This window comes from Zea mays, chromosome 1 (genome assembly GCF_902167145.1).
Source record: "Zea mays cultivar B73 chromosome 1, Zm-B73-REFERENCE-NAM-5.0, whole genome shotgun sequence".
Taxonomy (NCBI): domain Eukaryota; kingdom Viridiplantae; phylum Streptophyta; class Magnoliopsida; order Poales; family Poaceae; genus Zea; species Zea mays.
Genome location: NC_050096.1, coordinates 304,709,127 through 304,781,215, shown reverse-complemented (window position 1 = coordinate 304,781,215; position 72,089 = coordinate 304,709,127). Strand labels below are relative to the sequence as shown.

Sequence of the window (72,089 nt, the reverse complement as noted above, 5' to 3'; positions counted from 1 at the left end):
TGCATCATGCCGAAGCACATTTCTTTGTCTGAGGTTGAGTGTTCGTCTCGTTCCGTTCCGGATTTTGATTCGCGTTCTAAGTCCGTTTAGTGGTCCGCGCGCGTCGTGGGTTTTCAATCCGCGAAGTGGCTCGGCCCAGCCCAACTTAGCCCAGCCCAGCTCAGCCGGCCCAGCCCGCCCCGGCCTGCGCGCCCCTGGCGCCCAAACCCCCCCCCATGCGCCCCCCTCCCCTCTCTCTCCCTCATTTGGATCTCCCGCGCAACAACCTCTCCTCTCCCTCTCCCACCTCTCTCTCCCCATGGTGCCCTAGGGTTTGGAGACGGCGATCACCGGATTTTGGACCCCGAGGTGAGCTCCCCTCCCCTCCCCCATTCTCTCTCTCTCCCTCTCCCTCCTCTTCTCCCCCGCGCGCGCACCCTCCCTCTTCCCCCTGCCCGCGCCCGACCCCGTCCCTGCCCCGCGTGGCGGCGCCCCGGCCCGCCCGCTCGGCCCCTCCCCGCGCGGCGCCCCTGCCCGCCCGCTCGGCCCCTCCCGCGGCGGCGCTCGGCTCCCGCCCCCTGCCCCTCCCGCGGCGGCGCTCGGCCCGCTCGCTCGCCCTCCCCGCGGCGGCGCTCGGCGCCCGCCCCCGGCTCGCCCGCCCGGCCTCCCTCCCGCGGCGGCGCTCGGCTCCCCGTCCCCGGCCGTTCCCCTCGCCCGCCCCTGCTCGCCCGCGGCGGCGCCCGCTCGCCCCTGCCCGCCCGGCGGCGCTCCCCGCCCCTCCCCCGCGCGCGGTGGCGATCCCGCCCCCGGCTCGGCCGCCATGGCCGGCTCGGCCGCCCCCGCGCCCTGCCCCGTGCCCGCCCGGCTCGGCCGCCATGGCCGGCTCGGCCGCCCCCGTGCCCGCCCGGCCTCGGCCGCCCCTGGCCGGTTCAACCGCCCCCCCCCCCCGGCCGGTTCAACCGCCCCGGCCCCGGCTCGGCCGCCCGTTCCCCCGTCCCGGCCTCGCCCGACCGTATCTTCGCTCGCCCGCGCTCGTGGTGATTATTCGTTAATTAGCGTGTTGCGTCGCGCGCTTCGCCGCGCGACGGATTTGTCTAAATTCAGATTCTATCTTGTGTTGCGTCGTGCGCTTCGTCGCGCGATGAACCATTTTTGTTTCAGGTTGTTTAAGGTGTAACGCCGCGTGTGTATTCACGCGACGTTCCACTTTGGACTCAGTTTAGTCGACGTATGCCGTCGTGCGCTTCGTCGCGCGATGCTTAACGTCTCCTCGTAACTAAGGCGAAGTGTCTCGTTGCGTGCTCGGTCGCGCGACGAGTCGTTAACTTCTTAATTTGTTTTAGAGAGCTTTGTCGCGCGTCTCGCCACACGACCATCTTTTTGTTTATCTCCACCTGCTTATAATAATTAGACATGAAACATGACTTTACTTTACGCTAAACATAGTGTCTACATTAAATTTCCTTCCATTAAGCGAGTGGTTAATTTATAATCATGTAACGTGATCGTTTCTCGACTGTCTTTTCCTCTTTCTCTCTTAACCGTACTCGCGAGCCCGCGTAGAACGTCTGTTTACTTATTGCATTCTATTGTATGGTGTACTGTTCTTTTGTATTAAATATATGGATGTATGTATGTTTGCGCTCGCATAGAGAACGATCCGGTTGAAGAGCCCGAGGAACTCGCAGGAGAAGCCCCTGAGCAGCAGTCGGTTGGTGGAGGCAAGTGTCCCTTGACCTATCTCTGTCCTATTCATTCTTTAATTCACCTCCCGCTTTACATATTTATACCTAAGGTTTGACTAGCTTTTGTTATCCCTGTCCTTGATTACCTATTTGGGTTGGATTATTACTGTTTAGCTTTATGCTATTGCTCAAACTCTAATCAATGAACATGATGAGATTATCTATGATACGCTGTTTTCCCTTCTCTTATTATGATGTTGTACTTGTGACCTTCAAGGGGGCTCGAGCGGTTTCTCGAGTGCCTCTCCGTAAGGACCTGTTCTATGGATGACCGCCCGGGAAAACAGTGCAACCATGAGGGTAGAATGGGGTGCCCTTAGCTGAATAATTAGAGGATCCGGGGTGTAGTTCACTTAGCCGTCGTGCCGTCAATGGGGCTCGGTGTATGCGGCTCGCTCTGCCAAGGTTGATTTGTCCCTTGGGGAGGAGTGCGGTACATTTAGGAAACCTAACGGGTGGCTACAGCCCCGGGGAATCTTTGTAAAGGCTACGTAGTGATGCCCTGCTGGGTCACCTAGGTAGTGATCAATGGAGAGTCATGATCTCCGGGCAGAATGGGAATCACGGCTTGTGGGTAAAGTGCACAACCTCTGCAGAGTGTTATGAAACTGATATATCAGCCGTGCTCACGGTTATGAGCGGCCAAGGGAGCTCCAATGATTAGTGGTACTTGATCAGAGACATTGTGGTACAGGTGGTTATGAGATTGATGGTTTTGGTTATGACTATGGTGCTGGTAAGTGGTATTCTTTCCGTTTGGAAAGGGTACATTGGGTTAATAACTTGGGTTAATGCTAAAACTTGGCTTTCTACTAGTAAGTAATAATCTGACCAACTAAAAGCAACTGCTTGACTTATCCCCACATACAGCTAGTCCACTACAGCCAAACAGGATACTTGCTGAGTATGTTGATGTGTACTCACCCTTGCTCTACACACCAACCCCCCCCAGGTTGTCAGCATTGCAACCACTGCTCAGGCGAAGATGAAGCTGTGGAAGGAGACTTCCAGGAGTTCCAAGACTACGACGAGTTCTAGGTGTGGGTTAGCGGCAACCCCCAGTCGGCTGCCTGTGAAGGCCGCGGATTATCTACGTTTCTTTTCCGCACTTTGATTTATTGTAAGAACTATATGGACGTCTCAGACGTACGATGTAATCGACTATTATTCCCTTTTAATACTATTTTGAGCACTGTGTGATGATGTCCATATTATGTAACTGCTGTGTACGTGAATAACTGATCCAGGCACGTACATGGTTTGCATTCGGTTTGCCTTCTAAAACCGGGTGTGACACCATCTGACCGTTGGCTCGGCCACGCGTCACGAGCGGATTGCGCGGCCGACCGTTGGCCCAGCCGACCGTTGGCTCACCGGACAGTCCGGTGCACCACCGGACAGTCCGGTGAATTATAGCCGTACGTCGCTGGCTTCTCCCGAGAGTGGCTTGTTCACCAGAGTTCAGCCTGGCGCACCAGACACTGTCCGGTGCACCACCGGACAGTTCGGTGTGCCAGACTGAGCTGAGTCATGGCTGTACACAGCCAAGCCTTTTGCATCTCTTTTCTTTTCTTCTTTTCTCTGTTTCTAACACTTAGACAAATATGTTAGTACACAAAAAACAATGTACTGAGTCTAGAAACATATCTTCTCTTGGATTTTCACCTTTCTATCATTTGACATGCTTAAGATTGATGTTGGACTCATAAATCATCAAGTCAGCTTAACTTGATCTACATTGACATTTCCGAGCTCCAACATCCTGTAAAGGTCACATAGAATATCTCCAAACATAGGAACAACCCAAACTAAAGGTCAGAGTGCACTTAGCTCTTTTGGGTTGCTTCCAGTTTTGTTTTTGACATTTGTTCTCGTTCTAGTGACATTGATCTCCTTCTTAGAGCTTGGTCTTGAACCTTATGACTTACACCACATAACTATAGACATTTCCTCATTGGTTGTAAGTCACGTCCTTATGTAGTGATCCTTGATGTGCCGTAGCTATTCTCAACTTGATCACCCTTGACTTTGCAAGCCTTCCTCTTCACCCTTGGCTTTGGGTTCCTCAGCCTCTTTGACCTTCTCCCGTGCACTTGGTACCTCGAAGCTTTTCTTGCCTCCGTCCTTGGCTTGATCAGTTGTCTCCGAGCTACGCACCTGAGTCTCACTTTATGCAATGTCCATCTTACTTGTGATGTCCATTATGTATTCATAATCCAGTTCTTGGACCATCACATTTGTTCACTTGTGTTGAACCCTGTTAGCTTTACCTTAAGCACCTGTTCAACACTTAGTACACTTGTTAGTCCTTTAATTGAGTTGTCATCCAAACACCAAAACTCACAAGAGAGCTTTCAATCTCCCCCTTTTTGGTGATTGATGGCAACACAATTAAAGCTTACATAAGAATAAGATTTGAAGCACAAATTTTGAATTCTAAGTTTATAGAATGCTCCCCCTAAATATGTGCTTACTTCAAAAACATAATTTTGGCCTCAGACGCCAATTTGCACATACTTAGGCAATTCGAAACATTTCTACAACTTAGCACTTTTTGGGATGCATTGTGTCAAGAATCAAACCATGATGCTATAACACACAAATGCATATAATCAGAGTTAAACACCATTCAATTTAGTGGATATATCACAGGAATATCAACCTAACACTATTCACCATTAAGATACCAATTTAAACTAAGATACTAATTTAAAACAATCTTAAAGCACCATTAACCACATGCACCATTATCCACATGACTATCTATTTTAGAATGAACACAATAGATGCCAATTAATTCATAGCAGCGGAAGCACTAGTCCATATGATGCAACACATATAATACTGCACGAAGCATATGAATAACACACTAGCAAAGCTCAAACTAACACATCACCCCTTAGGATAAGCTTTCCTCTCAGGTTGAGATAAGCTTTAATGCACAAATTCTCCCCCTTTGACATCAAACACCAAAACCATATTCAAGCAAGAACATAGAATGATGTTAAGGGACAGCAGGGTATTGAGTAGGTAAACACACACTAACAATACTCCCCCTTACTCATTCAACAAATGCATCACAAGCATTTGGAGGAAAGTTAAGGTACATAGACGCAAAAGATCAATACTTCCTTTGTACCTTTGCCCGGATGTGGTGTACTTCCTCTCTTGAAAGTATTAGTCTCTTGGGAGCTTCTCCACACTTGTGCCTGATCCTTTATCCTAACCTTTTCTTGTTGCTAAGACACCAAGCTTAGAGCAAGTTATAGTGTTGTGGCACAAGATGAAACTTCTATTCTAGTGATTACCAAAAGATGTCAATTGAAGCAAACTATCACGGCTACCAATTGAAAGATACCAATTGCAAGATCATTTATTATCATAGCTCCATGATACTTAAGGACAAGCATCTAGTATCACCAAATTTTATAGAGCATGAGCAATCTAAAAATATGCAATTACTCATGACTTAAGATACCAATTCCTTGACTTACAGAGGTACCCCAGTCCTGATTGCTCCATTTCTTGCTCATCTTCTCTTTTCCACCATGAGACTACACAAGATCGCTCAAGATACAATTAGTCTAAAAAGACGCAAGTTATGTGTGCTCCCCCTACACTTGTGCATCAAGTATTTGAATAACTTGCACTTTGCACATTCTAGCTTTCTTAGAACTAGAGGGGATCACAACATATCTTGGTCACGGAATACTCTCAATTTCATCACAAAGAGATAACAATTGAAGACCAAATTAAGGGTTGATTTAATACAACAATGCATGCCTCAAGAGGTATAACATTTACATGCAACCTAGACATGCTTCATACTTGACTATCATTGCACCACATATACCAATTGAAAAACAACACTATCATGTTTATAAAGCGCAATGTCTAAGCACATCATAATTAAGAAGGTTCTTTAGGTACACCAGAAGAAACAACATTTTAAAGTAAGGAGCACCTAGGCTAAGATACTACCAATTCAGAGGCAAGACCATAGCTGTGATCAATGGAACTTCAAGATATTCACTGAAATTGCATAGTTCCATTCTCCATACCTTTGCCTTTTCCTGAATTGCCATGAGAGCATCAGTTGTCACTAATTTGAGGGCTCCTTTTGTTTATGCACCTTATAGCTCAACATGGATTTTGGTATTCACACAATACCAGACTAGAGTAATCATGTGAACATTAACTAAACAAAATGTCATATTTGCACAAAGGTTAATCATTAAAACCATAAAGAATAACTCACACAGGTTTATTCATGAACACAAAAAGAGTTAATGGTGGATATATCTCATGAAAAACTACCCATTAAATGATTCAAGAGACATAACCTCTAAAGCACACAATCATGATTAAGCACGCATGGTTACGATTTTGGAAATCATTAATCATTGATTGAAAGGTACTCAATATAGGCAATCAAAAAAGCATAACTTCTCCAAGGACAGGTAGCACAACAATCAGACTTAAGAGCAGTACTGATTATCAACAAAGTACTTAAGATACAAGGGTACCATCTCATGGAGAGTAAGTTGCAGAATCTCATCAAGGTCCTTTGCTTGATTCACCAATAATGATTAAGGACCTATTCACCTTATTTCACTTGAGATGAACATGGGATTATTGTCTCACAATAATTCAACCTTGGGTCAATGAATAAACACCAAAACAATTAACAACTTAAGCATAGAGTTTGAGTTAACCGTCTTAAGCTCTCCCATGATCTCCAGTCCATCTCAAGGCACCTGCATGGTCTAGTTAGCACAATTTGGTACCCACCTCGAGATGGGTCCATGTTCAACTAAAAGTGTCTTTGGCACCCAAATAGTCTTTGTGCTAGTTCTAGGTGATCTTGTTATAGTTCTAGCACGAGTATGTGATTTGGGTCTCCTAAGTGAATGAGATTGAGACAACTTTACTTGTTTAGGAACCTTACCTTTATTACATACCTTGGATAGATGACCCTGCTCGCCACACTTGTAGTAGAAGCGTTGCTCAACCTGACATGACGCTTGCTGTTTGTCATTTTCCTTAGTGGGGGTCATCCCAGAGAGTGTTTGTGCTTGGTTCATCAGTAGCGGACAAGAAGTGATCGTATGGTTCTTGTCATTGCATCCGAAGCATCTCCTTATCCCTTTGTCTTTGTCTTTGTATGAACAAGATGCGATGAGGTGGCCTAATGCCTTGCACTTGAAGCATCTCTGTTTTCCTCTTCTCTTGTTACTTTTAGATGACATAGAGACATGGTCAGTGCAAACAACATGATTAATTAAATCTTTACCTTTTTCCAGGCTCATGTTGATTTCCTCATCTTTAGGAACATCCTTCTTATGGAGCTTAACACTTGCTGCAGTTTTTCCTTTCTCAAGCTTCTTCACCATGTGCCCGTGGATATCTTGAGAAAGTTGAGCAATGTGTCTTCTCCTTAGTTGTCTTTGCTTCTTGTTCCCACACAATTTCTTTTGTGTCCCTAAAACTTGTTGCTCAATCAATGATTGGCTTTCTTTTGAGCAACAGGGGTTAGCACATGGTGATATACAATTCAAATGCGCACACGTGCGAGAATGAGGTTCACATGAATTTAAGTTCGCAATTATAACCTCATGAGCAACATTAAGCATGATATGTCTATCCAAGAGATTATCTTGAGAATAAGACAACGAATCATATTTTTCAGTGAGAGCTAGTTTATCATGACTTAGCAATTCTACTTGCCTCTCAAGCATGGCATTTTTCATTCTAAGTTGAGCAACACAAGATAAAGCATCATTATTACTACTTTGCTCAATTAAAATTGAATCATACCGTAGGACCAAGACATCATGAGAGCATCTTAGCTCCTCATGTTCTTTGTTCATCTTCTCCAGGCTGTTGTTTGTTTTGATGAGAGTTTCCTCTAGCCTGAGAAGCGTCTCGCCTTGTTCCTTGTTCCTTCTCAACAGCTTAATCAAGAGTGCTTTGTCTTCTTTGTTGAGATGGGTGTAGAAACGGCGAATCTCCTCTTCTTCCACATCGTCGGTCTCATTTTCCCTGTCATTACTATTAGTGGAAGCAAAACAGGAAAATGTACCTTGTGATGATGTAGACTCCTCATCCTCATATTCCTCCTCACCATTGCTTTTGTCTCCACCATAATTGTTAGCAATAAGACATTTATTACTAGTGGAAGACAAACCTGTTGATGAGGTGGATTCATCGTTTGGTTGCCATCGTTCTTGTTCTTCTCCCTTGGACAAGTTAGTATTACCAGCAATAAAGGGAGCAGAGGAAGTGCATATGGACTTAAAAAATTTCAACTTAAGTTTAGTCCATAGATCATGAGCATCAACAAATAAGTCACTATCACTACTCATGATGGCAAAATAGGCACTTCTAGAAAGAGAATCAACTAAGATGTTGCAAGCATGGTGATTTAGAGATAGACATCTTAGTTCATCATTAGAAGGATTTTTACTAACACTAGAGGGAAAAATACTTCTACTAAAGATCTGTCTCAAATCAGGATCAACACTCATGAAAGCATTATAAATAGAGACAGACCAAGACTTGTAATTAGAACCATCGCCTAAAAGAAGTTCTACAGTTACCTCTTGTGACGACATCGTCATCTCCGGACGGCTAAGCCCACACTGGAGAGGCCTAGCTCCGATACCAATTGAAAGTTCCCTTTGGCTCGGGAACAGGATCTGGATGTCGCCTAGAGGGGGGGGGGGTGAATAGGTGAATAAAAATTATCACTTTAAAACTTAAATCTTACTCTACTCGAAGACAGGATCGCAGTGGAGTGAAGAACCCTTCGAGTAGGTTGCAGTGGAATTGAAGTTCCTGTCTTAAGAATATCCTGCACTTCAAGGAAAGCTAGTACCACAAGTAAGCAGTGAAGTGCAGATATAAAAGCGAGTAAGACAGAGAGTCAGAATACAATACGGAACAGAGCACACAGACGCAAGGATTTATCCCGAGGTTCGGCCAAGCCTGAAATGCTTGCCTAGTCCTCGTTGGAGTTAGCCACACCTGGGCTTGGAGTCTGTTTCAACTCCTTCCTCCGTTTGCTCAGATCTGTCAGTATGACAGATAGAGCCTTTCACTATATTGAGTTGGGTTACAACAAAACCGTGGCTGCTTACAAACTTCTTGACAGCACCCCGACAGAGTAACGATACACTCAAGACCTTGCTCTTGCTCTTAGCAGCACTTCTCCACTCTCTAAAGGCTTATAGCTTTGCCTTCTACATAAACTAGAGAGATACACACAAGAGGGAGAGTGAGAATTGATTCGAGTGATGTCTACACTTGTTGGCTGCTCTTGTTCACCTGATTGAGGCGCCTAGAGGTCCCTTTTATAGGCACAAGGAGCCTAGGAGCCGTTGGAAGCAATCCAGAAGGCAAATCTTGCCTTCTGTCGGGTGGCGCACCGGACAGTCCGGTGCACCACCGGACACTGTCCGGTGCCCGATTTCCTTCTAGAAATGGAGCAGTCGACCGTTGCAGTCCTGGAGCCGTTGGCGCACCGGACACTGTCCGGTGCACACCGGACAGTCCGGTGCCCCCATCTGACCGTGGGCTCGGCCACACGTCACACGCGGATTACGCGGCCGACCGTTGGCCCAGCCGACCGTTGGCTCACCGGACAGTCCGGTGCACCACCGGACAGTCCGGTGCACCACCGGACAGTCCGGTGAATTATAGCCGTACGTCGCCGGCTTCTCCCGAGAGTGGCCTGTTCACCAGAGTTCAGCCTGGCGCACCGGACACTGTCCGGTGCATCACCGGACAGTCCGGTGTGCCTGACTGAGCTGAGTCTTGGCTGTACACAGCCAAGCCTTTTGCATCTCTTTTCTTTTCTTCTTTTCTCTGTTTCTAACACTTAGACAAATATGTTAGTACACAAAAACCAATGTACTGAGTCTAGAAACATACCTTCTCTTGGATTTTCACCTTTCTATCATTTGACATGCTTAAGATTGATGTTGGACTCATAAATCATCAAGTCAGCTTAACTTGATCTACACTGACATTTCTGAGCTCCAACATCCTATAAAGGTCACATAGAATATCTCCAAACATAGGAATAACCCAAACTAAAGGTCAGAGTGCACTTAGCTCTTTTGGGCTGCTTCCAGTTCTGTTTTTGACATTTGTTCTCGTTCTAGTGACCTTGATCTCCTTCTTAGAGCTTGGTCTTGAGCCTTATGACTTACACCACATAATTATAGACATTTCCTCATTGGTTGTAAGTCACGTCCTTATGTAGTGATCCTTGATGTGCCGTAGCTGTTCTCAACTTGATCACCCTTGACTTTGCAAGCCTTCTTCTCCACCCTTGGCTTTGGGTTCCTCAGCCTCTTTGACCTTCTCCCGTGCACTTGGTACCTCGAAGCTTTTCTTGCCTCCGTCCTTGGCTTGATCAGTTGTCTCCGAGCTACGCACCTGAGTCTCACTTTATGCAATGTTCATCTTACTTGTGATGTCCATTATGTATTCATAATCCAGTTCTTGGACCATCACTTTTGTTCACTTGTGTTGAATCCTGTTAGCTTTACCTTAAGCACCTGTTCAACACTTAGTACACTTGTTAGTCCTTTAATTGAGTTGTCATCCAAACACCAAAACTCACAAGAGAGCTTTCAAGGTGTCACTGTCTTTAGAAGAAGTGATGATTCAATAGCATTTAAGGGAGTGTTAGATGGTCAGATATTTAGTTGATTTTAATGATAACCAAGCTGAACTAGACACTTGCTTAATTGCTAAGACTAACATGGGCTGGCTCTGTCATCACCGACTTGCCCACGTTGGAATGAAGAATCTTCACAAGCTTCTAAAGGGAGAACACATTTTAGGACTAACCAATGTTCATTTTGAGAAAGACAGGATTTGTAGCGCATGCCAAGCAGGAAAGAAGGTTGGAGTCCGTCATCCACAAATCGAAGGATTCTTAAAACGGGTTCAAAATGAGTTCGGATTGAGAATAAAAAAGATTAGAAGCGACAATGGAACATAGTTCAAGAACTCACAAATCAAAGGATTTCTTGAGGAGGAGGGCATCAAGCATTAGTTCTCTTGTCCCTACACGCCTCAACAAAATGGTGTAGTGGAGAGGAAGAATAGAACTCTATTGGACATGGCAAGAACCATGCTTGACGAGTACAAGACACCAGGCCGGTTTTGGGCGGAAGCGATTAACACCGCTTGCTACTCTATCAACCGGCTATATCTTCACCGAATTCTCAAGAAAACATCATATGAACTCCTCACTGGTAAAAGCCCAATGTTTCTTATTTTAAAGTCTTTGGGAGTAAATGCTTTATTCTTATTAAGAGTGGTAGAAATTCTAAATTTGCTCCTAAAGCAGTAGTAGACTTTTTACTGGGTTATGACTCAAACACAAGGGCATATAGAGTCTTCAACAAGTCCACTAGATTAGTTGAAGTTTCTTGTGACATTGTGTTTGATGAGACTAATGGCTTCCAAGTGGAGCAAGTTAATCTTGATGAGTTAGATGATGAAGAGGCTCCACGCGTCGCACTAAGGAACATGTCCATTAGGGATGTGTGTCCTAAAGAATCCAAAGAGCCTCCACAAGAACAAGATCAACCGTCATCTTCCATACAAGCATCTCCACCAACACAAGATGAGGATGAAGCTCAAGAGGAAGAGAATGAAGATCAAGACGATGAGCCACCTCAAGAGGGGGACATTGATCAAGGGGGAGATGAAGATGATCAATACAAGGAAGATGATCGAGAAATTTGGGATCAAAGACCACCACACCCAAGAGTCCACCAAGCAATTCAAAGAGATCACCCCGTCAACTCCAATTTTTGTGACATTCACAAGGGGGTAACCACTAGATCTCGAGTTGCTCATTGCTGTGAACATTACTCTTTTGTGTCTTCTATTGAGCCATACAGGGTAGAGGATGCACTAAGAGATCCGGACTAGGTGGTGGCAATGCAAGAGGAACTCAACAACTTCATGAGTAATGAGGTTTGTCATTTAGTTCCACGTCCTAATCAAAATGTTGTAGGTACCAAATGGGTATTCCGCAACAAGCAAGATGAGCATGATGCGGTGACAATGAACAAAGCTCGACTTGTGGCCAAAGGTTATTCACAAGTCGAAGGTTTGGATTTTGATGAAACTTATGCACCCATAGCTAGGCTTGAATCAATTCGTATTACTTGTCTATGCTACTTACCATGGCTTTAAGCTTTATCAAATGGACGTAAAGAGTGCCTTCCTCAATGGCCCTATCAAGTAAGAGGTATATGTTGAGCAACTTCCCGGCTTTGAAGATAGTGAGTATCCTAACCATGTTTATAAGCTCTCAAAGGCGCTTTATGGGCTCAAGCAAGCCCCAAGATCATGGTATGAATGCCTACGAGACTTTCTTATCACTAATGGCTTCAAAGTCAGAAAGGCCGATCCTACTCTCTTCACTAAACTATTGCAAAAGACTTGTTTATATGGCAAATTTATGTTGATGATATTATATTTGGATCTACTAACAAGTCATCATGTGAAGAGTTTAGTAGGATAATGATATAGAAATTCGAGATGTCTATGATGGGGGAGTTGAAGTATTTCCTTGGATTTCAAATCAAGCAACTCCAAGAAGGCACCTTCATCAGCCAAACTAAGTACATTCAAGACATACTTAAGAAGTTTAGAATGAAGAATGGCAAACCCATCAAGACACCCATAGGAATAAATGGGCATCTCGACCTCGACACGGGAGGTAAAGTCGTAGATCAAAAGGTATACCGGTCGATGATAGGTTCCTTACTCTATTTATGTGCTTCACGACCGGATATTATGCTTTCTGTATGCATGTGTGCAAGGTTCCAGGCAAATCATAAGGAAGTTCACCTTAGGGCCGTGAAAAGAATCATGAGATATTTAGTTTACACTCCTAAGTTTGGGCTTTGGTACCCCAAGAGATCTACCTTTGATTTAATTGGGTATTCTGATGCCGACTATGCTGAATGTAAAATAGACAGGAAAAGCACATCAGAGACTTGCCAGTTTCTAGGAAGATCTCTGGTGTCTTGGTCTTCAAAGAAACAAAACTCAATAGCTCTATCCACCGTCGAAGCCGAGTATATTGCTGTAGGCCATTGTTGTGCACAATTACTTTGGATGAGGCAAACACTTAGGGACTATGGCTACAAGTAAGCAAAGTCCCTCTCCTATGTGACAATGAGAGTACAATCCGCATGACGGAAAATCCCGTTGAACACAGCCGCACTAAGCACATAGACATCCGGTATCACTTTCTAAGAGATCACCAATATAACACCCCTGGTGTTACGTAAACTAAAACTCTGACATGTCATCATAAGCATCTGCATTAATGTGCTTGTTACACCTAGAATGCATTCACTAGGTTAAACTTTTTCAAAAGTGTGATGTTGTGTGTTGGGTTTAGAGTTTAGTTTAAGGACTTTGCTTAAGCTAAACAGGGGTAGGTCATCTCTTAAGCAAGTAACAAGTTGACTTGGAGTCTTAAATGTTAAAGGTAAGTCTTAGAGCCTAGAGTAGCCTTGTTTTGGAATGATGGTCAAGTGGAGGAAGCGCTTAAGAAGCTAGAATAACTCCAAACCTTAACTTGAGCTTTGCTTGGAATAGATGGTTAAGTAAAGGAAATTCTAAACAGAACATTTTGGATATGAGCTATGCGTATCAAAGATTGGATCTTGAGCTAGAGAGTAACTTTGCTCTAGGTGGAGGGATCAAAGGGATGAATCCCTGGAAGAAGCTGAAACACAAATGAAACTCATTTGAAACCCTAAAACTAGCACAAAAGGGGAATTCAAAATCTAGAAGGATTTAGCTAAAAGACCATATACCAAAATGGTAGAGCTTGGAAAAGTGAATAAGTTTCTTATTTGGAGAATTCCAAGTTGTGTGGAGAAATTTGGAGTAATTTGCAGAAATTCAGTTTTGGGTTCAGTTTGAATTGGGCTGAAAACAGTTTCATATAGCTGTTTTTGGACCCTTATAACTTTTGATCTATGGACTTTTGGTAAGGAGTTACTATAACAAACTTGTAAAGTGACTGTTGGAGAACAATCCTTATTAAGTGTACTAGCCCTAAAACTACATGCAACTAGTTGAAAAAGTGGTCCAAATTAGAGCTGTCAGATTTTGTATATTTCAGACTTAGTGAAATTCAGAGTCTGAATTTCAGCAATTGGAGCAAACTTTGGGCTAGTGTGGTTTGGAATTTAGGAGGTTTTGGTTATTGGTCACTATACCAAACTTGTAGAGGAACTATAGGAGTATAAACTTTATTAAGCAATTGTCCCCTAGAAACATTTGGAACCCAGGAAAAAGTGTGGTTTAAAGTGGTGCTGCTGTGTTTCTGAATTTTCAGATTGGAAACAGTAACTGAATTTCAGTGTTGATAGCAATTTTGGAGCTGGTTTGTGGCTGTTCTGTAATGTTTTGTGCTGGGGTGTTTGTAGAGAAGTTGAAGCCTATATGATAGTGAACAAATCTACTAAAGTGTATTTGACTTGATTCCACACAGAAAATGGAGGAAAACTTGTTCAAAGTTGGACTATTTGTGGCTGAAACTGAATTATATTCAGTTATTGAAAACTGAATTTCAGTGAAAGGTGCTGAGTTTGGAGCCCATTTGTGACTGATTCATGTAGATTTAGACTAAGGGTTCCATATCAAAGATGTAGACCATAGTAAAGTGAACAAGTTTGCTAAAGTGATATGGACCTGGTTCCACAAATTTGGGAGTAAAAGTGGCCAAAAGGTGGATTGTCAGGTGTTGGGATTCAGACTTAGAATAATATTTAAGTCTGAATATGTGTGTTTTTACCCAACTTTAGGGCCTTGTGGTAATATATACAAAGAGATTTGGGTTAGGATTCTGTAGCAAAATGATAGACCAGATGTAGATGAACAAGTTTTGTGCAAATATTGGGCTTGCTACTGTATGAGATTTAGAGAATAGCCTGCTGCAAAATCCTCTGTCAGACTTATTATGGGCTGTTTTAGTGCACTGAAAATCTGTTTCAGGGTTATGTTTAACTAACTTTGGAGCTCTGTGGTAATTAATCCATGGAGATTTTTATTAAGAGCTCTATGGTAAAGTCAAAGACCATTTGAAGGAGAGCAAGTCTTATGCAAAGTATTGGCTTGCTACTGTGTATAATTTGGAGAAAAATGAGTGACAAAACACTCTGTCAGACTTAGTGTGGTGCCGTTTCAGATTTCTAAAACTAAATTTTCGGTGTCTTTGGCTGTACTTTGAGGTACCATATCTTTTGTTTTATACGTTTTTAGTCCAGGGTTGCTATAAAAAAGTGGTGGAGCTACATATAGAGAGGAACTTTGGTTAAAAGAGGGTGATCTATTACCGTGTGAAATTGTGAGATATTAGAGACTGAATAGAGAAGAGTGAAAAGGGGGCAGCAGGTCTGATGAAGTTGGATTCAGTGGTAGTTAAGTAACTGAAGAAGAATTTCTTCTCCTTGTGAATTGCACGTGTGGGTATAGATGGAGATAAGGTTGTAGTGCAGGGTTAAAGATCTAGAAATCTCATCTCTTGTGAAAATATCAAGTTTTGGACTGTTTATGGGTATTGAGCAGTGCAGTCTTAGCTGTTGGCTCTTTAATGGAATGAACCGGATAAACAAAGGATATAGTGGCCACACTCCTTCTAAAATATCAAACCGTAGACCCTCCTTTTTGTGCTTAGCCATAGGTGGAGTTTCTAGCCACTCTTATTCTTGTCTATGTTCACTGCACATAGGGGATATTTTGAGCTATGGGGCAATCCCTTGTTTGAGCTGGGATATAACCTGAGTGAAACTGATGCATGAAAGCCACGTAGGCTAGTTTATGTGTTGCTGGCTGTTGGTGACTTGTCTTTAAATGCTATGAATTGAGAACAAGGCAACACAGAGATCGTTAAACGTTAAAACCCTTCGTCCTTCGAAGCATTACTTCCCTTAGGATATAATGAGTTTCGGACGAAGGTTATGAAGGACATACCTTCATGAGCATAACAAAAAATGAAAAAGGGATTCATATAAAGTATGATAAATAACATAAATACTTAAATATTATTATTAGCTTATTTCCATTTTTATTATTATAACAATAACAACAAATTACAAATGTACCTTCAGCTTGAAGGAAAGCAAACGTACAAGCGTGACACAAAAGTGAATGCCAAGTCAGCGTGAACAGTACGAGAGTACTGTTCACCTATTTATAGGCACGGGTCGCAGCCCATGTAAAATTACATCCAGGTCCTTTTGCTTTTGATAATAACTCTATAATAATCTATCGAGGTCTAGATAGTCTTTTCCTCTTTAAGTCGGTTTCCTCTTTTCTGCCATCATGTCGAAGCTTCCTTGCACACAGCTTCGGCTCTGTTCCATCCTTCGTTCTCTTTGTGTTTCTTCATACAACAATTTTAACTCGTCCAAAGGTACCTGTTCATGTATTATTCTCCAGAAACATTGTCAAATCTTGTTTTTGAGGACCTTCTGAAGCCGAAGGCCCCCAACAGTAGCCCCTCGCAATATTAATTCGTTAAGATAATAAATTCAAATTGCGATATGGACGAAGACCCTAAGCCGAAGGTCCGAAAAAACACCTTCCCTTTGCTAGAATAGCAACAACCATTGACAAGCGGGCCCTCCAGCACACAATACACCAGGCATATAAATAAGAGCGCACCACTAGCTCATTTGGCACGCTTTCTTGCCATCTGCCTTGCCTGCTCAAACAGCTCTTTGCTTACACACGCTTGATCAGATTTTTTAAATTTTGAAGCTTCGGCTTTGAGAGCACTTTTCTCAGCTCTTTCGAAGATGTCTGAGGATAAGAAGGCTACCGCTGACACGAAGCTGAGCCTTTCTGAGGAGATGAATCTTGGCTTTATTGAATCGATAGCAAGGATAAATGCGAAGAAGATTGCTAGGGAAACTCTGGAGGGTTTGTCTGAAGATACCAGTGAGAGTGACAGCTATGATGTGGAGAGCGGTGAGGAAGACTCCGAAGATCGACCCTGGAGACCAAGCCATGCGGTTTTTGGAAAATCAATTATTAAACAAAGCCATCTTGACAACATGAGGGGGAAATACTTTCGGGATGTGTCAGTTGTGAGGGCTAACGATGGAGAAAAAACTTGTCCTACCCCAGAGGAGAATGAAGTCGTGATCTTTCGGAGCTTTTTGAAGGCTGGACTTCGGCTTCCTCATAGTAGCTTCGTGGTTGAGGTTTTGAAGATATTTCAGATCTACCTTCACCAGATTACCCCCGAAGCTATTATAAGAATGGGAATCTTCGTGTGGGCTTTAAGGAGTCAAGGCTTGGAACCAAATACAAAAAGTTTCTACAGCATGCATGAATTGTTATACGAGACGAAGCCCTGGGGTAAGGAACAGTATCATAATAATTCTGGTTGCTATAGCTTCATTGCTCGTTCTGGCTCAAGCTCGCCAGTACCGACTTTTCGGAAGAGATGGCCCGGAGACTGGACAAAAGAATGGTTTTATGTAAAGAATAATTTAAAGGAATGAGAAGACATCAAAGATATAATCATGCGCCCTATCTAGCAACGCTTCGGGCTCCGTAAACCGAAGGTAGAAATTGACGAAGCGGCCGAAGAATGCCGCAAGGCTTTCGGCTTAGTCTGCTCTTTCATTGGGACAAGGGACTTAGTTCAAGAGCACGTGGCCTACAGGATATGGCCGCTGCTAGCCGACTGGGAAGTGCCAAAAGAGTCCATCAGCAATCCCCACGAAGGTGGTCTGGTTCGACTGAAATATACCTTCAGATTCAGAGACCAGTTTATCGAGCCAGACGACGACTGGCTGAAAAGCGTCGAAGCTACAAGTGATGATCTGCTTGGCTGTATTCCAGAGCAGAGGACAACGCATTATCTGCAGCCTTCGGGAACTGTAAAAAGAAGAGATTGAACAGAGTTTTCGATGCCATCGGGTTCATGTATCCTGACTACCGTTACCCTCCCCGGGGACAAAAAAGGAAAAGTGAAGACTCCGGGAGAGATGATGCTTCGGCTGCTCCGAGTGAGCCTGCGCCGAAGAGGAAAAGAGTGAAAGTCCTTACTCATCGACCACACTACATTGAATCGGCCGTAGTGCCTGATTTTGGCGGTGAGACCTCTTCGGCTACTGAAGCCAAAAAACCTATACCTGCGCAAAAAGCTGAAGAGCTGTCTGCAACACCGAAAGCTGAAAGAACTGAAGAGTCGAAAGCTGAAGGGACAAAAATACTAGAGATTTTAAGCCCTTCGGCAGAAGTTGGAGTGGCACAAGTTCCGAAGGGTCCAGCTATGACCCCCAAAAGGAAAAGGATGGTTAATGTTTTGGATGTACTGGAGACAATAAAGTCTTCAAGCTCTACACCGAAAAAAGTTGTCGAAGCTCAAAAAGCGCAAATTGAAGCAACAGCCTCTGGAGGCGAAACTACAAAGCACGAGGCTGAAATCAAAACCGGACCTTCAGAGTCTGCCAAAGAAAAATCCTTGGAAACCGAAGGAGAAAGTAGAAAGGAAGCTTTAGAACAAATTCTGTCGGAAAAAACTCCTTCTTCAATTCCCGAAGCATTCTCCAAATTGCCTGATTATATTGTGCGACATGCTTCGGGCAAAATACTATCTGAAGGAGAAAAACGAGAAGCCCATCACTATGCCCAGAGATTAAAATATCCGAAAGGGGCGTTGATATTCAATGGTAGCGGAGAAGAGGACTTCTTGTATTGTCTCCCAGACAGCAAGGAGATCTCTGTCTGCCGGGAGATGGCAAGAAGCTTCGGATTCCCCACTTTGGAAGATGGGCTTTCAGTTTTGTCAAAAGATGAATTGGCCAATAGCTTAGCATATAATAGCTTAAAGGTGAGAAACTAAACTTTTTGTGTGGTTAAAAATTTGTGTGTTTATTTCTTGATATCAAATTCCTTTTGCAGGGCCTTATTCTTAGCAATGCCCTAAGAGCGCAGAAAAACGCTGAAGACGAGGGATGTACCATGGCATTGAATAACCTTCGTTCCGAAGTGATTGAGCTAAGGAATGAAGGTCTTGAGAAAGACAAAATTTTACATTCATTGCTTAACAAAATAAAAGAGGACGAAGCTGTTTCCAAGGCTCAAGCTGAAGCTCAGAAGTGCAAAATTGAAAATCTTCGGAAACAACTGGCTGAGGCGAACTTAAAGTGTGCAACTGTCGAAGCTAACCTTGAATCCAGCAACTACTGGAAGAATCATTGGGAGAAAGCAATTGCAAAGCTTCGGTCTTCAAAAGAAAAATGTTATGAAAAATCCATGAAATGTGTGGAAACAATTAAGACTAGTTTCACTAGCGCCGGGCATTTCTGAATGAAAGCAACTTCGTACTGGGAGATCCCGAAGGTCCAATCGACTGGATCAACGGCAAGGCCGAAGCTTTTGAAGAAATTTTGAGTGGTCGTGGGGATATATGCGCCTTCTTGGGTGCTAGGGGGATGGCCACTATTTTGGAGAGAAGAGGCTGCGATCATGTGAAATCCTTGGCGCAAACCGAGGCCACCTTATCTACTGAAGATATAAAAGACCCCTCGGCCGAAGCGAGCTTGGTTGGTGGAAAATTTTTCACCGACATCTGGGAAAATGGCGGTCGGGAGATGGCTCAAGAAATCATAAGGAGAAGTGAAAAAGGTATTCACGATGCTAGAAAAGTGGCAGAGGCCGCTGAGAAAAGTGCGGATCTCGAGAGGCGAATAGGTATTAACTACTAACTTTTGACTTTATGTTGTAATTTTATGACTTCGGACTTATTTACACTTTGTAACACAGCCATACAAACTTCTCCCCTAGAGCTCGCCGAGCCATTGGCGGACCCCAAAGCAAAGGGGGATGATGAGATTAGAAAAATGACCGAAGCTATTGTGGATAAATTTGTTGATCAACTACTAAACGAAGCTGCAGAAGTAGTTTTACGAGAAGATTAGCTGTTATTGTAAAGCCATTTGGAGTGTAATATTTGCTGTATAATATTTTGTAATTTTGAATGTAATATATAAGCTGTTTATGATTCAACTCTTTACGATGCATGAAACTTTACGTACATACCGTTTTTGAGCCTTCGGCGAAAAAACATCTTCCCTTCTTTTCATGCTTCGTAAAGAATATCCATATTCAGTAAAAATATTACGGTTTCCGAAAAAACATCTATGCCTTGTGAACAATGGATCTCCTTTTCATATTAAAGTGACGAAGCTGAATTTCTTAAAAACCTATTTTTGTGCCTTGGCACTTCTTCGAAACGATCTCCGAAGCTCAATAATGTGGGTCAACATTGTGTACCTTTCCGAAGATCCATATTGTACCCCCTTCTTGTGCCATTGATGCAATATGATGTTTGATGCTATGCTATGCGCATGATGTGATGATGTAATGATATGCAAAATGATATTCGTGCCGAAGGCCTACACACATTTCTCAGTGGAGCACACAATCTTTTGGTCATTTTTTGGTTCATCAGCGCTGACTTTTCGCTGTAAGCCTCCCTTAGGAGCTTCTTTGCCTTTTATTTCGGCGGTATCAGCGTTTATTTTTCGCTGTAAGCCTCCCTTAGGAGCTTCTTTGCCTTCTATTTCGGCGGTATCAGCGTTTATTTTTCGCTGTAAGCTCTGCATTCCCTTTGGAACGACTTTTGAGCAGAAAACTTACGCTGCGTTCCCTTAAGAACGATTTTTGTTGCTTCGACAATAACTTGCAATGCATTCCTTCGTGAAACTCTTTAGAACTTCGTCAATGTTTGAAGAAGATATATTCATCATGATAATGACAAAGCTATTACAGGAAATTGAAAACAACAAAAGAACTGAATTTTCAATGCTTGTTCTTTATTGAAAAGGTAAATGATGACAAATGTAAAGGCTGTTTCTGAGGCAGGAGATATCTTAGTAGATGTGTTTTGATTCTGGCACAGTACTATTGACTGTGCGAGCTTCGGACTCCTCCCTGAAGTCTCTCTGCTGGTGACTGTGCTGGCTCCCTTCTGGCTGCTGGCCTTGGGGATAAACGGGTTGCATTGGTGGTGGAGGTGGGGGTTGTTGCCAAGATGTCTGAGGTTGGCTTGCCGAAGCAGCAGAAGCTGCAGGATGGTTGCCCACATATTCTGGAATGTATGGTGAGTGGTACGAAGCAGTATGCATAACCTGCTTTGGCTGACTCTGTTGGGCTGCAACTTCTGCTATCTCTTTCTGTCTTTGAATGGTGATATGGCACATCCTGGTGGTATGGTCCTTCTCTCCGCAGAATAGGCAGTAAATTTTCCTAGGCTGATCCCCAAACCTTCCTCCGAAGCCCCTAGCGCCTCTGCCCCTTGGAGCTGGGGGCCGAGGATAGCTCTGTTGCTGCCCTGAAGCCTGAGAGGAATACTGCAGCCTTTGTTGCTGGCTTCCCCTATCGTCATTCTGAGTAGAATGGATAGACCTGACGTGCCTAGGGTGGACTCTCCCTCCGAAGCCCCTGGTCATTTCAGAGAACCTATAAGCTTCCTCCCTCCTTTGCTGAAAGTCATTATCTGCTCTGATATATTCGTCCATCTTCTGAAGCAGCTTCTCCAGGGTCTGAGGGGGTTTCCTAGCAAAGTATTGGGCTGTAGGTCCTGGCCGAAGCCCCTTAATCATGGCCTCAATAACAATCTCATTAGGCACCGTTGGCGCCTGTGCCCTCAGTTGTAAAAACCTTCGGACATACGCCTGAAGGTATTCTTCATGATCCTGAGTGCACTAGAATAAAACTTGAGCAGTGACCGGTTTTGTCTGAAACCCTTGAAAGCTGGTAATAAGCATATCCTTCAGCTTTTGCCACGATATGATTGTTCCTGGCCGAAGAGAAGAGTACCAGGTCTGGGCAACATTTTTGACTGCCATGACGAAGGATTTTGCCATGACTGCAGTGTTGCCACCATATAAAGATATGGTTGCTTCGTAGCTCATCAGAAATTGCTTCGGGTCTGAGTGTCCGTCATACATTGGGAGCTGAGGTGGTTTGTAAGATGGGGGCCAAGGTGTAGCCTGCAGTTCAGCTGACAAAGGAGAAGCATCATCAAAAGCAAAATTTCCATGATGGAAATTATTATACCAGTCATCCTCGTTGATGAAGCCCTCTTGGTGAAGCTCTCTCTATTGGGGCCTCTGGTTCTGTTCATCTTGCGTGAGATGACGAACCTCTTCAGAGGCTTCGTCTATCTGCCTTTGTAGGTCAGCTAATCGGGCCATCTTTTCTTTCTTCCTTTGCACCTGTTGATGCAGCATCTCCATATTCCTGATTTCTTGGTCCAAATCGTCCTCCTGAGGCATTGGACTTGTGGCCTTCTTCTGAATTCAGGCTTCCCGAAGGGAAAGAGTCTCCTGGTTCGGGTCCAGCGGCTGCAGAGCAGCAGCCCTTGTTGCTGAAGCTTTCTTTGGCGGCATGACGAAGGTCGATGCTTGTCGAAGGTGGTCAAAAAGGGTTCACCGGAGGTGGGCGCCAATATTTGTGACTTGTCCTTAAATGCTATGAATTGAGAACAAGGCAACACAGAGATCGTTAAACGTTAAAACCCTTCGTCCTTCGAAGCATTACTTCCCTTAGGATATAATGAGTTCCGGACGAAGGTTATGAAGGACATACCTTCATGAGCATAACAAAAAATGAAAAAGGGATTCATATAAAGTATGAGAAATAACATAAATACTTAAATATTATTATTAGCTCATTTCCATTTTTATTATTATAACAATAACAACAAATTACAAATGTACCTTCAGCTTGAATGAAAGCAAACGTACAAGCGTGACGCAAAAGTGAATGCCAAGTCAGCGTGAACAGTACGGGAGTACTGTTCACCTATTTATAGGCACGGGTCGCAGCCCATGTAAAATTACATCTAGGTCCTTTTGCTTTTGATAATAACTCTATAATAATCTATCGAGGTCTAGATAGTCTTTTCCTCTTTAAGTCGGTTTTCTCTTTTCTGCCATCATGCCGAAGCTTCCTTGCGCACAGCTTCGGCTCTGTTCCATCCTTCGTTCTCTTTGTGTTTCTTCATACAACAATTTTAACTCGTCCAAAGGTACCTGTTCATGTATTATTCTCCAGAAACATTGTCAAATCTTGTTTTTCTGTGAACACATCTCCACTGCATGTTGAGCTAGTACATGGATATTTGTCCCATGTTCAGTTGTTTAAAAGGCTTAATTGAGTGAAGTTTCCCTCCCTGCTCTGAACTCTACCTACAGACCACTGTAAAGAGTATGAAATTCGTGTATTCTTGCTGGTGTAACCCCCTCCTCCAGTCCTTAGCTTTGCTCTGACCAAGAACCGAGTGCATCAAGCCCTGGGTGGTGACCACAACTGCAGATCCCCCACCTCACCATGGCCAAGGATTTTCGAAGGTTTTCTCAGTTATGTGGTGTTTGTTCCGTGCTCATCTAAGGTCAGTGGTGCTCGCCAAGTTAGTTTTCCTAACTCTACTGCTTTGTATTGCTCTGAACGTGGTCGCGCCACCGTGGTCTGGCGCCGCGGATGGTCCTGCCGTCGACCCGTCAGCTGGCGCTTTCCCTGAGCAACTTCGCACAAGCACCGGGATGTAGGAAGGTCCGCGGTGCTCTATGTGCTTCTAGTTGGAGCTCTACTATACTGTTGTCCTAGGATCGAGTTTATCGTGTCGGATCCCACTGGCGTCGTGGTCAGAGCCTGTGAGTGCCTGACATGGGTGTTGAAGGGTTGTGCCCGGGTTGTGTTGGCCGCGGACATGTCTCAGTAGTAGTTGTGGGACGCTGGAGAGTAGCGCGACGCGGTCGTAGGCGCCAGGTCGTCGGAGTAGCGCGGCGGGCATCTAGTTCGAGTTCTTCTGAAGTTGGTTGTGAAGCTGGGTTGGATGTGTTAAATCAAGATATCTCTAAGTGAAGTTGGTTGTAGGATTTTTAGAGCTGTCAGTAAATATTAAGTGAATTAAGGGTGCTTTTAAAGGACTATTAGAATTTTAGAAATAATAATTGAGCACCAAAAATCATGGAAATTTTTGGAGAAATTTGTTATCAGAAGCTGATCATTTGGTAAAAGTTTGGAAGCTTTTTGCTCTAGAAACCTTGTAAGCCCCAAAATAGAGTGGTTAATCCTTAATCAAGTGTGGGTTAATGCTTTGGAAATGATATAAGTTTACCTAAGGAAGAGGTGCAGTTGCTTAAGAAGTTTTAATCTTTTGGGATGAGATCTAAGATGTATTAGTTCTTTTGTTTGCCTAAGTGAATCCATTTTGGCCACTTATTAGCTAGTGTTGGTGGTGTAGAACCATGTGTATACTGGCCATGTGTTTTTGTTTATGGTGTTTATGTTCCCCACCTCTCCTTATGAGAGTTTGCATTTCATAGCATTACATAAGCATTCATATATTTGTAATTGACTTGTAGAACACCTAGAAGAAGTGGTGCTTGAAGGAGGAGTCTACTCCAGTGGCTGCTGATCAAGTGGAGGAGCCATCTAACTGGGTATTGGATAGAGGGATCTAGAACCACTTCACTGCAACAAAGGCAAGCCCCGATGCATGCAACCCCTTCCTTGTGTTTTTAAATAATTTTTGCACACTTTAAGTCTAGTGAAATGTGCACTAGGTTTATAGGAGTTGCTTGGAAACCCTTTGATGCATTGCCTTCCTTGATATCCATACTTTTATAAATACTTCTGATGAAGTATCAAAATATGATTTACAAAAATGCTTAGCTCTGCTTAGATCTTGTGGATAGAAGTTGTCTTTCGCAATAAGGCCTTGCTCAGGGGTTATCCTGAAGAAATGTGGCTTCTACCTGCAAGATTATTTTCATTGGGAGCAATGGTGGGATCTTACTGCAAAGTTCCCTATAATGCTCTTTTCATCCTAAGGAACACAAACAATCCTAAGGACGGAAGTACTTAAATCGGGACTTGGGCTAGGAACAGGTGATGTTCTACCCAGGTTGATTAAGGATTGGATGCGTATGTAGGCATGCTGACCGAGGACCCTTTAATTGGTCACATGCCTCGTCATGGGTAAGCTTTGCCTCGGGCAGACTAATACCAGAATAAGATACCACACAATGGGAGTGGAGAGATGGCGAGAGTAGCGTGTACCCTCCGTGGCAAGAGGCTGGACGGTGGTGTATCTGTGCTCTCGGTTGGCGTGAACCTGATCTGGTCTTAAGAACCCCGGTGGCGAGTTGACATATGCAAGGGTTAAGTGCTACATATGTCGTGTGATTGGAGATCCTCAACTGAGTATAATCAATTCGAATCGCCGTAACTTCGCGGACATGAAGACTTGGTCACTAACCTGCAACCTAAGTCAGGATGTGAACATTATGAATAAAAATGATGTTGTATTAATGAGATGGTGAAATTAGACCAGATGCAAACAGAGTCTATTAATATTTAATCTGGCGTTAAAATGTTGAAAGTAAGGACTCACTGTATTAAGCTATTTCTGCAAAAGTATCTAAGTTGATTCTTGTTAAAGCCTCTCCTTGATTCCCAATTCCAGCATATCCTTGAGAGTCTTTTCTTTAGTCGGGTAAGTCTTGTTGAGTAATTCCGTACTCAGGGTTTTATTCCCTGTTGTTTTTCAGGTTATAGTTTTGTGCTGCTGTTGATGGTGTTAAGTGCCGGTGGGCTCGGCCTTCTTATAAGTCTAAGTAACTCTTCTATACTTCTTATTGAGGATGGTCACTTGAGCTAGCATATATTTCAAAACTACAAATAATTTATAACAGTTCAAAGTTATTTCTTTGAATCACTTTTGTAATCACTTCGATCATGTATAAAGTAAATTTTTTGTAACTTGTAAAATTTGGTAATAAGTTTTCCGCTGCAAACTGTTGGTGTGTGTGATTTGTGTTACTTAATCTTGCGATCTTGGTTGTAAGTGGTTTATCCGGGGTCCTTGGGACACTCGAATGGATCCTGTTAAGTTATTTGGTGCACATGCATAGCCGTCTGAGGTCTTTAAGACAAGGACAGGTGCATGTGGGCCCAATAACTTGGGAGGTTCTGCCACAACCAACAAAAGGGGATATCGAGATTGCTTATGTTAATACCCACAACCAATTAGCCGATATCTTTACCAAGCCACTAGATGAGAAGACCTTTAGTAAACTTAGGAATGAGCTAAATATACTTGATTCTCGGAACTTTGATTGAAACATTGCACACATTGGTCATTTATATACCTTTGATCATGTCTTTTTCATTTGGTACAAATGCATATTTCTTATTCTTCTTGTGCCAAGGTTAAGACTAATGTGCTTTCAAGTGTATTTCCAGGCTTATTCTTAAATTGGAAGGGAAATGGAGTATTTGGCAGAGGTAAGGATTCCACTCCAACTCTGACGGTATCATTTATCCTTTGTCGTTACTCAGGAAACTCTCAATTGGTATAACACTTCACTCATATTTACGTTACCAATGGGAGAAAGCATTAGACCCCAAAGGGGGAGAATGCAAAGGGCTCTCAAGTTCTCCGTTTTTGGTGATTAATGTCAAAGGGGAAGAAAAGTATTAAGCCCAAAGCAAAAGGACTGCACCACTATATCTTCAAAATTTTCAAAAATTAAGTGTTTATTTCAATTGGTATTCTCAAAGATTTTCAATTAGTATCTTATTTGAGATTTTCAATTGGTATCTTATTTTGTTTTAAAATCTGAAGATATTATAATAATTTCAATTGGTATTGTTTCAAAATCATGAAAGCTAAGGAGAGAATTTCTTAGGGGGAGCTTTTATTTAGTCAAAGGAAAAGCATTTGAAACAGGGAGAGAGATTTCAAATCTTGAAAATGCTTCTTGAAATCGTATTCCTATACCTTTGACTATTTGTAAAAGAATTTGAAAAGATTTTTCCAAAAGATTTGTAAAAACTAGCAAGTGGTGCAGATGTGGTCCAAAATGTTAAAGAAAAAGAAAGCAATCAAATTTATCCATAAACATATATATATATATATAAAGACTTTCAATTGGTTTAACTCTAAGTAACCTATGCACATCAAACGGTGCAAACTAGTTACAGTTTTACACTTCATATTTGCTTTGGTTTGTGTTGGCATCAATCACCAAAAAGGGGGAGATTGAAAGGGAAATGAACCTAATCATTTCCTATAATCGATTTTGGTGGTTGACGTCCAAAGCAAACCACGTGGACTAACTAGTTTGTCTAGATGTCATTTGTCTCAGGTGCATAAGGTTCAACACAAACCAAGAAAGAAATTAAGTTGGGGACTCAACAATATTTGGAGCAAGACTTGAGAGTGTGCTGAAAATGGCGCACCGAACACTGTCCGGTGCACCAGACCCATACACACTCGAACCAACCACTTTCGGGTTTCTTCTGGGCGCGCTCCGCTATAATTCACCGGACTGTCCGGTGTGCGCCGAACATGTCCGGTGAGCCAGCGGAGCAACAGTCATTGCGCGTCAATGGTCGACTGCAAAAGTGAACAGTGCGCGACAGTAGTCAGAGCAACGAAGTCAGAGGTCACCGGACATGTCTGGTGTGGCACCGGACTGTCCGATGTAGCTACAGGACGAAGGCTCCAACGGTCAAACCCCAATGGGCGTGCTGATGTGGCGCGCATCGAACAGTGAACAGTGTCTGTCCGGTGTGCCCATCGCCAGCAGACTCAGCCAACGGCTAGGAAGTGGTTGGGGGCTATAAATACCCCCAACCACCTCATTCATTAGCATCCAAGTTTTCTGAAGTTCATATTCAATACAAGAGCAAAGTCAAACACTCAAAGACACATTCAAAAGCATTCAATCCTCTCCAAGTCCCAAAATCAACTCAACCACTTAGTGACTTGAGAGAGAGAGTTTCTGTGTTCATTTGTGCTCTTGTTGCTTGGATTGCTTTCTCCTTCCCCATTCTTACTCTTAAGTGCTTTGTAAAGCTAGCCAGAGAACGTAAGTGTGTGATGGTCCTTGCGGGGTCTTAGTGACCCGATTGATTAAGAAGAAGGCTCATCTGGTTTAAGTGACCGTTTAAGAGAAGGAAAGGGTTGGAATAGACCCGACCTTTGTGGCATCCTCAACGGGGACTAGGTTCTTTGGAACCGAACCTCGGTAAAACAAATCACCGTGTTCATTCGCTTTAATCTTCGCTTGATTTGTTTGCCCTCTTTCCTCTCTCTAAAGTTTCCTTGCTAATATTGATTTGAGTTTGCTCCCAAACGTCATCCGCATTAATTGAGCAACTCCTAGCAAGAGAAACAATCTTTTGCACTCTAATTTAATTCTAACACGAACCTCGGCCCTAGTGTGTGTTTAAGTTTATAAATTTCAGGTTTCGCCTATTCACCCCCCTCTAGGCGACTTTTAGCCTCCTCAATGGAGACTAGGTTCTTTGGAACCGAACCTCGGTAAACAAATCGCTGTGTTCATTTGTGTTGATCTCCACTCGATTTGTTTCCTCTCTCCTCGATCTCTCTCTCTAAAGTTCCCTTTCTCATATAATTTGTGTTTGTTTCCAAGGTTATCCGTATTGATTGAGTAACTCATAGCAAGGAGAACTATCTTCCGCACTCCGAATTATTTCTAACACTAACCCGGGGCATAGTGCGTGTTCAAAGTTTATAAATTTCAGGTTTCACCTATTCACATCCCCTCTAGACGACTTTCACTTTTATCATTAATGCTCGTAAAAGTATTCAACGTGGGGGTTCAACGGCTAGAGTGTTCCTCAGATGGAAGGTTAGAGCTATGTCAATCTCTACATCAACAAAGAAGGTTTTCCCGAGCTCTTAAGGGACAATATGTCGTGTCTATAAATCTCTAATTACCTAGACTACCGTGGAATATAATTCATGGACCATGATAAGAGGAAGTACATGGTTACCGTGTACATTGGATCAAGTAATCGACAATCTGGATGGTGTTCCATGACAATCGGGCATATGTCTAAGGACACCACCATCTTATGGCTTGTGTAGCGTTGAGGACACTATGCTCGATTTACCAAGAAGTGGGAACCACCACATGAGATTCTTTCCATCTCTCAACAAGACCCATCAAGAATGAAAGAACCCATTGCAATCTTTGATAGAGCAAAGGCACAAGCACAATAAAGACTCCACAACACCATACATTGCCCTCTGTCTACTTGCCACTACGTCGACAGAAATGATACTACCACACACCTAGTTTAGCTTTAATTTAGCTCGATCCAGAGACGCGCCAACTGTTATATGTGTGATGATCTATCCTGGTTCTCCATTATATCCTTTTAGCGTGATCTAGAAGTCTATAGTTTGAATCGTGTTTGAATAAATATTTCATTTAATCAACATCTATCTATACATGATATCTAAAACGATTTTTTAATTCTACGGTAGGGAGCAAATCGGCAACGAGAAGAATAGAAGATCGACGACAGCCGCGGCCTCTTGGCCTCAATCCCTGAAGTGCCTGCCACCACGCCGCGCCGCGCCGCGCCCGCCATACAACGACTTCCTGCAGTCCTGCGCTGCGCCCCTCCTTTCCGCCTCCACGCTGCCGACGTCCACCACACAGCACGGTCGACTCACCCGATCCCTCCATGGCGGCGGCGGTGGCGGCGGTCGCGGCTGCCACGACGGCGGAGGACGAGGCGCGCCTGCTGCGTCTGGAGGAGCAGGCGGAGCACGGCGGCGGCGGCGCCTGGGACTACCTCTGCCTCGCCCGCCGGCTCCGCGCCCGCCGCCCCGCCCACGTCCTCCGCGTCGGCCTCGCTCTCCTCAACAACGCCTCCGCTCGCTCCGGTCTCGCCTCAGAACGTAACGTGCTCTGCCTTGTTTTCCCCTGACTCTCTCTTTCTCTCTAGATCTCGCCCCGCGATCTGGCATTCCGGCCGCGACGATTCATCCATCTCTCCGCACGCACGGTGGATTTGGATTGCCCTGCTCAGCCCTTCTCGATTCTGCCCCTTAGATGTTTAGATCGCGTCATGTATGTGCGGGATCTATCACAGGATTTTGCTAGTCGAATTGCGAAAATTTGGCCGCCATGTTTGCAGCTTCCGGTCGCTGTCTCTACTCTAGGTTTCGGTATTAAACCTGTTCTCGCTCTCTTACGGTGCAGAGTGGACGCTCTACGAGCAGGTGGCCACGGCGGCCATGGATTGCCAGCGTCTCGATGTGGCAAAGGTGAGGTTCTTCTGTAACGTGTGAGAGCTCTCTGATGCCTGTCGGCATAACTTCTTAATCTAGTGGTCTTTTGATGGATTTGCAGGACTGTATTGGAGTCCTTTCAAAGCAATTTCCTGGCAGCACCCGGGTTGGTAAGTGCGGTTACTGAACTCAACTTTAGTAGTGAGACTATTATCGTTCCTAGACATACTGTGCTTCAGATTATGGAGGAGTTTGTGTTAGTATAAATAAATAGAGCTTGATCAACAATTTAGCTGACTTGACATTAAACTTTGGACATATTGTCTCACTTTGGCCACATTTCTGTAAAATACAACTATCTGAGCTAGGGTTACATGCGAAAGGGCCTCTAGCGTAATGGTTAAGGCTTCCGAGTAGCACCTCCAGGTCCTGGGTTCGATCCCCCTCGGGGGCGAATTTCTGGCTTGGTTAAAAAAATCCCCTCGCTGTGCCCCGCCCGCTCCCGGGTTACGTCCTGCGCGCCACCCTCCGGCTGGGCCGTTGCAGAGTGGGCGCTGATGGCCCGCTAGTGATGGGGGGCCAGGGTTCGGGGATTTTCTCGGCCGAGACCATGTTTCGGTCTCTTCTTAATATAATACCGGGAGGGCGGTCTTTCCCTCCCCGACCGAGTTTTTTTTTTGAGCTAGAGTTACATCTGCGTTGTATTCATATCATCATGATGGCTGTTCCATCCCCATAAATACAGTCTGGCAAGCACATCTGAAGGCACCAAATCAACCTTCTAGGTCTGGATTTTGGTTTATTTGAAGTTAAACATCTATGCATCTATATGTTCTTAATTAATGTTGACACAAATTTGTGACTAAGAGTTGGGTAGAAAAGAGGGCAATTGGATAGTTGGGGATTGAAGGTGGCGTGGTTCATCTAAGATCAAATTTTCTGATTTTCCGCTTCAAGTTCAAAAGACATGATAGCTGCCGGGTTATGCTGCCATGCTGGTACTTTGGTTGGTGGCCCTTACCTTACTTTATATTCTAAACTAAACTCAGTGAAGGTGTAAGTGTGATTTTTTTGAAGTTAAGTGCTAAGTAACGTAACAATTTGTCCATATTGATGTATAAAGGCAAAGTGTTGATGTTTAAATTAAGAACATGGTAAGGAAAAGCAATTGGATAGTTCAAGATTGCCATCACGATTGTAGTGTAATGGTAAGCTCCCCAGTTGAGGGAGACACAAATCAGGGTTCAAAGCCTGGTGGCAGCAAAAAGAACCTAGGCACCTAGCTGCCCCCCCCCCCCCCAAAAAAAAACAGCGGGAGGGCACCGGCCTGTGGCACCTGTGCTTGGTTTGAGCCCTCCTACCAGTGGGTAGCTGCAGTGGTCGCCAGCCCAGTAGGTCGTGGTCATCCCAGGTTACAGTATGGCCCTATATCTAGGCTGGTTTGCCTGGATTTCTTTCTTGGTGCAAAGCCGTGCCCCCCCTGCCAGTCCAGTTTTTTTAGTTCGACATCGTTAGTGATGTGACCTAATGATTGAGTTCTTGCATCCATTTAAAAAAGTAAATGTATACATCTAATATTCAAATTCCTGATTTTTTATTTTTACGTATGGAAGACTTGGCTTCTGAGTCCTATGGTGCTGTTACGATGGTCACCTCTCTGTATATGCTAAACTGGTTGTGCCCTGCAATGTAGCCCGGCTAGAAGCTCTTCTGTTTGAAGCGAAAAGTGAATGGGCTGAAGCTGAAAGAGCTTACACGCAAATCCTGGAAATCAATCCATTTGACCAGGTATGCCATATTGTGATTCTGATGATGATTCTTTTTTTTTTCTTAAACGCGCAGGAGAGCTGCGCATCATTAAATTAAGAGAAGAAAACAGTCCAAAATGGACCAAAGTACAATGCCAAAATAGGCAAAACACAAAACACAAAACCACCAACTTCTGCTGCGCACAAAACTGCAGCCTCCATAAATGCGCCTGGAAACAACAGCACGCAATAGGAGACCGAACAGCAAAAAGTGCCAGCAGACCACACACACCTGCTCTTCATTAATCACCCAAAAGAACCCTTGACCTAAAAATTCCAGCACCGGGAACCAAAGCCTCAAGATGCCTAGCACCGGCAAGCCTCCAGAATTCAACTTCATCCAAAAAAATTGCCTTTATGCCAATAATTGAAGGACTGACGCCATCAAAAACCACCTTATTACGATGAAGCCATAAACACCAAGCCCCCAAGATGATGATACTGTTAAAGCCTCTTCTTTTGGATTTGTGCACTTGCTTACTTACTTTCGCCCACCAGTCAGCAAAAGTGGACTCATTAGAGTCAGGAGAAAGATTAGCCATCCCCAACGAAGAAAGAATGTAATACCAAAACTGCCGCGAAAAAACGCAAGTGCAAAGGAGGTGTTGGATATTTTCCGGCTCTTGATCACACAACGGACAGACCTCAGGATGATCTAACCCTCTTTTCTGCAGTCTATCAGCTGTCCAACATTTATTCCTTATTGCCAACCAAATAAAAAATTTGCATTTGGGTGGAGCCCAGGACTTCCACAGCCTCTTCCACGGTTCAAAAGTAATCGAACCCAAGAAAAAAAGCCTTATAACATGATTTAGAAGAGAACTGTCCAGAGGAAGAATGAATCCACACATGTCTATCAGCCTCCTGAGTCAGCACCACTCCCCTCAATGTGTCCCAAAGGTTCAAATATTGCTGCAGCCCAGACAAATTAAGAGGGGTCACAATGTCGCTGACCCACTGCCAGTTCTCAAGAGCATGGGCCACTGTCCTGGAAGAAAGGGCCCTTTTTCCAACATTAGCCACCACGGCAGGGGCAAAATCCTGGATACGAGACCCATCCACCCACCGATCTGTCCAAAATAGAGTATTACACCCATTGCCAACCATGGTAACAATTGAGGCAGAAAAGAAGCTCTTGACATGCTGCTGAATAGGAAATTCCAGACCAGACCATGGTTTGTTAGGATCTGTTTTTTGCAACCATAACCATTTAGCTTGCAGCGCCCAACTTTGGTACAACAGATTAGAAATCCCGAGCCCACCGAGATATAAAGGCCTTGTGACAATGTCCCACGAAACAAGGCAACTACCACCATTTACCTCCTTTCTTCCTCTCCAAATAAATCCTCTCCGAATCTTGTCTATGGAATTGATCACCCACTTGGGGATTTTCATAGCAATGAGAAGATAGACCGGGATGGCTGAAAGCACAAAGCGCACCATAGCTGTCCTGCCAGCAAGACTAAGCAACCGAGCCTTCCAATTAGGAAGTCGGTCCGCAACTTTGTCAACCCAAACCATGAGATCAGATTTTCTGAGCTTCGTGTCTGAAATTGGCAGCCCCAAATAAGTGCACGGAAAAGTGGAAGAAGTGCACTGAAGAATATTGCAGCCCATCTGCACCGCCTGATCATTACATCTGATTGGAATAACGAAACTTTTCTACAAATTAGAGACCAATCCCATGGCTGAACCAAAGCAATCCAAAATTGTTTTGCAGAATTGGTTTGCAGTAGCAGTGCAATCTGCCAATCTCCTCTGCCTGTTGAGGCAATCAAATTGTAAGGTTCAAAGTTTTTTGAACCTTATATGGTGCCGTTTAACATTATAGTGAATGCTTTCTGTGTTGACAGATTGTCCACAAGAGGAAAATTGCTATTGCAAAAGCACAAGGCAATATGTCGCTAGCAATTGGTTATCTCAATAAGTATCTGGAATTGTAAGTATTTGCATCCACTTTGTTTTAGGAGCAAGGTGTAGTTATCTGCAATTTCCTTTTGGTATAACACATCAACTTTTTTTCTTTTATTAGATTTATGGCAGATCATGATGCCTGGAGAGAACTTGCTGAAACATATGTTTCCTTACAAATGTAAGGTGTTTGATATCAATTCACTCTACGTAACCTGCTAGATATGGATGCCACAAAACTAAATTGTTCCCATATCTTATCAGGTACAAGCAAGCTGCCTTTTGTTATGAGGAGCTAATATTATCCCAACCAACTATTCCACTCTATCATATAGCCTATGCTGAGGTAATCTGAACAACTCAAAGGCTCAAGAAAGAATGGAAAAAGGATTCTGCAATTATGCTTTCGAGCAAAGGTCTTAACATCGCAACATGATTTGAAACATCCAAAATCAAATAAAGAATGCCAAGTTATTTATGATGTTCATAATGGTCTGGATGGAGGATTGGTTTATTCAAGATAATTATAATTTAGTAAATAATGATCTGTTGAAATAAAAGAAGGATTTGATATAATCTATCTATTTGTTTCATGTTATTATGTTTCACAGTGACTTCCTCTAGATATGGACTGTAGTTTTCATTAGATACGGTGATCTTTCATCTTTGTAACAACTGTGAGGCATAGAATTTAGTCTTAACTACTGAACTTAGTTCCACCAGCTACATGTTTTGCTGATGTACCTGCAAGGCATACGGTTAATCTCAACTAGTAATTATTTGACATGCTTAGTTGTATTTCACAGTTTGTTTGTCTTGTCTCTGTCTTGGAATTTAAAGTCAATCCCACTGCCCCACATTACTCATTTACACTCAACATTCTGCTTAACAAACCATTGGCGTATCTTGGTTCAGTGGGAAGCCTAATTGGTTTTGTACCGCACCTGCATGTGATTCTGCCGATTTTTTAAAACTCTTATCATAGTGATTGCTGAGCATACATACTTTTTGATATGAAGGTTCTGTACACTATGGGTGGCTTGGAAAATCTTCAGACAGCTAAGAAGTACTATGCATCAACAATCCAGTTGACTGGAGGCAAGAATACAAGAGCCCTCTTTGGTGTATGTCTGGTAAGGCCATGCTAGTGTAGGAAAGGCTTGAAGTCTTAGTTGATTCTTTCTGTGTTACCCATTGGTGATTCTCACGCATACCTTAAACACCCAGTGTACTTCGGCAATCAATCAGTTGACCAAAGGAAGGAATAAAGAGGAAGAGGGCTCGGAGCTGCAGAGATTGGCTGCAGAAGTACTGCTGAATAATTACAAGCAGCAGGCTCCATCAAAGGCGCCCCTTATCAGCAGCTTGTTGAAGAACATGAAACTCAGCTGATACCAACTAGCTCTACACATTCAGAATGTCCTGATTCGATAGATAGTTAAGTTAAATTGATGTGGCATAATGCTTGTTTTTTTTTGTGGCACTGGCACCAACATTGTGCAATGGTTAAAAAGTAGGTGCTCCCAAGGCCATGGGTTGTGTACACTACACCTGTTTGCTTGCCGAGAAATATGCATGACTTCTTTTTCATTGGATGTTCTATTATAGATCACAATAAACCCCGGCCATTGTACTTCAGCACAAACAAAACTTTGAATCAGTCGCTGGTGAAGTTGTACCTGTTGATTTTGATTGGTATCTGACTGTTGTAGCCTTGTAGATGAATCCCTGACTCGGAGCATTTTTTTCTTTATCGTCGAATTCTCGGTTGCTCATTGTTTTCGCTGCAATGACTCAGAAATCTTGAGCTTGGAATGTGAAACGTACCCAATGGACCTATTATCTGTATTGTTGGAGAGGCTTGGAGCAATACTTTTATGGTCCCATCATTCGTACTATTGGCGTGAAGGTGAGGCAGTTGCTTCTCCAAAAGAGTCAAACGCTGCAATTAAAGTTTAGAGAATATCAATAGAACGAGATAAAGTTAATTATATTATTTATCATATTTTATAAGAGGTTGATAAAATTTGACGTACATATTTTACACAAAGGTTATACAGTTTAAGTCACGTTCCGAACCATGGCTTGGGTGCCCCGTTCCGGCTTTTTTTTTTCGTTTTCTAGACGCCAAAACTCAAATGTATAACTTTTTAGTCTATTTTAGAGTTAGTTTGGAAACTTTATTTTTTCAAGAAATTTCTATTTTATATAGAAAAATATATATTTTTGTAAAAAATAGAAATTTATTGAAAAAATGGAGTTTCCAAACTAACCCTTATAAAAATCGTTTTGATGAAAATCATTTAAAATCAACATGAACACAGAATCAGATAAATTGCCGCAATAAGAATTCGTCACTTTTAAGATCCTAAACCCTATAGAGTATGGATCCTTTCATCTTCCCTCGTACATAACCCGCTATACTTAGATTCTCCCAACAGCTAGATTCTTGTTTTAAGATGTTCTAAACTTAGGTCTGGATCTAAGTTTCCAAAATTGTAGTATTTTTAAACTTAGCTCTATTCTTGTTTAATGTATCGTTCTTAATATTTTCTTTCCTAATAATATAATTCACCTCTAAAATTCATAATTTAGGACTTAACTGTTGGGGCTTAATTTTTTATGTCCTAAATACTTTAAATAATGTAGTATTAGATACTCTAACGCGTTCCAAATTATATGGATAAACTATTGTTTATCCTATTTAGGCACTACTACATGATTATACACTATTTTTTAATTTAATCTATAGTTTGTCCTAATTAAATATTTATTTTATCCACTTAAGTATTTGTCAAACTCAAATAATTGCTAAGCTTTTAAGTGACCAATCGTTTGCCATGATTTATCAAAAAAAGAAACAATTTAGGATCTGTTTAAATGTATTAGAGCTAATAGTTGGTTGGTTAAAAAATTGCTAATGCTAACTAACTATTAGCTGATTTTAGCTAGGTTAAATCAGTTAATAAACTAATGGGCAAGTGAGAGTGTAGCTAATAGTTAGTTGGACTATTAGCTAATGATATATAAACATGTCTAACTAATTTTAATAGCTAACCATAAATTCTAGTGCATTCAAACAAAGGCTTAGAAAAAGAAAACCATAAAATACCCTCCGTGGCCTAAGATACACAAATCTAATAATTTAATCTAATTAAACAATAACATGGTCGCCTGGTTTGTCCTTTCTTCGACCACTAGACTAGACTTCGAGCTTGACTAACAGATGCTAAATTGCTAACTAAAATAGATTAACCGTCCAAGAACTGTTCAGAAATGGCAGCCGCGCACACGGATTGTCAACAGAAGCATGCGGCGCAGAAGATGAGAGATGACGCAGAGTCTGGTGGGCCCGTCGCGGCCGCTCCGCCTCGATGCGACCACCACGTCCTGGCGAAGGCCACGAGGCCGCCCGACGCGACACGGCCACCTCAGCTCACCTGTCCTGTCCCTCACCAATGCCGGGCGTCGTCGCTCTCTACCGGTCCCGGCTCCCTATATACTCGAGCCGAGCGAGCGAGGCAAACGAGATGAGCCTCTGGATCGCCGGCACAGGCGCGATGCTCGCCGCCTCCGCCTCGTCCGGTCAGATGGCCGGCCTCTGCGTCCCGCGCCGCTCACCCACTCCTCCGCTCCTCGCCCGTCGCGGCCGCGGCCGCGGCCGATTGCTTCCTCGTCGCCCGGCCACGCTACTCCGCCGCGACCTCCGCCCCGCCGCCGCCGCGTCTCCGCCGCCCCAGTCCGCCGGCTCCGCGGTTAGACCTTCAGCTTGTTGTGACCCCCCTGCTCTGCGGCCTGCGGGTGTGGCCAGCCAGAATGCGTGCGCTTGTTCCTCCATTTCGTCAGGTTTTTCTCCGAGTAGCTATAGAACGGATTCTGGTGGGCCGTGGAATTCGAATTTACGCTACCAAATAACGGCGGGCGCCCGAGGTTCAGTCTCCCTGGTGATCTCTGCCTGGCAGTGCACGAATACCTCTTTCTGCCTCCGGGAAAGCAGCCGCCGCTTTGCCATTCGAGGAGCCGCCAATTTTTGGCCCACCATTAATCGGTTCTCGCTTTCCCTACACTACACCAAGTGTGGAGGTCATTATCCAGATTGGTTAATCCACTGTGATGTGTGATCGAGCTAGGCAGTTTCACGTGTCAATTAACGGGGGCGATGAGGTGGTACAGCTAGTTGTCCCTACCATCCTGATCCTGGGATATGTCTAGATTCTTTTTCAACCTCGTGGGAGTATTATTTCGTCCCCTTCGAAGGAATGACTAGTTCTGTAAACGAAGGCGGGGTGTTTGGTTCCACCCAACTAAAGTTTAGTCCTTGTCACATTAAATGTTTGAATGATACTATGATAGTTATGTGTATTAAATATAGTCTAACTATAAAACTAATTACACAGATGAAGTCTAAAAGGCGAGACAAATTTATTAAATCTAATTAAACCTATATTTAATACTCATAATTAATATTCAAACATTTGATGTAAGACGAACTAAACTTTAGCTCGGGGAACCAAAGACTTAGGGTCGATGGATAGTTTATTTAGTCACAATGTAAATGATGGATAGTTTATTTAGTCACAATGTTTTTGGGTCGATGGAGTCGAGGTACGGGGTCGTGGAACATGGTATGCTACACTACTTGGAAGAGTTTTTTTCACTTCAGGTCAAAAATGAACCCGTGAATCTAGGTCGGGGTCAACGAATCCGGGTCGAGGGTCGAAGGCATCGAACCCGTTTTATGTGACTACAATTTATTATATGAGTTACTTTGTTGCCTTATTGAGTTGTCACTTATTCACGGCTTCACGCTAAAAATCTAAGCTGTTTGGTCTCAAACTTGCACTAATCCACTTTGCAGATAGAACATCAAGTACGTAAAAAGTGCTCACCTCTACTGGAGAGTGCTCTGCTGCCTGGTGGAAGTGATTCGACTCTGCATGAATGGAAGGCTGTTCCAGATATTTGGAGGACAGCAGCAGAAAAATATGCTGACCTCGTAGCTGTGGTAGATCCTTACCATGAACCGCCAACGGAATGGACGTATACACAGGTACATCTTTGACCTCAATGGCCATGCATAAATGTTATTTTTGTACAAATACTGAATACTAATCACCTTCAAAGGAAAGGAGGATGAGCTCGAAAGCCATCATGAATACTTAGAACAAGCGGGGCTCTCTACATGATTTCATGTTACTGTTAGATGCACACAAATGGCAACAATAATGAATACTGCTCTATTTGAGTCATAAGTTCTCATCAATTAAACATATTCATCTTCCCTATGACATTTATAATACACAGTTGCATTTATTTCAGAGCTTTAATGGCCACAAATTTGCAGTACCTAATTGCTGATTTATGTTCTTATCAGCTTGAGCAAGAAATATTGGATTTTTCTCAAGGTCTAAGGGCCATTGGTGTTGCTCCGGATGAAAAGCTAGCACTTTTTGCTGATAACTCATGTCGTTGGCTAGTTGCAGATCAAGGTAACTTACTCCTCTCCTCTGTTTGAGATGACACCATGCATTATGATTCCTTAGTTAGTCTCTAGTGGTGTGTGTGTTGTATTGGGGTTCTCTCCCCCCTTTCTTTTCTTCTATTAATACAAAGATGCGCAGCTCTCCTGCGTATTCCAGAAAAAACACCATGCATTATGATTCCTAATGTTGACATTCCCCTTTCTTATTACTTCACTGGAGATAATTCTGCGGTTCCTTATCCTTTCTGGATTTTGCTGCTGGAGCACTGGAATGTTAGCATTTGACTGTTGCAGATAATAGACAACAAATATCAGCTTGGCCTTGTTTTTTCAGTAATATATAGTGATATGTTCTAAAGCCATATAGTACAATGCTACATATACATGTTTTATGAATTTATATGCATAATTCTTTGTTTATCGTTTTCATGGATACTGTCCAGAGTCTTCCTCTGTCACTGATGGTTTCAGTATTTCACACAAATAAATGACATACAGGAATCATGGCAACCGGTGCTATAAATGTTGTTAGGGGAACAAGATCATCTGATGAAGAATTGTTTCAAATATACACTCATTCAGAAAGGTCAGTTTATCAAATTGTTCGATAGCATGGATTCCAGTGAAGTTCCAGTATTTTATCTCCAAACCATGTGGCCTTATGAGACTTCAACCCTTAAATTCTCTTATACCTGTAATAAATGAAAAAAATAAAAGGATATATAGTTTCTGCTAAAAACAGCCAGCATGTGACTCTTCTTACCTTTTGATATCTATGGTAGGCAAAAATATTTGAATGAGATATTGTTATCAAATGCTAGGTTGCTAGAAGCTTGAACCCAAGAAATATACATGCCAGGCATGTTAATTGGATTGTTTTGCTTGAACAGTTAAACCTGACCATGGAATATAGGCATCGATTTTCAGTATATGACTGGTTGCTGGCTGAATCAAAATATCATTGGATTGCACAGCTTATAATTATGCAAAGCACATAAGTTCATGAAACTTGATAAACTGATGTATCATATGAATCCTGGAAAAGTAGGCAGAGAGATTATAGTACTATCAGTGGTTTATGTTTCTGCATAATATTTACTTAGCACATATATTTGCTTATGTTTTACTTTCATGTTGTGATTATGGATTTCTTGTTTTCCCCCAGCACAGCATTGCACTTGTTGTGGACAGTCCTCAATTCTTTAACCGGCTTGCAGAGTCTTTCATGTCAAGGATTAATACAAGATTCATTGTTCTTCTTTGGGGTGACAAATCATGCATAGATAGCCAAGCTATTAAGGATATACCACTTTATGGATACAAGGATATCATCGAACTTGGTCGAGAAAGCCGCAATGCACTGTTTCTTTCCGACGAGCAAGGTACAGATCATCATTAACAGTCATCTGACAGCGCAGCTTCTTAAGAAGTGTCGTTTTAATTTTTTATGGACACATCTTATGTTATACCACTGTTTCTAGTGGTAAAGGATAAATAAATTCATAAGCTATGTTGCCATGTAGTATGCTCATCGTGTTTGATGGCATCACACCCCATAACATGAGCATCCAATCCTGTACCACAAACAGCTAATATGTGTGCCTGTGATGTTAAAAAATAAAATTCAGCCAACATAAGAGGAATCATGTGACATTAAGAACAAATTGGCACCTAAATTCAAGTTGAAGAGAACTTGAACCTGGGGGTGGGGAATTGCTCTCACATTTAGCTCAGTTCTTGCCCTGTAACATTTAGGATGTATGGTTCTTTCCAAATTTCTGATTTAATACTTGAGCTGACCATTTAGTTATATGAAGAGCTTAACACTTAACTACTTAAGTTCTTTCTTGCTAAGCAGCACTCATTTGGAATCTGTTGGTTTAAAGAACAGCACTAACACTTCTTATTATTTCAAGATTATAACAGTAGGCGAAGAATTTCATACATCTTTTGTTTTTAGAAAAGTATTTTTCCTTTCTTCGATGACATGACACTGATGTATCATGCAACAAATTGATTGCGTTCTTCATTAATTCTTTTTCCCTTCAATGATGCCGTCATATTATGCAGTAGGTTGATTATGCCTGTACAATTTGGCCAAGCATGGAAACTGAATGTCCAGTACTTTCTGGTCAACTTGCACCCATACACAGTTGTTTTTTCAAAACCATGATAGTCAATGGAATTCTTGTTTTTCATATGTCAGGTCAGCAAGATGTCTTTGAATCTATTAGTCCTGAAGATGTGGCCACACTAATATATACTAGTGGAACAAGTGGCACACCAAAAGGCGTAATGCTTACCCACCGAAATCTCTTGCATCAGGTGAAGATAGAAACATTACAATTTTGATCAAGGTTGTTGAGCGATGGTATGCCATGTGTATTAGTTACTTTTTTGTTTTACCTTGATGTGATTTTCTAATATCTATGACTTGAACATAAGCACTCGTGCTATTAATATTATGTTTTTCCCTGGAATGTCCTGTAATTATTTCAAGCACCCTTCTAAAGAATGTGAGCCTAATTGCTTAGGTTTTCTGTTTGATATATCCCTCGTACACATTTTGTGCTGTTCTTTTCCACAGATAAATAATCTGTGGGAGATTGTACCAGCAGAACCTGGTGATAGGTTCCTAAGCATGCTTCCAACATGGCATGCATATGAGCGTGCTTGTGAGTACTTCATCTTCTCGTATGGTATCCAGCAAGTTTACACTACTGTTAAGTACCTGAAGGTATGATTTTCATATGTTTTCAACTTAAATTACCTTACTATAATTAATTACTTAGTTTCAGGCTTTCAGTATTAAGCATCCTGTAAAAAAAACTCGACCTGAGGCAGGCCGAGAAAACCCTTGAACCTCTGTCACACCCATACACAGCGGCAACTCATTTGAGAACGACCACGACCATGGTCGAGGCCTTAAACCTATGCTTTGGCGTGGGACAGACGAGATATTTTTTAAACCCAAAACTGAAATTTGTTTTCACAGGGAGTCGAACTCAGGATCTGAGGAGTGTTACTCAGACCATCAAACCAACTTAGGTAGAGGTCCTTTTCGCATTAAGCACCCTGTAATGTTATCAATACCAAGGATGCTTGGTCTGCATAAAGCACCTAGTATGCTGTTGAGCAATTTATGTGGTCTCAATCTAAGTGTATTTGCGTGCTTGCTGTATTATTTTTTATCAGCTTACTAAGAGCTGGAAAATGGGTCAGACTCAGACCGTCAGATCTTGTATTAGCACGCAGCGATGTGCAGATCTCGTTTCCAAAGTTTTATCTGTGTTGTTGTTCACTAGTTTTATTGTCTATCTGTTGCAGAAGATGCTGAAGTTCCTTAGGGCATTTTGACATCTTCTTCTATCTTCTTTGATAGGAAGATTTGCAGCGTTACCAGCCTCAATATATTATATCAGTACCACTGGTCTACGAAACTCTGTACATGTTAGTTTTCTGCTGCTCCTGTTCTTTGTCATTTGATGCTTTATAGTTGCCTTTATCTGGAGACACTTTCTAAAACTTGTCCATCAGTATATTAAAGTATATCAATGTTTGAAATATCTCTGCATTTGTCATCAATATTCCAGTAGCATCAGGATTTTCTATAACAAAAAAAAGTTAAGTTACATTTTGGAACTGTGAGACTCAATAACATATGTACTACGGTAAATGATTGGTCAACTAATAGGGACACTTCAGTTCACTAATGGTTGCATGCAGGTAGCATTTTTTAACTGTTGAATGGTTAAGCGAATAGTGACACTTTATATGGAAAGACTTCTGCCCATTTCCTAATTTTCTTCTTGATTTTGTACAGTTCAATTCATAGGCAGATTTCATCCAGTTCTGCTGCTCGAAAAATTATTGCTCTTTCACTTATCAAGATAAGTTTCCTATATATGGAGGCAAAGAAGATCTATGAGGTCCGGACACTGAATTGGCATAAGCTACTTACTTTAGTAGTTTATTTAGCTGCAAGGAATTACTTCAAAGATGATGTATAGTCTCCTAATTATGTGAGGGTTCCCTTGTCGCACACTACCATGTATGCTGCGGCATGCCTCTCGCAGGCTGCGCACATATATTGTGGTGTGGCAATGCGTTGTATTCAGCTTTCCTTCCCTCTTAATGAAATATACATGCTGGTCGCGACATGGTCATGAAAAAAACTTTGTTTTGTTATTCTTTAATAACCAAATGTTCTAGAAATTGAAGTTCCTTTTGTTAGTTTGTACTTGTGGCCTTTCTTTGCTTGACTCGGTTTTCTTTTTCCTGTTATTCTCTTCCATTGAAAAGGGAACAGTTTTATCAAACAATCTTGTCAAACCATCAGTCATCGCCTATATGATGAAGTGGCTGTGGGCAAGATTGGTTGCTGCATTTCTTTGGCCTTTACATAATCTGGCGAAGATTCTAGTATACAAGAAAATTCATTCAGCAATCGGGATTTCAAAGGTATATTAATGTTGTTTGTATTCTTATTTCTGTGTTCCATCAACGATCCTCACAATTTTAAGTGTAGGCTGAACTTCCTTAACTCCTACTTATTAATAAACCGCCTAGTTTCTGTGATAACTTGCAGGCTGGTATTAGTGGCGGTGGAAGTCTTCCGATGCATGTTGATAAGTTTTTTGAGGTAGATGGTTATCAATAAAAATCTTATTTTAAATGTCAGCAGCTTTATCAATGTTTTGTTCTTTCAGGCCATTGGCATTAAAGTACAAAACGGCTATGGCCTTACTGAGACTTCTCCTGTTGTTGCTGCTAGACGACCATTCTGTAATGTAAGAAGAGGGAAGGCTTGTTTTTATTTACTAACATAATTTTATAGTCATGCAGACTGTTTCCTATTTGTTACATGCGATAAGGTCAATAATACTAACATTAAGTGTTTGTGTCGCTTGAAGGTTCTTGGGACAGTTGGTCACCCAATAAAGCATACTGAAATCAAGATTTTTGACATTGAGACTGGTGAGGTCCTTCCAGATGGTTCAAAGGGGATTGTGAAAATTAAAGGACCACAAGTAATGAAGGGATACTATAAGGTTTTTACTTTTTTCCTTTGCTGATACAAATCTGAAAGAGATTGTATTGTGTGGAATGATTGATTGATGAGAATGAGATGCCAGATTACGCAAACACACACATATAGGCTGAGGAGGTCTTGCAGTTTATAGAAACACAACCAATCGAGAATCTCCTCATATTTCTCTAACAAACTAACCATATAACAAAATCAATTATGTGTGAAACATGCCAGCTCAAGCCCCCCACACGTTTACACAGCAGTGTCTAACAAAATCAATTGACAAATCAAAATTAGACTGCTGATGTTCCATTAGCATGTTGCTGGTCCAAGTCAAAGTAACACTTTCTTTTGGTAGAAACGAACTGGTTATTTTTCTATGCAAGAATTAATCAGTTATGTGTGAAACATTATTTTAGATTTGTTGTACTTATAGTTAGCTAAGAATATGGTCCAGGGTTACACTATTAAAAACTTGATACCTTTGCTAAATAGTTGACAAAAAAGAAGAGCTGTAGTATTCCTACAATTTCATGTTTTACTTAATATATTAAGCCCTCGTATGATGTTGATGAATATAGCAGAAAGCGAAATGTACATTAATAACTAAGCATCGAAATCTTAAAATCCATGCCTCGTCCCCGTGTACAGAGTAATGATATTATTTTTATTATTCAGCTTTCTCGGAGGACTCATTTCATATATTTTTTGTTTGTCATTAGAACCCATCGGCTACAAATGAAGCTTTTGATCAAGAGGGTTGGTTCAGCACTGGAGATGTAGGTTGGATAGTACCTCATCATGCCATGGGGCCAAGTCGCCAGTGTGGAGGGATGATTGTTCTTGAAGGGCGTGCAAAGGATACAATAGTCCTATCTACAGGTTCAGACTATCATTAGTCTCTTCTTTTTCAGAATGTATTTTTTTTTTGGCATAGATCTGTTCTTCGTCATTCTTTTAATGATTCTCATTCTGTTATTGAACTTACCGTTTGATCTTTGATGTTGCACACAGGAAATCTAGTTTGTGCCATCATCGTGTATCTATTTCTACTGACCTTGGCCATCTCATTTGTAGGTGAAAATGTTGAACCTGCTGAGATCGAGGAAGCAGCCAGCAGGAGTACCTTGATTAATCAGATAGTTGTGATCGGGCAGGTAAGCGATACTGTAATAGTTACTACACTCAAATCAGACCACTTTATATGTGTTGGCAGATATATTTTTTTCTCGATGCAACTAGGGTAAATATTTCTCTAAGGGCTTGTTTGGGCAAGGAAAACAGAGGGGATTGGAGGGGTTAAAATCATTTTGCTATTCAATTTTGAATAGCAAGGAAATTTTAGCCTTTCCAATGATCTCCATTCCACTGGCTCCCAAACATGCAAAGGAAAAAAAAACATGCCGTTATCTGAAACTGTGGTGTTATGGCTCCTGCATTGCGCTTGCATTTATCATTTTTTTTCTTCTTCTGATGAGATTAGATTTGAATGTAACAATGATAACTGGATTAATCCCACTGAAGCCACATAAGTAAGTTCATGCCATTGTTCTCTGAATAGGATCAACGGCGTCTTGGTGCCATAATTGTTCCCAACAATGATGAAGTTCTGGCAGAAGCAAAAAGGAAGTCCATCCTTGGTGAGGATGGCGAGCTAGCGAAAGATAAGGTCATGAACATGCTATATGATGAATTGAGAACCTGGTGAGACTGGCCCTCCCCTCCCCTCCCTGCTGTTGCTTCTCTCAACCTGCTGCCGTCTTCTTGCTGTTGGGAACAGAAACAACTGGCGGAAAGAACTGAAAAGAGGCACACGTAATATAAATATAAAATTTATAAAAAAGAACGAACATGGATTTTTTTGGGACGACGCCTTTCTTTGTGTGCACGTGACGCTGCTGTTCCATGATTTTTTTTGACTATTTGACATCTGGTGTCATCAGGAGGAAGTGCTTAATTATTTTGTTCACGCGTTTCAGGACAGCGCACTGCTCCTTCCGTGTCGGGCCAATTCTGGTTGTCGACGAACCATTCACGGTAGGTTTTGCACCCATCATATTTGTAAATATAATTGATGTTTCCTTGGAACTTGACGGTAATTTTTGTTTGTTTTGTTCAGATTGACAATGGTCTGATGACACCCACCATGAAAATAAGGAGGGACAAAGTGACAGACAAGTACAGGAGGGAGATCGAAGCCTTGTTCAAGTGACACGCGGAGCGCGTGCGCACCCATCAGAGTTCCCTTTTCCGAGTACAAGACGGCAACCGTACGGCGTACATACAGACACCTGCAAGCTGCAATGCGTCCATGTACCATGTATACGTACGTACTTGCGTACGGTCGGAAGATGACTGGGTTGGAACTGGAAGAGATGATATGGCGGAGCGGCCGGTGGGAGAACACCATGAGACTTGTTACTAGACTCGAATGTTCGTAGGTTGCATGAGCAAAATGACATGTGTTCCACAATTGCATCATTCAATAAGCGATTCACTGAGCCAGATAAGGTCTTGTTCGGTTAGTTCTCAATCCATATATATGGATTGAGTGAGTTTAAATCCCAAACAAGTCAAACTTCTTCTTAATTTTTTTCAATCTCATCCAATCCATATGTAATGACAATAACCGAACAAGGCATGAATCAATAAAATTCTCCCAAACCACCGCAGGTACCATGCAATTGGTAAAAATATCATGCTTCTATCTTATAGATATCTGAAACCAACTTTACAGTTTTCTTAATACCATAAGAATATTTGTCTGATAGAAACATGGAAAAAATACAGACAGCTATGTACAACTCTTGTTACATTGAAATCATCGAGACGTTCGATAAGAGGAGGATGAATTAGGCTTCTTTCTATTCGAACATAGATTAAGGCCCCGTTTATCACTGCACTTTTTGCTAAGGTTTAACTCTTAGAGAACCAAACAGACTCGCTAGAAGTGTTGTGCTAAAGTTTCATTAGCTAAACAAACGGGTTAGAAGTGTTATGCTAAAGTTTGGCACCCATTAGCACTTTAGCTCCACCAAAAATGCTAAATTGTGCTAAAAGTGCTCTCTCAACTCCATTTCTCTTCCCCACCGAATGACTATTCTCTCTCCTCCCCCATTGACGAGTTCTTGTGCTGCTACTAGTTTAGACATTAATTAGGGTATCATGCTAAAGTTTAGCACTTATACCCAAAAAGCTGTCAAGTGCTAAAGTTTAGCAAAAGTTCAGCAGGTGCTAAACTTTAGCACTATGGAAACAAATATGCCCTAAAACCTATTGTCAAGCTTAACTTCATCCTTTTTCCTTTTTGTCTAGAAGTATTTCTATGTATCAACTCAGAGTTTTACACACTAAGTTCTAATAGTGTAATTGCTCAAATATAAATACTTAAAGCAAAGTAAAGATTTGGAACATCTCGATGTTTTTTGAGGTATTGGACAATCAATATTTTTCATTAGTTCTCATTGGAGCACCCATGTAAGTAGGGGTGAAACTTCACTCTAGTTAGGGGGTGCAAATGTATCCCCTAGAAAATACAAAATCTATATAATTGGTTAAAATTTCACCAACTATGCACCCTTAAAATAAATTCTCATGCATCCACAAGGCAAACGAACCACCCTCAAATTTGCTCTAGCTTTGCCACATGCATGTAAGGGTTTTGCTCCCCATTGTTCATGCAAGGACCAAGCGTTTTTTACGTGTTGGTTCTTTTCCTCTCTAGAAACCGTTACGATCATGCACATAGTTAAGTTGGGTCACCCACAAACTCTTCGTATGATTTGCTACCAAGTCGTCTAGGTGATGCCGATCACCAAAATTAATAAGCACTAACTCTTACTTGACCTGGCCAAGTCTAAAGAGGGCAGTGAATACACACAGACTACCCTCAATGCACAAATGAGACCGCTCATCAAGTGATTTAGGCAAATGATCTTTCTCACTCTCCAATGGGCTTCTTCTGCAGATAAAATGGACAAGAGTCTTCAAATAGACGAGTTGGGAGGTATAAATAGCCCCAAGCAAAGGAACTAATTGTTACTCCAATACTACTTCACTCAACCTAGTCGGGTGCACCATATATGTTTGGTGCACAACCACTCTCTATATCGAATATATTATGTCTTTCCAATGGCTAGTTTTCGAAACTAGTCATTAATGAACTGATATATGGTGCTCACACTAGACAAATACGGTGACTTCAACACTCAAGTGCATAGTTGTGGACCTCTCTGAGTACCATGTCCGGTGATGCACCAGACATATTCGATAAGTATTTAGCCTCTTAGACATAGTTTACAACCTCTTTGAGTACCATGTCCAGTGCCATATTCGGTGGCACACCTACATCAAGTCTAAGTGCTAATTTGCAAGCTCTTTGGGTGATATGTCCGGTGCACATCGGAAAACTTGGTTTTTCGCCTATTCTCAACAGTGAAAACCCATGTTCAGTGCCATATATCTAGTGCACACTAGACACGTTCGATGCTACTGCATCACCACCAACTCACTTATTTTGGTCGCTTTTCAAGTTGGGTTTTCTTTCAAACTCATCATGTGCTCTTATGGCCTTATGGGTTTACCTAACACTAGTTATCACAACTGTGCATCACCACTTCTAACTAGACTTGTCCAGGTCAAGCAATTTGTTCATGCCCTCTTTTATAAAACAAACAAAGGGAAAAACTAAAGGTCATGTCACGACTCCAAGTGTTCAACGATTATATTAACATAGAACTGGATGATACTTAACAATTTTTGCTTATCATTTGAATCCTGAAATTGATTTTCATCAATAGGGACAGGGGAAACCACATAATCCCAATTAATTTTTCATTAGCATAACTTAACTCACATTGTTTCTGCAAACATATTGTAAGGAAAATGAATCGATGCCATTTAAAGTTAAGTTTTGGTGTTTAATGATCAACAAAACCATTTGAACTAATATTATTTGTTAGTATATTGGATATAGTTCAAAAGATGCAAAATGGTCTTAGACTAAGACAAAGTGATGATCCAAAGGATCAACACCTCAAGAGTAAGACACTAGAATATATTTTTGAAGATACTCGAATATGCAAAAGTCTAAGACACAAGATAGAATCAAGTCAGACGTGAAGGTAAAAAAGTGACAAAGAGAAGAAGGGTTTCAACATGCGTCAGTACGCCCTCAACATTCTCGGGATCACCGTGGAGGGGTGTCCCATGTGCCTCTTCCTCTACCAGTGCTAGTACACCCTCAACATTCTGGAGCGGGCTGACATGTTCGACTGCAAGCCCTACTCCATGCCCGTCGACACTCAAGTAAATCTCTTTGACGACGATGACCCCCGGTCACCGATGTGACGACCTACTATAGATTGACCAGCGCTCTACAGTACCTAACATTATATCGCACCCAGATTTAAGGGCAAACCCGGGCGCATCTCAAATGTGTGCTAGGATCAAGTCTCACATATTTGATGACTCATGGTACAGAAATCAATGCCACATCTTTATTATATATAGAAGTTCTGTATAAAATAGCTAAATAAATACATCATATGACGACAACGATCCTCCGCAACCATAGTTGACTAGGAGACGAAGGCCTAGACCTCTCCAAACTCATCGTAGCATCCTTCATGCTCCTCCAGCGGTACATGTTCTTGACCTGGTGTGTTTATAGCAAGGGTGAGCTCACATACGTTCATCGCTCAGCAAGTCTGGGGAATAATGTGCATGAGCTCACTTATGGTGGGGCTCATGTGAAGTGTAAGGCTTACCAAGGAGAGTGGTTTGGGGTTAGCATCGCTATTAAATAGTTGGTCAAAATTTTATTAGTTATTACTAAGTATATGTGTATACCAACCCAATTAAATAATTGATCACAATTGATAATGAATCCCACAATGCAATTGATAGTCGCCTAGAGGGGGGGTGAATAGGGCGAAACTGAAATTTACAAATATAAACACAACTACAAGACGGGTTAGCGTTAGAAATGTAAACGAGTCCGCGAGAGAGGGCGCAAAACAAATCGCAAGCAAATGAAGAGTGTGACACGTGGATTTGTTTTACCGAGGTTCGGTTCTCGCAAACCTACTCCCCGTTGAGGAGGCCACAAAGGCCGGGTCTCTTCCAACCCTTCCCTCTCTCAAACGGTCCCTCGGACCGAGTGAGCTTCTCTTCTCAAATCAAAGCCGGGAATAAAACTTCCCCGCAAGGGCCACCACACAATTGGTGCCTCTTGCCTTGATTACAAATGAGTGTTGATCACAAGAGCAAGTGAGAAAGAAAAGAAGCAATCCAAGCGCAAGAGCTCAAAAGAACACGGCAAATCTCTCTCGCTAATCACTAAAGCCTTTTGTGGATTTGGAGAGGATTTGATCTCTTTGGTGTGTCTAGAATTGAATGCCTAGCTCTTGTAAGTGGTTGAGAAGTGGAAAACTTGGATGCAATGAATGGTGGGGTGGTTGGGGTATTTATAGCCCCAACCACCAAAAGTGGCCGTTAGGAGGCTGTCTGTTCGATGGCGCACCGGACAGTCCGGTGCACACCGGACATGTCCGGTGCCCCCGCCACGTCATCACTGCCGTTGGATTCTGACCGTTGGAGTTCTGACTTCTGGGCCCGTCTGGATGTCCGGTGGCGCACCGGACATGCACTGTTCACTGTCCGGTGCGCCAGTATGGGCGACTCTGACTTCTGCGCGCACTGCGCGCGCATTAAATGTGCTGCAGGTAGCCGTTGGCGCCGAATAGCCGTTGCCTCGGGGTTGCACTGGACAGTCCGGTGCACACCGGACATGTCCGGTGAATTATAGTGGACTAGCCGTTGGAGATTCCCGAAGCTGGCGAGTTCCTGAGGCCGCTCTCCCTTGGAGCACCGGACACTGTCCGGTGTACACCGGACAGTCCGGTGAATTATAGCGGAGTTGCCTCCGGAAATTCCCGAAGGTGGCGAGTTTGCGTTGGAGTCCTCTGGTGCACCGGACACTGTCCGGTGGCACACCGGACAGTCCGATGCGCCAGACCAGAGGTGCCTTCGGTTGACCCCTTTGCTCTTTTGTTGAATCCAATTCTTGGTCTTTTTATTGGCTAAGTGTGAACCTTTAACACCTGTATAACTTATATACTGGAGCAAACTAGTTAGTCCAATTATTTGTGTTGGGCAATTCAACCACCAAAAATAATTAGGGACTAGGTGTAAGCCTAATTCTCTTTCAATCTCCCCCTTTTTGGTGATTGATGCCAACACAAACCAAAGCAAATATGGAAGTGCATAATTGAACTAGTTTGCATAATGTAAGTGTAAAGGTTGCTTGGAATTGAGCCAATATAAGTACTTACAAGATATGCATGAATCGTTTCTTTCTTATTTGACATTTTGGACCACGCTTGCACCACAGGTTTTGTTTTTGCAAACTATTTTTGTAAATCCTATTCAAAGTTCTTTTGCAAATAGTCAAAGGCAAATGAATAAGATTTTGAGAAGCATTTTCAAGATTTGAAATTTTCTCCCCCTGTTTCAAATGCTTTTCCTTTGACTAAACAAAATTCCCTTTAAATAAGATTCTCCTCTTAGTGTTCAAGAGGGTTTTTGATATATCATTTTTGAAATACTACTTTCTCCCTTTTTGAATACAATAGGATACCAATTGAAAAATATTCAACACTTAGTTTTTGAAATTGGTGTGGTGGTGCGGTCCTTTTGCTTTGGGCTCATATTTTCTCCCCCTTTGGCATGAATCGCCAAAAACGGAATCATTAGAGCCCTTGAAGTGCTATCTTCCCCTTTGGTCATAAATAAATGAGTTAAGATTATACCAAAGATGAAGTCCTTTTGCTCTCTCCCCCAAAGATGGAGAGTCTCTTAGAGCGACGGCGAAAGATGAGTTACGGAGTGGAAGCCTTTGTCTTCGCCGAAGACTCCAATTCCCTTTCAATACACCTATGACTTGGTTTGAAATAGACTTGAGAACACATTAGTCATAGCATATAAAAAAAATACATGATCAAAGGTATATTTATGAGCTATGTGTGCAAGTTAGCAAAAGAAATTTCTAGAATCAAGAATATTGAGCTCATGCCTAAGTTTGGTAAAAGTTTGTTCGTCAAGAGGCTTGGTAAAGATATCGGCTAATTGATCTTTAGTATTAATGTATGCAATCTCGATATCTCCCTTTTGTTGGTGATCCCTAAGAAAATGATACCGAATGGCTATGTGCTTAGTGCGGCTATGTTCGACGGGATTGTCGGCCATTTTGATTGCACTCTCATTATCACATAGCAAAGGGACTTTGGTTAATTTGTAACCGTAGTCCCGCAGGGTTTGCCTCATCCAAAGCAATTGCGCGCAACAATGACCTGCGGCAATGTACTCGGCTTCGGCGGTTGAAAGAGCGATCGAATTTTGCTTCTTTGAAGCCCAAGACACCAAGGATCTTCCCAAGAACTGGCAAGTCCCCGATGTGCTCTTTCTATTAATCTTACACCCCGCCCAATCGACATCCGAATAACCAATTTAAATCAAAAGTGGATCCCCGAGGGTACCAAAGCCCAAACTTAGGAGTATAAGCCAAATATCTCAAGATTCGTTTTATGGTCGTAAGGTGGGATTCCTTAGGGTCGGATTGGAATCTTGCACACATGCAGACGGAAAGCATAATATCCGGTCGAGATGCACATAAATAGAGTAAAGAACCTATCATCGACCGGTATACCTTTTGATCCACGGACTTACCTCCCGTGTCGAGGTCGAGATGCCCATTAGTTCCCATGGGTGTCTTGATGGGCTTGGCATCCTTCATTCCAAACTTGGTTAGAATGTCTTGAGTATACTTCGTTTGACTAATGAAGGTGCCTTCTTGGAGTTGTTTGACTTGGAATCCTAGAAAATACTTCAACTCCCCCATCATAGACATCTCGAATTTCTGTGTCATGATCCTACTAAATTCTTCACATGTAGATTCGTTAGTAGACCCAAATATAATATCATCAACATAAATTTGGCATACGAACAAATCATTGTCAAGAGTTTTAGTGAACAAAGTAGGATCGGCCTTGCCGACTTTGAAGCCATTAGCAATAAGGAAATCTCTAAGGTATTCATACCATGCTCTTGGGGCTTGCTTTAGCCCATAAAGCGCCTTAGAGAGCCTATAGACATGGTTAGGATACTCACTATCTTCAAAGCCGGGAGGTTGCTCAACGTAGACCTCTTCCTTGATTGGTCCATTGAGGAAGGCACTTTTCACGTCCATTTGATAAAGCTTAAAGCCATGGTAAGTAGCATAGGCTAATAATATGCGAATTGACTCAAGCCTAGCTACGGGTGCATAGGTTTCACCGAAATCCAAACCTTCGACTTGGGAGTATCCCTTGGCCACAAGTCGAGCTTTGTTCCTTTTCACCACACCATGCTCATCTTGCTTGTTGCGGAAGACCCATTTGGTTCCTACAACATTTTGATTAGGACGTGGAACCAAATGCCATACCTCATTCCTAGTGAAGTTGTTGAGCTCCTCTTGCATTGCCACCACCCAATCCGAATCTTGTAGTGCTTCCTCTACCCTGTGTGGCTCAATAGAGGAAACAAAAGAGTAATGTTCAAAAAAATGTGCAATACGAGATCTAGTAGTTACCCCCTTATGAATGTCGCTGAGGATGGTGTCGACGGGGTGATCTCGTTGGATTGCTTGGTGGACTCTTGGGTGTGGCGGTCTTGGTTCTTGCTCATCCTCCTTTTCTTGATCATTTGCATCTCCCCCTTGATCGTTGCCGTCATTTTGAGGTGTCTCATCTTCTTGATCTTCTTGTTCAACATCTTGAGCCTCATCCTCAAATTGAGTTGGTGGAGATGCTTGCATGGAGGAGGATGGTTGATCTTGTGCATGTGGAGGCTCTTCGGATTCCTTAGGACACACATCCCCAATGGACATGTTCCTTAGCGCTATGCATGGAGCCTGTTCTTCACCTATCTCATCAAGATCAACTTGCTCTACTTGAGAGCTGTTAGTTTCATCAAACACAACGTCACAAGAAACTTCAACTAGTCCTGAGGACTTGTTAAAGACTCTATATGCCCTTGTGTTTGAATCATATCCTAGTAAAAAGCCTTCTACAGTTTTAGGAGCAAATTTAGATTTTCTACCTCTCTTAACAAGAATAAAGCATTTGCTACCAAAAACTCTAAAATATGAAATGTTGGGCTTTTTACCGGTTAGGAGTTCATAGGATGTCTTCTTGAGGATTCGGTGAAGGTATAACCGGTTGATGGCGTAGCAAGCGGTGTTGACTGCTTCGGCCCAAAACCGATCCGGTGTCTTGTACTCATCAAGCATGGTTCTTGCCATGTCCAATAGAGTTCGATTCTTCCTCTCCACTACACCATTTTGTTGTGGAGTGTAGGGAGAAGAGAACTCATGCTTGATGCCCTCCTCCTCAAGGAAGCCTTCAATTTGAGAGTTCTTGAACTCCGTCCCATTGTCGCTTCTAATTTTCTTGATCCTTAAGCCGAACTCATTTTGAGCCCGTCTCAAGAATCCCTTTAAGGTCTCTTGGGTTTGAGATTTTTCCTGTAAAAAGAATACCCAAGTGAAGCGAGAATAATCATCCACAATAACTAGACAGTACTTACTCCCGCCGATGCTTATGTAAGCAATCGGGCCAAATAAGTCCATGTGTAGGAGCTCCAGTGGCTTGTCACTCGTCATGATGTTCTTGTGTGGATGATGTGACCCAACTTGCTTTCCAGCTTGGCATGCGCTACAGATCCTGTCTTTCTCAAAGTGAACATTTGTTAGTCCCAAAATGTGCTCTCCCTTTAGAAGCTTATGAAGATTCTTCATCCCAACGTGGGCTAGTCGGCGATGCCAGAGCCAACCCATGTTGGTCTTAGCAATTAAGCATGTGTCGAGTTCAGCTCTATCAAAATCTACTAAGTATAGCTGACCCTCTAACACACCCTTAAATGCTATTGAATCATCACTTCTTCTAAAGACAGTGACACCTATATCAGTGAATAGACAGTTGTAGCCCATTTGACATAATTGGGATACAGAAAGCAAATTGTAATCTAAAGAGTCTACAAGAAAAACATTGGAAACAGTATGGTCAGGTGATATAGCAATTTTACCCAAACCTTTGACCAAACCTTGATTTCCATCCCCGAATGTGATAGCTCGTTAGGGATCTTGGTTTTTCTCATATGAGGAGAACATCTTCTTCTTCCCTGTCATGTGGTTTGTGCACCCGCTGTCGAGTATCCAACTTGAGCCCCCGGATGCATAAACCTACAAAACAATTTTAGTTCTTGACTTTAGGTACCCAAACGGTTTTGGGTCCTTTGGCATTAGAAACAAGAACTTTGGGTACCCAAACACAAGTCTTGGAGCCCTTGTGTTTGCCCCCAACAAACTTGGCAACTACTTTGCCGGATTTGTTAGTAAGCACATAAGACACATCAAAAGTCTTAAATGAAATGTCATGATCATTTGATGCATTAGGAGTTTTCTTACTAGGCAACTTAGCACGGGTTGGTTGCCTAGAGCTAGATGTCTCACCCTTATACATAAAAGCATGGTTAGGGCCAGAGTGAGACTTCCTAGAATGAACTTTCTTAATTTTGCTCTCGGGATAACCGGCAGGGTACAAAATGTAACCCTCGTTGTCCTGAGGCATGGGAGCCTTGCCCTTAACAAAGTTAGACAAGTTTTTAGGAGGGGCATTAAGTTTGACATTGTCTCCCCTTTGGAAGCCAATGCCATCCTTGATGCCAGGGCGTCTCCCATTATAGAGCATACTTCTAGCAAATTTAAACTTTTCATTTTCTAAGTTATGCTCGGCAATTTTAGCATCTAATATTGCTATATGATCATTTTGTTGTTTAATCAAAGTCATGTGATCATGAATAGCATTAATATCAACATCTCTACATCTAGTACAAATAGAAGTGTGCTCAACGGTAGATGTAGAGGGTTTGCAAGATTTTAATTCTACAACCTTAGCATGCAACATATCATTCTTAGTTCTAAGGTCGGAAATAATAGTAGTGCAAACATCAAAATCTTTAGCCTTAGCAATCAATTTTTCATTTTCTACTCTAAGGCTAGCAAGAGAATCATTCAATTCCTTAATCTTACCAAGCAAATCATCATTATCATTTCTAAGATTGGGAATTGAAGCATCACAAACATGAGAATCAACCTTAGCAATTAATCTAGCATTTTCATTTCTAAGGCTGTCTATAGTCTCATGGCAAGTGCTTAGCTCACTAGACAATTTTTCACATTTTTCAACTTGTAGAGCATAAGCATTTTTTACCTTAACATGCTTTTTGTTTTCCTTAATAAGGAAGTCCTCTTGAGAGTCCAAGAGATCATCCTTCTCATGAATAGCACTAATCAATTCATTTAATTTTTCCTTTTGTTGCATGTTTAGGTCGGCAAAAAGAGTACGCAAATTATTCTCCTCATCACTAGCATTATCATCACTAGAGGATTCATATTTAGTGGAGGATTTAGATTTAACCTTCTTCCTTTTGCCGTCCTTTGCCATGAGGCACTTGTGGCCGACGTTGGGGAAGAGGAGTCCCTTGGTGACGGCGATGTTGGCCGCGTCCTCGTCGGAAGAGGACTCGGTGGAGCTCTCGTCGGAGTCCCATTCTCGGCAAACATGGGCATCGCCGCCCTTCTTCTTGTAGTACTTCTTCTTTTCTCTCCTCTTTCCCTTCTTGTCGTCACCCCTGTCACTATCACTAGATATAGGACATTTTGCAATGAAATGACCGGGCTTACCACATTTGTAGCACACTTTCTTGGAGCGGGGTTTGTAGTCCTTCCCCTTCCGTTGCTTGAGGATTTGGCGAAAGCTTTTGATGATTAAAGCCATCTCCTCATTGTCGAGCTTGGAGGCGTCAATTGGTTGTCTACTCGGTGTAGACTCCTCCTTCTTCTCCTCCGTTGCCTTAAATGCCACCGGTTGCGCCTCGGACGTGGAGGGTTCATCAAGCTCGTTGATCTTCTTGGAGCCCTTGATCATACATTCAAAGCTCACAAAATTCCCGATAACTTCCTCGGGGGTCATTTGAGTATATCTAGGATTACCACGAATTAATTGAACTTGAGTGGGGTTAAGAAAAATGAGTGATCTAAGAATAACCTTAACCACCTCGTGGTCATCCCACTTTTTGCTCCCGAGGTTGCGCACTTGGTTCACTAAAGTCTTGAGCCGATTGTACATGTCTTGTGGCTCTTCCCCTTGGCGAAGTCGAAAGCGACCGAGCTCCCCCTCGATCGTTTCCCGCTTGGTGATCTTTGTTAGTTCATCACCCTCGTGCGCGGTCTTGAGGAGGTCCCAAATTTCCTTTGCATTCTTCAACCCTTGCACCTTGTTGTATTCATCTCTATTTAGAGAGGCCAAGAGTATGGTTGTGGCTTGGGAGTTGAAGTGCTCGATTTGGGCCACCTCGTCCTCATCATAATCCTCATCCCCTACGGATGGTACCTATGCTCCAAACTCAACAACATTCCATATACTTTTGTGGAGTGAGGTTAGATGAAATTTCATTAAATCACTCCACCTAGCATAATCTTCACCGTCAAAGGTTGGCGGTTTGCCTAATGGAACGGAAAGTAATGGAGTATGTCTAGATGTACGAGAATAGTGTAAGGGGATCTTACTAAACTTCTTACGCTCTTGGCGTTTAGAAGTTACAGAGGGCGCATCGGAGTCGGAGGTTGATGTTGATGAAGTGTCGGTCTCGTAGTAGACCACTTTCCTCATCCTCTTGTGCTTGTCGCCTTTCCGATGTGATTTGTGAGAAGAAGATTTTTCCTTCTTCTCTTTGTGGTGAGAAGAGGAAGATCTTTTCTCCTTCCGTTTGGAGGAGTCCTTCTTCTTCTCCTTCCTCTTGGTGCGGGACTCTTCCGATGAAGTGCTCCCGTGGCTTGTAGTGGGCTTTTCGCCGGTCTCCATCTCCTTCTTGGCGTGATCTCCCGACATCACTTCGAGCGGTTAGGCTCTAATGAAGCACCGGGCTCCGATACCAATTGATAGTCGCCTAGAGGGGGGGGGGTGAATAGGGCGAAACTGAAATTTACAAACACTACACCAAAATCATACACTTCCTACGGTTTTTTAACTTCCTACAACTTTTATAACAAACCGTAGGAAATAAATAACTTCCGAGAGGCAATTGGTAGCTCTAGGAAATAAACATAACTTCCTACGGTATCTTATAAAAGTTGTAGGAAGTTAGCTTTCACATGCTGACCCGTGTGTTCGGTCAAGTGAGCCGCTAACTTCCTAGAGGCGACCGTAGGAAGTTAGCATGGGCAGCTAACTTCCTACGGCTACCTCTAGGAAGTTAGCATGAGTAGCTAACTTACTACGGCCTCCTCTAGGAAGTTAGCTTTTAGTTGCCAATCCGTGGGTGTGATCAAACAAAAAGCTAACTTCCTACGGCTGCCTCTAGGAAGTTAGATTTTAGCTTTTGACCAGTCAAACGAAAAGCTAACTTCCTACGGCCTCATCTAGGAAGTTAGATTTCACATTTGACCAGTCAAACGAAAAGCTAACTTCCTACGGCCGGCTCTAGGAAGTTAGATTTTAGCTTTTGACCAGTCAAACAAAAAGCTAACTTCCTACGGCCTCCTCTAGGAAGTTAGATTTCACTTTTGACCAGTCAAACGAAAAGCTAACTTCCTACGGCTGCCTCTAGGAAGTTAGATTTTAGCTTTTGACCAGTCAAACGAAAAGCTAACTTCCTACGGCCTTCTCTAGGAAGTTAGATTTCACTTTTGACCAGTCAAACGAAAAGTTAACTTCCTACGGCCGGCTCTAGGAAGTTACTTAACTTCCTAGAGTACATGTAAAAACTCTAGGAAGTTATATAACTTCCTACGGCTTTACTCTAGGAAGTTATATATTTTATCTTAAACCTCTACTCAATCTTATCCTCTCCTCACCCATTTCTCACTCCCGTGTCTCTTCCACCAAATCGAAGCCACCGCCGCATGCCTGCTCCCACCTGCGCAAGTCGCTCCTGCCGGCGCACTCGTCCTGGCCCCGCATGTCATGGCCGCCTCCGGCCTCACCCGCCGGCCTCGCCCCCGCCCGCCGTCATACAGAACATGTAGAAAGGAGGGAGGACCTGGAGGCACTCAAGACCCACCTGCCGTCGAACTAGAACGGTCTCGAGGCCCACAAGGAGATGCGGTCGGTCGCCTCCCTCCCCTGCTCCACCTTCATCAGCGGTGAGTTGCTTTGCTTGGTTAGTTGGAGATCGATCAGCTAGCTATGGTCGATTTGGATCTCCATGGCCGAGCTCCTCCCCTGTGGCTCACCTCCCTCACGGCACCCTACCTCTGCTCCTCTGTGGTGCGCGGCCCCCATCTCTTCCCCATGGGCGAGCTCAGCCATGGTGGTCGTCACCCTCTCCCCGGCAGCGAGCTATCCCACCAGCGCCGGTCCACAGCAGTAGCCACTGGATCCCCTCATTAAAATTATGTTGAGGTTAGTACTCAGTAATTCTCATCAATTTATTGGACTGCAATACACTTCCATCTGTCATGGACTGCATCAAAAAATTTGAAATGTAGTATTTCTATGTTATTCATTCCCTTCTTTCATTTATACTATCTAAAAATGTTCATTTTGTGATGATGTATTTTATTTTCTAGGTCATTTGTGATTCACAATCTATTTTTTAATACATTCCGAGATTTGATACAACTAAGTTCAATGTTGGATCTAGTCTATTTTTAATACATTTCGTGCACGTTATTGGTTTTGGCTGCTCAGTTGGTTTGGTGTTGTATGAAGCGTGGATCTGGTTGATGCATCTGTGGTTGATGTCTCATTCAACCATGGATACCTGATTGTACCTATCTGTGAAGAACTATGATGCATTTAGAAATCATGAACTACATACTAGGTTAGGCATTTTAAATGTGGATGGCTAAATCACTATAATATATTGCATATTGGTTCCCTGTGTTGTTTTTTCGCAAATATGCAGGAGCCACACATCTTCTTATTAAGAAAGAGAAATTAGCTCCTAGTACAAGACAATCCTAGTTGGTTCTCCGTTACATTTAGAAGAGAGATAAATGACTGGAAGCTGCCTAAACAAATGCCCTAGACAACATTTTCTCTAGTGCCTTTGCCACAGCCATATGCCTGATAGCCAGGCTTCCTCTGAAATATCTCTCAAAGTCAATGCAATGCATAGTGTTCCTTATTATGCTCCTACTCATGCATTCTTTGCGAAAAAACTTATGCCATTGGTATTCAACAGAACACGGTTTTGTTGAAATATAAGTGGCAATAATGATTGTAGATAGATATGTTATTATTGCATTGCAGTTCATCTATATCGATCACTCCTGTGCTTTTGTTTCATTGTATGCTTGCAGCCTTGCACTTCAATTTTTGCAGTCCTACCAGAAAAAAATGGTTTATATAAATGTCCCAACTGTATACATCTATCTACGGTTAAAACACCTCCTTTTCTTTTCTATCTTTTTGTTGGTGGTTTGCTACCCCAACTTGCTCGAGGTTAAGTGTTGTTGTTGTTTATTGAATTTCATTAAGGATGATATAACAACTAGATGCATCTCCATAGTTTTGAATCGATTTAATGTATTGGATCGTTCCTTAATAATATTCTTATGTGGCTCTGTTCATATCTAACATGCATGTCAAGCTAATTCTTTTCTTTGCAGTATCCAACAAGGTACCCTTTAGGGCATGGTTGGTTGGGAGAAAAGGGAGCTTAACTGCAGGAGTACAGTACAATTTTACCAGGCTAAATGGTCCAAAGTTCTATTCTTTACTTCGATATATGACTCTCTTAAAACATCAATTCATTGTTTTGCATTCCTTTGTTTATTTGTAGATATGAACAAGTCCTTTGTCCTTTAATGGGTTTGATTTTGCTAGCTTGAACTCTTTAGGTTTTTGAACTAACGATAACATGTGCAGACCTATAAATTCGTAGACTATTGTACTGAACCTTCTGATGTTTGTTCCTTTCTTCATGTTGTAGGTTGCTGATCGATTTTTAAGCAAGAAATCTGGTATGACGCATGACAAGGTTGTCTGCTAGGGCATACAACTATGTCTCTATTTCATCATGTAATGAGTTGTAAGTCCTTGTCAGACTCTATGTTGCTAGTAACTTCGTTTGTTAATATGAATTGAATCTGCTTATGTCTGTGGGCACTACATTCTGCCATTACCAAATGTGTTGGTTTTTAATAGTATGACTTTTAGAGCATGTGTTTAGTTACTTGGAGTTTCAGCCCGCTGGAGATTCTACCCTCGTTCGTATTTCATGGGGCCTTCGGCCACCGGTGTTGCTGACAATGTATGGATGAATTGAAGGAAGTAAAGAAGACAGACAATCGTACAAAAATTCCGCATCTTGAAACTACCATGGTTGGCAAAGAAGCTGGATGCATCCTTTGAATTGGTGTCTTCTTATCACCAAGCAGGAATGTGAAGCAAGTTCATTTGTTGACTAAGAACGGATGAACACAAATCAGTGAAGATTTAGTTGCGCTAGAGATGGAGGATGGAGAGGTAGTAAATTTCAATATGACTTTGATACTATTTTTCCCTTACAATATTTGTACGGAACAAGAAAAATGAAGTTGTATGTGAATACTATTGTAATTCTATAATTTATTTCTAAATAATAAATATGACTATGGATGAGACTTTTGTGATGTAATTGATGAGACTATGGATTTAAATATTGTTATGTGATTGTGTGTGAGATGTTTTATGTGAAAATATGTTGTGCTATATAGCTGTTGATATATTTGTTAAGTTGTGGAATTTGGTGTAAAATAAAAATAAACAACATTTGTAATGCTGGTCAAATTAACTTCCTAGAGGCCAATTAGGCCGTAGGAAGTTAGCCAGCTAACTTCCTAGGGGCTACAGTCAGCCGTAGGAAGTTAGTCAGCTGACGGCGTTGACGGCGTGAAGCTACTAACTTCCGAGAACCTACTAACTTCCGAGAGGCTTCTTTGGCTGTAGGAAGTTAGCTAACTTCCTAGAGGGCTCTAGGAAGTTAAGCTAACTTCCGACAAAAAATTTCCGAGAGCCAAACTTCCGACGGGATGACTTAACTTCCGAGAGTTTAGCTAACTTCCTAGAGTTTAGGGCTAACTTCCTAGGGTTTAGGCTCTAGGAAGTTCACTATTTTGGTGTAGTGAAATATAAACACAACTACAAGACGGGTTAGCGTTAGAAATGTAAACGAGTCCGCGAGAGAGGGCGCAAAACAAATCGCAAGCAAATGAAGAGTGTGACACGTGGATTTGTTTTACCGAGGTTCGGTTCTCGCAAACCTACTCCCCGTTGAGGAGGCCACAAAGGCCGGGTCTCTTCCAACCCTTCCCTCTCTCAAACGGTCCCTCGGACCGAGTGAGCTTCTCTTCTCAAATCAAAGCCGGGAATAAAACTTCCCCGCAAGGGCCACCACACAATTGGTGCCTCTTGCCTTGATTACAAATGAGTGTTGATCACAAGAGCAAGTGAGAAAGAAAAGAAGCAATCCAAGCGCAAGAGCTCAAAAGAACACGACAAATCTCTCTCGCTAATCACTAAAGCCTTTTGTGGATTTGGAGAGGATTTGATCTCTTTGGTGTGTCTAGAATTGAATGCCTAGCTCTTGTAAGTGGTTGAGAAGTGGAAAACTTGGATGCAATGAATGGTGGGGTGGTTGGGGTATTTATAGCCCCAACCACCAAAAGTGGCCGTTGGGAGGCTGTCTGTTCGATGGCGCACCGGACAGTCCGGTGCACACCGGACATGTCCGGTGCCCCCGCCACGTCATCACTGCCGTTGGATTCTGACCGTTGGAGTTCTGACTTCTGGGCCCGCCTGGATGTCCGGTGGCGCACCGGACATGCACTGTTCACTGTCCGGTGCGCCAGTATGGGCGACTCTGACTCTGCGCGCGCATTAAATGTGCTGCAGGTAGCCGTTGGCGCCGAATAGCCGTTGCCCCAGGGTTGCACCGGACAGTCCGGTGCACACCGGACATGTCCGGTGAATTATAGTGGACTAGCCGTTGGAGATTCCCGAAGCTGGCGAGTTCCTGAGGCCGCTCTCCCTTGGAGCACCGGACACTGTCCGGTGTACACCGGACAGTCCGGTGAATTATAGCGGAGTTGCCTCCGGAAATTCCCGAAGGTGGCGAGTTTGCGTTGGAGTCCTCTGGTGCACCGGACATGTCCGGTGGTGCACCGGACACTGTCTGGTGGCACACCGGACAGTCCGGTGCGCCAGACCAGAGGTGCCTTCGGTTGACCCCTTTGCTCTTTTGTTGAATCCAATTCTTGGTCTTTTTATTGGCTAAGTGTGAACCTTTAACACCTGTATAACTTATATACTGGAGCAAACTAGTTAGTCCAATTATTTGTGTTGGGCAATTCAACCACCAAAATTAATTAGAGACTAGGTGTAAGCTTAATTCTCTTTCAGCAATACAAATGACATATTAAATTTAATTTCATAAATTAATCATGTAAGAGTCCTGAGTCGCTCTTGACCGTGAGCATGGTTGATATACCAGTTTTACACTCTACAGAGGTTGTACCCTTTACCCACAAGTTGTGTATCATGTCTAGCCAGGGTTTGCAAGGCCCTTAGACACTCCCGAGGTGAATGGCTAGGGATCCACCATGGGGCCTTTACAAAGTTCCACTAGCTTTAGAAAATGTGCTACAGTTTTGTTGAGAAGGTGGCGATATAGGAATCCCTCGTCCGAAAAGCCATCACAACATGATCGACTTGAGAACCTCTCTATACCGACAACTCCTCATACTGTCCTTGCTCCTTTTGGGTAAAGTAGTCCTCCACTAGCTTTCCTAATTAGTCAGTTAAGGGCGTCTCATACTACCCTTGTGGTAGCACTGTTATCTCGGGGTAAGCTCCATGTTCCAATTAACATAATAATCTTATCATAAATAATTTAGCAATAATGATAAATCATGATCATAATTCATATATAATATTAATCCCAAAACCAGGTGGAGCAATACCAAGACTATCCAATAATTCATTTGTTTGCAAGGTGTAGAGTAACAAAACTAGATAACCTATTATGTCCCATCAAGTTAACCTAAGAATGTCACAATGATTATCGTGAACATCAATAGGTAAAGAAAGTGATCAAGGGCACAACTTGCCTTTTTGGTGCAACTCTAGGAGTCTAGGTACTTCCCTAATTTGGGTTTCAGGTTTCTCGCGACCTCGGTTCTATTCGTAGCAATACATATAGATATACAAGGGATATATAAATATAACATTACACCAAATACGAAAACAAGCCACACATTACTATTCTACGCGATGCTACGGGATCGTAGGTTCGAGAACCACAAAATTCGGAGTTAAAACGGAAAAGTTATGAATTCCCCAAGTTTCTAGGTTTATTATATATTAAAAATAAATTACCAGATTTTATTTTATATAAAGAACCGAATTGTTGGGCTGCGACTAGAATTTCTTGTAACTTCAGGGTCTGATTCGCAAGAATTCGGGACCTAAGTAAAATACTTTACTACTACACCCGACTATGGGTTGTTTTATTGTTTTATGAGGGACTCTTTTAGATAAAAGCCATGGCAGAAGGGTTATGAAACGATGTGGCGGCAAGATCTTAGATCCACGGTTGCGATTAAACGCGCGAAAGGGTACACGTTTATGGCCACCAAATTATATGATGCATATTTTAAATAGATGAGATCTAATCCTAACTGGATGAACTTGGTCCGAGGGCTCCAGTCAATCCCACCGAAGCGGGTACACGACTTCTAATCGGAGTCGTCCAATACCAGATCGACGTCGAGAGCCTCCCCCCCTACTCGATGACTCCGGGACAACGACGACCTTGCTCGTCGCGACGGCGCCATGGCCGGAGCTCCCGCCAACGCGCCTTGGTGATCTACCTCTAACACTATGCGGCACAGACAAATGCGGGGATGATGGCGAACTCTTTGGGACTAACCTTGCAGAGGATGGTGGTGTGGTAAGACCGGGCCACAACACAAGGCGGCTTCACGGTGACGTCCAACTCCGGCGATGAATTTTTCTTGCTCTCTAGTCACCTTTCTCGCTCGACCGAGCCATGGACATCTTAGACACGCACCAGCGACCCAGCTTGACCCCACCGTGAAGACTCGCGTCGGCATGCACGTGCTTGACCCATAGCGACTTCTCTCTCATCTCTTCACTCTGCGTGGCGAAGCTTCCTCTGCGGTTGGGATATCCGGAGCGGACGGGTGCCCGAACATTTATAGTAGCCTGACCGGCTGGGTTCTAGTTCTACGTGATTTGCATATTAGTTGTTATTGTCTCAGGTCGGAGAGCGACGGTGGTTACGTAAGAATCATAACGAAATCGAGCAAGAAGAACCTTCTGTTGAAGTGACCCCACATGGAGGCGAGAGCAACGCCTAGGCGTGCGCTGCATTGGTGATGCTGCCATGCAAGGGAATACAGTGTCTGGCGTGCGTGGGTGAGTATCTAGGAAGCACCCCCCCGGAGTCTGTCGACCCTCACATGAGAGCGGAGAGGCTGCCTACCCGGACCCACCCGTCGTCGCCAGTTTTGGTTTTGGACTGGCGAGTGAGTGAAGTGGATATGGGCTAAAAGTGAGGGTCTCGCCGGTTCGGTTTAGGGTTTTCATTTTTCAATTCCATTTTTGTTTTTCAGATTCAAACTAATTCAAAATTTTGGATTCAAACTAATTTCACACAAAGAACTCCAGCATGAGATGCAACTTTTATATTAATTATTTGTTTGCTTTTCATGCATGTAAATGCTCTTAAATAGATAATTCATACACCTCAAAATGGTCATTTAAGGAAATAATCCCTAGTTTATATCCTATATTAAGAGATGATCTACAGTTTTACGAAGGGGTAACTTAGCCCACATAGCTAGGGATTCTTTTTATTTATCCTTTTATTAAAAATATTTTTAGGAGATGTATCTTCAGAGGCAAGAAAATTTATTATTAAAAGAAATTCTAATTTTAAAGCCTTTAGAGAGTTTTACTAGATTCTCAAAATAGGATTTTGATTGTTACACATTCTCTCCGCTCGACATGCACACCCCACGGGAGTTCCACCTCACCGCTCTTAAGCGGATTCTGTGTTACATCTATGGCTCCATCGACTACGACCTTCTACTTCGACCCTCCCCAACTTGAGAGCTGGTGATCTACACCAACACCAACTAGGCTGACTGCCCCGGCACGCGTCGGACCACATCCGGCTATGTCATGTTTCTAGGTGCCAACCTCGTCTCCTAGCCCTCAAAGCAGCAACCCTTCATCTCTCGCTCCAACGCTGAGGTCGAGTACCGCGATGTAGCCAACTGCGTGCCCAAGGCCTCTTCAGGAGCTCCACACCCCCTTGAGCGCTCCACCCTCGTCTACTGCGACAACGTCAACACGGTCTACCTCTCCACCAATCCCGTGTAGTAGCATCGCATGAAGCACATGGAGTTCGACCTTTACTTCATTCACCAGCGTGTCGCCGTCGGTTATGTTTACATTCTCCGTGTCCCGGCCACTTCGTAGCTCGCTCACATCAGGGGTTGTCGTCGAGTGTAATAACTGAGTTTCGATACAGTCTCAACATATGTACATGATAAAGTTGAGACTACGGGGTATTAGACTCTTGTTTAGGGTTAGGTTAGGATTTTCCCTATATTTACCTAATTACCCATATTGTAATGGGTTTGGCCCATCTAACTCTTCTATATAATATACTTCCAACCCAAGATTAGGGTCAGGGTTTCACATATTCTAACCAGTGTGAGACCCTGTTTGGTTTTGGTAATTGATTGACAACTTATATGGACTAATAAGTGTTTATCTTGAGATACACATGTGATTAGTCCACAGGTACACTAGTGTGAGTTATTTAAGCCATGGTGGTGATGTGTCTTAGTGATATTGAGATGCTCAACTAGTGTGATAAAGCAACTCATTGCATATGAAGACATGACATGGCGTCATGTGGCTATATGGAGAAGATCAAGAGATATGGCTTGGCTTCGATGGACCGAGTGGCTAGTGTGAAGGGCAAGTCAAAGGCTCATGTGTGAGGGACCGCATGGCGGTGAAGCAAGAGCAAGGACCTAACACCGATGGACATAAAGCAATGGTGAAGAGCAAGCTATGTTGAGATTGATGAACCAAGAAGGCCATGTGATAACATGGAGTGGATCATATCATTGTAGAATTATCAAGCCATGTGTTGATCTGGGCTATTGATCAAGTGGCTTGATGATGATGGTGGAGGAACTTCATGCTATGGACAAATGGTAAAAGGTATCATGGTTGGCTACACTTATGGATGCCCATTGTTCATCATATGAGGAGATGGAATTGAATGCTCAAGACAAAGTTATAACAATAGGTTTTTGTTTTACCGGTCAAAAGGTGCTTAGAGGTTGATAATTGACCGGGTTAGTAGGCTTAATAGCCGTACTATCAAGAGGGGTCAATTATCTTACTTGACATGTCTTTAGTGCCTCATTGCTCATATAGTTGGTGCATTTTCATGAGGGCTAACAACGCTTTGGTTCGTGAAAGAAAAAACTTATTCAAAAGTGATTTCTTGAATGTGGGCTGAATTGAGGTACCACGGACCGTCTGGGCTAGCATGGTGGACCGTCTGCAGGTCTAACTTGAGGTGATGGATAGAAACACGGAGTTTCTGTGTTTCACGAAGTTTTTGTACTACGGACCGTCTGGTCCCAGGTGGTGGACCGTCCGTAGTTGAAGGACTAGTGTTTGGATAGAACTCGAGAAGTTATGTTTTGGTTTTCTTTTTTGAACTGCGGATCGTCCGGGGCCTGAGTGTGGACCGTCCTCAGTACAAATATTTTGTATTGCGGACTGTCCGGGGTCTAGGTGCGGACCGTCCGCATTACAAATTCCAGCAAATGTGCAGAGTTAGCAAAGCTTCGTTTTTGCTCAGTTTTATGTATCGTGGACCGTCCGACCTTGAGGGGCAGACCGTCCGCAAGTCATTTTTGAATGCTTTGACATTTTTATGGCCGTTGGGATTCTTGTGCGGACAGTCCGAGCTTATATTGCAGACCGTCCGCATGTGCGCAGAAAAGGGGCAATTGGCCAATAACGACTAGTTTTGGAGAGGGGCTATATATACTTGTGTTGCCCGAGTTGAAAGTGTGAAAGAGGCCATTTGAAACAATTGTGAGCATATTGGAGCCTTTCCTCTCCCTCTCTCTCTCACTCATATTGGTTGGGATTGCATTATAGTGAGATTGAGAGCCATCTAGTGCATTGCATCAAGTTGTTGATCTTTGAGGCACTAGGGAGATCATCAAGTGAGGTTGTTGGCTTTTTACTCTTGGAGGTTGCCGCATCCTAGATGGCTAGGTGGTGGTTCCCCGTGAGCTCTTCAAAGGAGATTGTGAAGAGGTCGCGATGGTGATTGTGAGAGGCGTTGTGCTTGACTCACCGGAGCGGTGTAAAGCAACTCTAGTGGAATTGAGGTTTGAGGATTTGAGAGCACCTAGAGGGGGGGTGAATAGGTGATCCTGTAAAACTTGAAACTTAAGCCACTAAAACTTGGTTAAGTGTTAGCACAATAATCGCCAAGTGGCTAGAGAGGAGTCTCAACAAAACACAATAACCACAAATATATCAATCACAGAGATGGCACGATGGTTATCCCGTGGTTCGGCCAAGACCAACGCTTGCCTACTCCACGTTGTGGCGTCCCAACGGACGAGGGTTGCAATCAACCCCTCTCAAGTGGTCCAAAGACCTACTTGAATACCACGGTGTTTTGCTTTTCTTTTCTTATCCCGTTCGCGAGGAATCTCCACAACTTGGAGCCTCTCGCCCTTACACTTTTGATGTTCACAAAGAAGCACGGAGTAAGGGAGGGATGAGCAACTCACACAAGACACAAAGATCACAGCAAATACGCACACACAAGACCCAGACTTAAGCTCAAAAGACTAGCACGCTAGAATGGAGCTCAAATCACTAGAATGTCAAACAAGTGCGCAAGAATGGAGTGTGAGTGATCAAGAATGCTCAAGGGATGCTTGGTGTTCTCCTCCATGCGCCTAGGGGACCTTTTTATAGCCCCAAGGCAGCTAGGAGCCGTTGAGAGCATTCCAGGAAGGCAATTCTTGCCTTCTGTCGCCTGGCGCACCGGACAGTCCGGTGCACACCGGACACTGTCCGGTGCAGATTTCTTTCCTTCTGAGGCGCAGTCGACCGTTGGTGCCTGGGAGCCGTTGGTGCACCGGACACTGTCTGGTGCACACCGGACAGTCCGGTGCCCCTCCCGACCGTTGGCTCGGCCACGTGTCTTGCGCAGATCGCGCAGCCGACCGTTGGCCCGGCCGACCGTTGGCTCACCGGACAGTCCGGTGCACACCGGACAGTCCGGTGAATTATAGCCGTACGTCGCCGATGAATTCCCGAGAGCGTCCAGTTCGCACGAGCCAGCCTGGCGCACCGGACACTGTCCGATGCACCACCGGACAGTCCGGTGCTCCCAGACTGAGCATAGTCTTGGCTGCTCGGGCCAAGATATTTCCAATTGTTCTTTTCCTGTTTCCAGCACTTAGACACAATACATTAGTCTTAAAAACAATGTACTAAGTCTGAGAAACACACCTTTTGACATGATTTGCACTTTGTCCACCACATTGCATATATCAACACAAAAGCACTTGCATTGTCACTCAATCACCAAAATACTTAGAAATGGCCCAAGGGCACATTTCCCTTCAGGATTCATTGACCAATCTAGCTCAAGAGATGAAGTGGAGACTTGATAGAGGAGCGGTTGGGTGCTTTGAATCTACCTCAACGTGGACTAGGGGTGACCGACAAGTCATCGACACCACGGGAAATAATCATTGTGTCAAGTGTCATCATCTCCCCGTTGGTTTGCAGCTTTCCTCACTAGCTTGTATTTACTTGTTCATATAATTATGCTAGTGAGTATTTGATTCTCTTGTTTGCTCTTGTATATCTAGTCATATTTTTTGTAAAATAGTTACTCATTTGTTAGCTTGTGTAGCTAATCCGTTTTGCTTAGCTTGTGTAGCTAAGTAGCTGTTTGTCTCTTGTTGTGCTTCTGTAGTGCAACTAGTGAGTTTTGCTAGTAGTGCTTAAAGCTTTGTGCGCTTTGCTTACTAAAATGTTTAGGAGCTCTTGGTGTGCTTAGAATTATAGTTGCATAAGTTTGTATAGCCTTGCTAACTAGATTTGCGTGGGAGAGCTCTTTCACTAACTTGGCACCTTAATTAGTTGCTTCAATTAGAATCTTTTGTCAGGTGTTTGTTATAGTTAGAGGAGTGTAGTCTTGGTTAAACCAAAATAGTATTAATTCCGTATTTATTTGTGTTAGCCATCGTAATTAGTTTTAGAAAGGACTATTCACCCCCTCTAGTCCGTAATCTCGACCCTACAACCGGTAACTTAAAAGCTCATCTGCATCATTTTTTATAAATGAACTTACTAAATTTAGCTAATTCTCGTCTAACTACGTTTCCTCTCACATTTGGATCATTTATCAATCTCCTAAACAAAAGAAGGCCGCATTATGTGGGTAACGAAGATGACTATTGAGATTTGTGACATTTATGACGTGGATAAATTCAAAACAAAACTACAAAATATATTTACAGCTATTTGAGAACTCACAATTTTTTAATGTCAAAGTTATTTAACAACTTATTAAATTTGTAATTTAGAGAGCTAAATTTTATTTGAAAGCGTATCCCTTCCCTACTCTACGGCAGCAATGCATGCACGAAAGAAGCACTCTTTTATGGAGGGGGCGGGAAGAAGACGACGCGATGGATCCATACCAAACGGTCTTAAAAAAACGACTCCTCACTGAGAGCCATCAAAGAGCCAGAGTCGTTTTGCTATTGGGAGCCAAAGCACGAGAAAACAAGCTTCTACTGACTCCTTCTATACGGCACACAATAATGTTTCACAAAATTAGAGTCTCTACCACCGTCTCATCGTGAGAAGCTGTTTTGCTAAATAAATTGCAAAACGGCTTTGGCTCCTCTAGAGAAGCCAAGAAGCCAGAGGAGCCAGAGCTGAAGCCGTTTTGAGAATAGTAGATGCCAAAGGGGGCCTAAGTGCCCATTTAGAGGGCTTCTGAGTGGCTCCGGCTCTGGCTTCTTGCCTGAGCCTTTCCAAACCGCGTCCAAAAAGACAGCTCTGCATAGAGAGCCGAAGCTAATTTGGATGGCTAGAGCCTCCAAAACCAGCTCCGCACAACAACGTGAGACCGTGATCATGCAGCTCTCTCTCCCACCACGAATGTCTGCCGCCGTACGCATCGCACAACCAAACGTAACCAGATGCCCTTTCAGCCAGACGCTCGCCTCAGCTCCTTACCCTTGGACCCCCACGCACGTTGAATGCAGTTTAGTTTCGGCAAGTAGCAACGTTCAAGGAGCATGTTCCAAGAATAGTAGTAGTTCAGTTGGTTCTCTGAATGTAGTAGCAGTTCCGTAGTAGCATCTAGGGAGTTTGACATTTGACTCATATAACAAATAAAAAATTTAGGAGCCGTTTTGCAAAACACTGGATTCTGCTGAGGAGGTGCTCCTTTAGAGAAGTCGAAGCCATTTTTAGAGGATCTAGAGCCCTCACAAATCTCTCTTTTGACCTATCTTCGATTTTATTGGTGTCTGCTTCTCGAACAACACAGCTAGTTTCAGACAATACTCCTTTCTTATTTGGTAACTTCCCAAGCACTTTAAGGTACTTCAAATGCTCAGTATCGGACTTATCTGAAGTTCTTTGCTGCTAATGGTTAACGGAAAAATGTGAACATGAGAATATACATAACAAAAAGATTCAACTAATAATTGGAAATGATGGCACATTTACAAAGAATGAGTAATCGAGGATCTAAGACTTTGCACAAAATTATAATCACCTCCCCACAAAATTCTGCTAGT

At 42.8% G+C, this 72,089-nt stretch overlaps 2 protein-coding genes across 2 annotated transcripts; both read left to right on the top strand.

The window, feature by feature from the left end:
• The first annotated feature begins 29,228 nt into the window (after positions 1 to 29,228).
• LOC100279572 (tetratricopeptide repeat protein KIAA0103) lies at positions 29,229 to 35,304 on the top strand. The gene is made up of 9 exons (NM_001152569.1): positions 29,229 to 29,529; positions 29,834 to 29,898; positions 29,984 to 30,032; positions 31,556 to 31,650; positions 33,524 to 33,609; positions 33,703 to 33,762; positions 33,846 to 33,927; positions 34,601 to 34,714; positions 34,809 to 35,304. Exons 1-9 carry the CDS (start codon positions 29,313 to 29,315, stop codon positions 34,971 to 34,973), a joined length of 933 nt encoding a protein of 310 aa, NP_001146041.1. The 5' UTR covers positions 29,229 to 29,312; the 3' UTR covers positions 34,974 to 35,304.
• A 1,321-nt stretch (positions 35,305 to 36,625) lies between these two features.
• On the top strand, positions 36,626 to 46,762 carry LOC103644323 (probable acyl-activating enzyme 16, chloroplastic). Its single transcript, XM_008667530.4, has 18 exons — positions 36,626 to 37,336; positions 38,440 to 38,631; positions 38,956 to 39,070; positions 39,562 to 39,649; positions 40,234 to 40,445; positions 41,270 to 41,388; positions 41,651 to 41,800; positions 42,446 to 42,513; positions 42,887 to 42,992; positions 43,366 to 43,524; positions 43,652 to 43,705; positions 43,773 to 43,853; positions 43,977 to 44,114; positions 44,818 to 44,977; positions 45,173 to 45,252; positions 45,657 to 45,799; positions 46,075 to 46,132; positions 46,215 to 46,762. Exons 1-18 carry the CDS (start codon positions 36,956 to 36,958, stop codon positions 46,305 to 46,307), a joined length of 2,397 nt encoding a protein of 798 aa, XP_008665752.1. The 5' UTR covers positions 36,626 to 36,955; the 3' UTR covers positions 46,308 to 46,762.
• Positions 46,763 to 72,089: the final 25,327 nt, after the last annotated feature.

What these genes read in the sequence shown, in the direction of transcription:
- LOC103644323 (XM_008667530.4), top strand. Translation starts at nt 36,956, where the DNA reads ATGCGACCACCACGTCCTGGCGAAGGCCACGAGGCCGCCCGACGCGAC. An exon ending in CGGAATGGACGTATACACAG is followed by an intron (nt 38,632 to 38,955) that starts GTACATCTTTGA and finishes TGTTCTTATCAG; the next exon opens with CTTGAGCAAGAAATATTGGA. An exon ending in TAATGAAGGGATACTATAAG is followed by an intron (nt 44,115 to 44,817) that starts GTTTTTACTTTT and finishes GTTTGTCATTAG; the next exon opens with AACCCATCGGCTACAAATGA.
- LOC100279572 (NM_001152569.1), top strand. Translation starts at nt 29,313, where the DNA reads ATGGCGGCGGCGGTGGCGGCGGTCGCGGCTGCCACGACGGCGGAGGAC. An exon ending in CTCAATAAGTATCTGGAATT is followed by an intron (nt 33,610 to 33,702) that starts GTAAGTATTTGC and finishes TTCTTTTATTAG; the next exon opens with ATTTATGGCAGATCATGATG. An exon ending in ATCATATAGCCTATGCTGAG is followed by an intron (nt 33,928 to 34,600) that starts GTAATCTGAACA and finishes TTTGATATGAAG; the next exon opens with GTTCTGTACACTATGGGTGG.